At 41.2% G+C, this 69,766-nt stretch overlaps 4 protein-coding genes across 8 annotated transcripts in view; 3 read left to right on the forward strand and 1 right to left on the reverse strand.

The window, feature by feature from the left end:
• The first annotated feature begins 5,231 nt into the window (after positions 1–5,231).
• Positions 5,232–29,635, forward strand: abcc6a (ATP-binding cassette, sub-family C (CFTR/MRP), member 6a). The gene is made up of 31 exons (XM_017417029.3): positions 5,232–5,643; positions 8,339–8,515; positions 8,681–8,806; positions 12,980–13,117; positions 16,385–16,507; positions 17,635–17,696; positions 17,835–17,966; positions 18,908–19,114; positions 19,940–20,117; positions 20,319–20,480; positions 20,579–20,671; positions 21,210–21,413; positions 22,026–22,172; positions 22,288–22,375; positions 22,923–22,992; positions 23,074–23,200; positions 23,287–23,463; positions 23,555–23,722; positions 23,885–24,068; positions 24,153–24,237; positions 24,318–24,435; positions 24,748–24,955; positions 25,070–25,380; positions 25,599–25,798; positions 25,937–26,063; positions 26,194–26,295; positions 26,382–26,528; positions 26,624–26,782; positions 26,895–27,061; positions 27,206–27,400; positions 28,255–29,635. Exons 1-31 carry the CDS (start codon positions 5,602–5,604, stop codon positions 28,361–28,363), a joined length of 4,533 nt encoding a protein of 1,510 aa, XP_017272518.1. The 5' UTR covers positions 5,232–5,601; the 3' UTR covers positions 28,364–29,635.
• A 592-nt stretch (positions 29,636–30,227) lies between these two features.
• On the forward strand, positions 30,228–33,518 carry cep20 (centrosomal protein 20). 2 transcript variants are annotated; one of them, XM_017416896.3, is made up of 5 exons: positions 30,228–30,326; positions 31,002–31,199; positions 31,930–32,014; positions 32,377–32,459; positions 32,572–33,518. In XM_017416896.3, exons 1-5 carry the CDS (start codon positions 30,299–30,301, stop codon positions 32,574–32,576), a joined length of 399 nt encoding a protein of 132 aa, XP_017272385.1. In that variant the 5' UTR covers positions 30,228–30,298; the 3' UTR covers positions 32,577–33,518. The 2 variants fall into 2 exon arrangements, with proteins under 2 accessions (XP_017272385.1, XP_017272384.1); XM_017416895.3 differs by having other exon boundaries at positions 32,377–33,518.
• A 4,939-nt stretch (positions 33,519–38,457) lies between these two features.
• myh11a (myosin, heavy chain 11a, smooth muscle) lies at positions 38,458–68,922 on the forward strand. Of its 4 annotated transcripts, XM_017416941.3 has the most exons (43): positions 38,458–38,611; positions 43,488–43,855; positions 44,041–44,197; positions 49,716–49,743; positions 53,581–53,680; positions 53,812–53,838; positions 56,041–56,133; positions 56,226–56,289; positions 56,822–56,920; positions 57,031–57,174; positions 57,540–57,635; positions 57,754–57,872; positions 58,296–58,448; positions 58,560–58,733; positions 58,873–59,046; positions 59,141–59,255; positions 59,405–59,598; positions 59,728–59,849; positions 60,029–60,098; positions 60,185–60,345; positions 60,613–60,721; positions 60,832–60,963; positions 61,110–61,316; positions 61,423–61,560; positions 61,645–61,768; positions 61,884–62,055; positions 62,153–62,365; positions 62,520–62,664; positions 62,740–62,946; positions 63,066–63,170; positions 63,311–63,463; positions 63,628–63,876; positions 64,052–64,264; positions 64,364–64,576; positions 64,664–64,825; positions 65,216–65,344; positions 65,433–65,521; positions 65,615–65,738; positions 65,828–66,036; positions 66,208–66,316; positions 66,394–66,566; positions 67,332–67,364; positions 67,783–67,919. In XM_017416941.3, the coding sequence occupies exons 2-42, from the start codon at positions 43,514–43,516 to the stop codon at positions 67,354–67,356; spliced, it is 5,832 nt and encodes a 1,943-aa protein (XP_017272430.1). In that variant the 5' UTR covers positions 38,458–38,611; positions 43,488–43,513; the 3' UTR covers positions 67,357–67,364; positions 67,783–67,919. The 4 variants fall into 4 exon arrangements, with proteins under 4 accessions (XP_017272430.1, XP_017272427.1, XP_017272429.1 ...); XM_017416938.3 differs by lacking the exon at positions 67,332–67,364 and having other exon boundaries at positions 67,783–68,922; XM_017416939.3 differs by lacking the exon at positions 67,332–67,364 and having other exon boundaries at positions 38,464–38,611; positions 43,491–43,855; positions 67,783–68,922.
• A 643-nt stretch (positions 68,923–69,565) lies between these two features.
• The window catches only part of nde1 (nudE neurodevelopment protein 1), a 3,342-nt gene continuing 3,141 nt past the window's right edge, over positions 69,566–69,766 (reverse strand). Inside the window, exon 9 of the mRNA XM_017416942.3 lies at positions 69,566–69,766. This exon is cut by the window's right edge and continues 318 nt beyond it. The gene's annotated coding sequence lies outside the window, so the exon portion shown is untranslated.

Genomic DNA, 69,766 nt, shown 5'->3' on the forward strand with positions numbered 1-69,766 from the left:
GGTCTTGCCCCTTATTTCACTGCCCATTTCAACCCACATCGCAACCACCTCAGCTGAGTTCACCTAAATCCAAACCGAGAAGGTTTTCAGACAGGTTTGAGAAGATTTCCTGCACAGTCGTCTTGAACATGTTCTGGATTAAAGCAACAAGGCTGCGAGCCTCTGCAACGCACACGAGGAACTCGAGAACCCAAACGTTTGAGGACATTTAGAGACACCCTCGTCAATTCTGTCCTCCAACTAGTTGCAGCCTAGTGAGACACTGTCTACACCGACAAATATCACATAACTGGACCTGTTAATACTGACACTCATGTTCTTCAGTTGGCGCACCTTGGGTTACGTCATTACAGCGTGGTTGTTCACATTACATTTGACACGTCATTTCAGCTCCCGAAATGATCTGACTAGATTTTGTTGCTCCGCACGCTGAGTGTATGGAGGTAAATATGGGCACTGTGAGTGTTAGCGTGTGCGTATTGATTTGGAAGTCGCCCTCCAATTGGGGTCTACTGTACATCCGACCATCTCTGCGCAGAGGCGTATGTGGATGCAGAGTCGGTGGGACTTCAACTTAAATAATCTCTGTAAAAGTCGGATGAAATGTGACATGAATGTTGACGCTGCGCTCACTTTGAAAAACATTGGATATGTATCCGATTCAGTACCACATATGGAAAAGACCTGGGTCAAATGTGAAAAAAAAATGGATTTGTCACGTTCACACTGCCATGAAAAAATCTGATTATGTGTCGCAAAGAGGCAAAGAAATCAGAATTGAGTAGCCTAAATTTCACACCAAACTAAGCTAACAAACCTCTTGCTGTTACCCTCTGCTTGCTGGAGAGATTTAAAAGGAGTATTGGTTCATTTTAAGTTCATGTCGAGGGTCTTCTGAATCAGAAAAGAATCAGTCTGTGAGTATTTAGACTTCTTGTGAATGAGTGGCTCCTCAGCAGGGGACAGGCCAGCAGGTCATCACATTCTTTGTTTTTGTTTTTTTCTCTTTTTTTTACACTTCTTCAGGCCAAAGTCACTCAGAGACATGTGATACGAGTCAGCAGCCCACAGACGTAAGAAAGAGATCTGATGCGCAAGAATACGGCGGCTCAGTAAACTCTTCTTCTTTTCGTCACTCTGTAAAGCGGTCATGCTGACGGGCAGGAAGTAGCTATAGTCAAACATCAACCCGAGTGAAGCAGTGAGAACAGATTAGGGTGGCAGTGTGAGGTAAAGTCGGCGGGGGGAGCGGAAGACGGAGCCCAGTTATAATTGCTTGCGTAGGCTGACACATATGAATTTACAGGCTGAGCTGGAGCTGCGCCACTCATTTCGCACTGCTTATTTAAGAGCTGTGAGAAAAAAAACACAGAGCAGATATTTTGCTCGCTTGTTTCCTAAACTGTTTTACGCTCCTCCCTTTGCTTTGCTGTTTCTAAATTTGACTCCCGTTGCTCAAACGTAAGAAGCCAAAATGACACCATTATTTTGACTAGACTGTTTTTCCTCCCAGTGAGAGAGGCCAGAGGAAGTGTAGGTGACCTAGACTGGTTAACCACGGCACAGCCACGGGTAGGCTGGGGCATTGCCACCCCCGCAGCCACCCTCTGCATCCACCGCCTGCCAGGTCCACATTACTACTACTACATGCCATGACCACAAGTGGCTTGGTTCCAGCGCCAGTCTCCCTTTGGGTCCATGCTCTGTGCTTTCTCTTTCTTCATTGGTGTAAACAGTCTGCTGTCTGGCCATCGGCTGTAACGGAGCTCATTTAGGTTGATTTTATTGCCCATTTGTGTGTATGTTTGTTTTTGGGCCCGTATCAAGGATTTGCACGGCTCTTTCTCCTCAGTGCATGTGCACAGTTCAACATGTGTGTTGTTTTTCTGCTACGTTTTCGCCACAAATTGCACCACCTTCAACCTCAAGCCCCGTCTGGGAACCGTCAGCCAAGGGGTCTTAGGCCTTAGGTCTAAGAGGCTTCCACTTAGTCTATTGTGTCTCCAGGCAGGAAACCCATAAAATATATGTTTACATTTACCAACACGCTTTATGGGTGACATTTACGAACAGACAACAGAGCAGTTTTAGCATGGCACATGTACACTTGATGACCACAATGCAGAAGGCTGCTTTTCAGAACGGTTCTGACATACCCGTGAAAAATCTCCACCAGATGTTGTCATAGAAAACACAAGCATGCTCAGTGTAGGAAAATGGAGTTTTAATTCTTACCTTTTTTTTTTGTGTTTGTTTCTCTTCCTCCCTCAGCTGTTTGATTATCCTCAGGCGTTTTCTGTTTTGTTAATGAGTTCCCTGTCCTTTAAGTATGCTTCTCGGTCTGTTTTCTCGTTTGGAGGTTCATTGTTGCCTGTTGCTCTGTTCCCAGCAGCTGTTTGCGCTTCATGTTTGTAAGTGTCCGTCAGTTTTAAATGCAAGGCCGGCGCTACGCTCCCCTACCTGAGAGAGCTTTTGTTACCTGTGAATAAAAAATTCTGTCGCTGGATCCACTTCCTCAGTCCTTCGTTTCCAAGTGTCTTTACAAGCGTGACGCTCAGAGATTCAAATGAGTTTTAAAAAAAAAAGGGAAAGGAACACATGCCAAGTTTCTTTGTTTTTCAGAAACTGGACTCTTGGTGTTATTTGGGTCAGAAGGTGCACCATAAACACTCCAGGCTGCAGTAGACATACAGCCCACCACCCACCTCACTGGCTGTGGTACACAGACTGAGGTGTTTCGGGCCATTTCTTAGTAGCAGCAACACTAAGGGTGTCAGACTGAGACATAATAGTTGGTTAGACCACGGATGTCTCACAGCTACAATGATTTTTTTATTTTTTGCAGCAGTGTACTTTCTCCTAATCCCCACTGGTCGCAGGGTAAACTTTGCGGTAATCAATAAGCCATTTTGAATTCTCGACCCTCTGACCACATGCAACACATTCAGTGCAAAAGGTTAATCCTTAACATTTATTTCTGCAACAAAGAAAGCCATAGAAAACCCCATTTTTCAGTTTGGCACAAGCCATGAGGGGACACAGCAGATACGTGGAAGAAGGCGCTCCGGTCAAACGAATCAAAACTGAACTCTTTGGCTTCCAGCAGGACGACGATCTTAAACATCCAGCCGGAGCTGCGATGGAGTGGTTTAAATCAAAGCGTGTTCATGTGTTAGAAAAGGTCCAGAGCTAAATGCAGCTGAGCATTGGTGGTAAGACTTGAAAATTGCTGATCATCGTCATCCAATCTGGCTGACCTTGAGCTATTTTGCAAAGAACAGGCAGAAATTTCAGTCTCTAGATGTGCAAAGCTGGTGAAGACAGACTCTAAAACACTTGCAGCAAAAGGTGGTTCTACAAAGTGTTGACTTAAGGGGTCTTATTACAAATGCACACCGCCCTTTTAGGATTTTTATTTTAAAAAAGAGAAAAAGAAAACCATGTATAATTTTTCTTCCATTTCACAACTGTGTTCCACCTTGTGTTGGTCTTCCACATAAATTCCATGAAAAAAATTGGAAGTTTGTGGTTGCAGCGTGACAAAATGTGGAAAAGTTCAAAGTTTATGGGTACCTCTTTCAAGGCGCCGTAGGTCATGTTGCATAACTTCGTTTCATTTTGCCCCAAGAATATGCTAGCTGAAGTTGCGAAAAAAGGCACTAGCTTGTCATAACATAACGATGAGTCATTTAAAAATATATTAATCCCATATTTGCTTATGGCGAGACATAAGCCCCGGTGGTGGTCTGCCTTTTTGCCAAACTTTCCATGTTTCTTCTCTGCGGTGATGATGGTGCTGGTGTTAGTCCCAGTCCAGACGGTGTCATACTTTCCTGTGTAGCTGAAGGTTTTTCCCCTGAGTCCTGACAGGATCGTCAGCATCGTGCCATTTTGTGATGTTTTAGCAGACTACAAAGAGTTTTAAGGACAGTTATGCTTCTTTTAGAGCCTGTAGTTATATTTTAGGAAACATGTTTTGTTTGTTTTTTTTTAACAAGAAGGTTTTGTCCCTTCATACACGCCACAGTATTTGCTTGTTAATTTCATCATACGTCCACAACATCTGAACACCCCAGTGTCTCTTGTTATCCAAATTTTTTAATGTGGACACAGGTTTTGAAACACTTTCAGAAAGACACTTTCAGGGAAACTGCGCAATGTCTTCATGTTTTCCACTTACCGTGCAAGTTTCAGTGCAACAGGATGACTAATTAACCAAATATTTTGTATTTTTATCATATCAGCAAGTTGTGTAATGTCTGGAAATGCATGTGATGCTTTCTTTGCATCACTGACGTGACTCTGTATGTTCAGGTCAATAAGAGTCAAAATAAGATGAAAAGATAATTATAGGCTGAATAAACATAGTTGTCAGAAATCAAGACATCTTTAACGTAAGTGGAAGTTTTAATGTAACAAATAAAATTATTTTGTTACAAATAAAAGTCCTGCATTGAAATTTATATTTAAAAATACATATTGCAGGAAATATTCCCTTGACTTTTATACTAATATGGTGCTGGATTTCTACTATTTTCATTAATATAAACCAGAATTTTATATTTAGTTGATTTTTATTTTTTAGGGAATTAATCATCGGTCTACCAAAAACTCAAAAAAAAAAACTTTCTTCCATGCACCTTTTAATGCAGGGATGTGGGATTTAAATTAAAGTATTTTATCATTTTTTATGGCTTTTGAGTTCTAAAATTTTATTGCCTCAAGAAACTAAATTCTCTGTCGTAATATAATATAAATTGTGCAACATTTTCCTTCAAGTTAAGTAAAAACGTGCAGAACAAGTTTAAGCATGTGAATTAATAGTTATGCTCCAACACAGCTGAACATAACAACTTTGTTGTAAGTTTTAAGATGCTCGATGATTGCCCTTTGGTTGATAAATACTTGGATTTATGTAAAGAATACATCTTAAAAGCAGTGTTTACTGGAGTGTGTCTAGTCTCAGTTTAAAAGGTATTTCTATGTTCAACCAGACACTTTGTGGCCAGACAACTGGCTGTTTGGGATGTGGGGAAAGTGGGCGAAAGGAGCAAGAAAAGGAGGTGAGGGAAAATGGGAGGAGTGTGTCTGGGTGTGGGACTGTCATCCCACTGAGGGAAGTAGCTGTGGTGTTTTGATCGAAATCCAGAAAATGTGGGAGAGAAGAGAGGGGCGTGAGTGAGCAAAAGAGAGAGAGAAATTATTTCCACCCACCCAGCAAGGAGACACACTCATAAACGGCAGGCGGACGGACAGAGAGTCAGAAAGACACAGGACCTCAGGAGAGCAGCAGTTCAATCAGGGAGTCAGGAAGAAACAGAACTTCATTCAGAGATGCTTTATTAAAAGAGAGAAAAAGTCAATGCATATAAACACTCACTAAAAAGAAAAACTCAGAGAGCCAGATAAGGAAGAGCTGCTCCAAAGTACTAACATTAGAGAGAGAGAGAGATCAATAAGAGTTTACTCTTTCACCCCCATTTCAGACACATTTTCAGACTCTGGTGTTGGTGCGGAGTGTGTGTGCGACCCTGAGTGTGAGGAGGAGGGCCGATCGACTCAAACGAGCGCAGCAGCAGGGAGGAAGGAGCAGGAGAGTGGATGGATGCCTTTTGCAGACTCAGTGGCCTGGACCCTCTGTGGGTGAGTTTACGATGTGTTCACTGACCCTTCAGTCAAGCTTTACTTTTGCCTTTTCTGGCTCAAACATTTATGTCACTTCAGTTTTTTTAGGACAAAATTTATCCTGATTATTGAAAAAATACAACAGTAGCGGTTTAAATGTTTTCCTCTTTAAAGCGTCTTGTGTTTACGTTTGTGATTAGCATTAGCCACATCAAAAAGCCATGTGCTCATTAGAAAGGCTGCGCAAAACAATTACGACAACAACAAACTTTAAAAAGTGATATAATCTGGGAACACGTATTTATGCAGGTAGAAAACCACAGAAGCATACACTGACCTTCTCAGGTTGCAGTTTGGTTGCATTGAATGCATCTCAGAGGTGTGTTACCCATCACTCTGCTCTGTCATTCAGTTCACCAAGATGCTGAGTAAAGGGAACTGCATCAAACCGAGTGACCTGCTGAGGGTAGAAAGGCTTTTTAGTTTTGTATCTTAGCAAACCTCGAAATTCTAGATCCTAGTTAAAAAATAAAAAAGTGGCTGCGATCCAGCTGGAATAGAATGCACCCGTTCCCAGCACATACCCCCCCCCCTCACTCCCTCTTTCTCTTTTGTTTCTGGATCTCATTACAGCTAATGTGCTTGTTTTTGCTTCTGCAAAACCTCAAAACAATGACCATCAATCTTTGTTAAGAAAGTAAAAGTAAACTACATGTTGTCATGTTCTACCGTCTTTCCCATAAAACCTAAAAAAAACACGTGTGTTTCTGGTTACGTTGCATCTGTAACAAGGAACTGCATGTTGTAACTGCGCTGGGCTTTGAGTCATTAACTGAATCAACCTTTAACATACTTTTGTAATATTACCTCAGTGAGTTTCAGGTCACAGCCTCAGGTACTTTTTGGGAAAAGTACCAGTTGTTTCACATAAGAAGAACTTCAGGTAAACAACCCTGCAAGAGGTTAGATGCCATCACAAAAAACAAAAAACAAAAATATACAGGGAGTAAAAGCTGCATCCTTCCAGTAACTTACAGAACTATTTATTAAGATATTGAAATAATCATTACTCCTACCAAAGTAGCCTCAAACATAGAGGAAAGAAGTGTATTTTACAAACGTCGAGCCAGATGTTAGTACTGTTGGTGGAAAATAACTGAACTATCCTAAATGTGACTGAACAACTGCACTATTTATTCTAAAAACACTCGACCTAAATGCTTTGAAGACTGACTAATTTCAAATGTTAACTCAAAGTTAAACTGTAATTTGAACTATAGTACAAAGTAAAACTGTCACGGGAATGACTCACATTCTCTAAAATTACAATGTCCTCCTTTATACATTGCCAAAAATACGCTTATTAAACTGTTTTTATACAAACTTAGTGCAAAACCTAATTAATTTTAGTCTTTAATGGCGATTGGGGGTTACAGAGCAGTGAATTGATTTATCAACAAAGACTTTGAAAAGTAAAAAATACATTCAGCAGCTTTGGTACAGAAACTAAGTCTCTGCTCTTTACTTTCACACCACTGTGTTTGTCTGGCAAAAAATAGGCACCTTGTAGTAGCTGCTGGCATGCACAAATTCACAGCAACCACTTCAGCAAAAGGTGAGAAACAGGGTGAGGACTGAGCAAAATGCAGAAGAAAGTGCTTGGAGAGGCCTTGACAGTTTGGACCTATTCATAAAAGTGCTCTGAACATCTGGCTGCCATTGACCACAGGAGTCAGAAGGAACTGTGAAAGTAGCCTCCCACTCACTGCCTCTGCAGAGATTTATCACTTGAACGGATCTTAGTCTACGTGCAAAACAGTTTGCTCATTACATAACCCTGACCAGCCAGGTCCTTGAAGACGTATCGAAGAGGGCTGCTCTACTTTTTGTTTCTTTAATTCTCATTTAAACTGTGTTGTCTGCAGTCAGGTTATGAGTCAGTGCCTTTTTGGTTCCAGAGACACCAAACAGGACAGCTGCAGCATCAAACTGCACCAAGCTTGACTCACCTGCTGCGGTTCGCCCGTGGAGCAGTGGGAGGACCGCTGTTACATAATGATCACGCAGCTGCCACCAATTGTGGTCACTCTACTTTATCCCAGTTGGGAGTCTACCAGCAGGACCAGTCTCCTCTGCCAGGCTAGAAGCTTTATACCACCCCTGTGGTGACTCCGCAGGGCAGTCTCGTTAGCACAGCCAGACACCCTGCCCCTCATTAGGCAAGTGAGGTGATAAACATGGGAAGCAAGAGAACAACAAACCAATTATGTTCCTATATTGTTTTCAGCAAAGGCAACATTTCCTAGCTCTGCTGTTGTTGCACAATCTAAAACCTTTAGTCCGAAACTCCTCATTTGTTATAGCAGGTTTGTTAAGAGTGCAGTCCTTGACCTCACAGCCATATTTCCCCTCTTTTATTAGGGAATTTGTCAGACATGTGGTTTCTGACAAAAAGTCCCCAAACTGACTCAGCTTTTGGTAAAAGAAGGCCTTCTTCCAGCTCACTCACTCGGGAGGACACACACATTTTTGACTTTCTGCGGTTTCTCTCTTTGATTTGAAATGTAGGACCTGCACCAAGTCTGGATTCTCCAAACCTTGGCTGGAGAGTTTGTTAAATATCAAAGTAACCTTACAGTTTGACTCTCTGACATCAGAAGCTTTTCTGCTGGTCTGAACTTTTGCTCTTTTTTTTTGTGTTTCATTGTTGCAGGACTGGAACCGCACATGGTACACAGCCAACCCTGACCTAACCCAGTGTTTCCAGAACACAGTGCTGGTGTGGGTTCCCTGTATTTATTTATGGTTGTTGGTCCCTTTCTACTGTCTTCACCTCTATTGCCATGACCATGGACGGATTCAAATGTCTTGCCTCTGCACTGCCAAGATGGTGAGACATCTCTAATATTTTTATTTTTTTGCACAATAGAATCAAAAAAACAAAAACCTTCATTTTCAATTTTTTCCTAAAACTTTCAGAAATGTATTGGCAGAAGAAGTTGATTTCTTAGAAGTTTGCACCAGCTAATATTTTCCTGTTTTTCTTTTTTTGTAGGTGTTGGGTTTCCTTCTGGCCTCGTTCGGCTTTGTTGAATTCTTCTACATCCTGCTGGAGAGGAGTCAGGAGATTCAGCAGCACATGGTCTTCCTACTGAGCCCCATCATTCGCAGCATGACTGTGGTAAAGACTGTGGCTCTTTTTCACACATCTGCATCTGTCAAATTAGGTTCAAATCACTCCAGATTTGAAAGGGTAACCACTCTTCAGACTGCTTTATGCATTAATTGGTTTAATGGGTTATTAAACAAACGTTTTTGAGAATAATACAGAATAACTTCTCTATTAAGCTGTGCCTTATTTGTAGCTCAAAATGTACTTTTCCCGTTGCTCTGAGTAACAGAGGAGTTTTGGGAACACTTCATCCTGTATTCTGCTGGTTTACATCCCTGTGTGAAGACATGAAAGAAAAGAATATAAAGTGTAACTATAGCAAGTTGGCAAGACACTCAAGTGCAAAGCTGCAGAACTAAGGGCGGCTTTATGGGGTCACTGGGAATGTAAATATTGCAGTGCCCTGTAAACACAGCGTGTATTTGACAATCACTCATCAGGGTGCATAGTACACATGTATTGACATCTGTTACTGTTTGATGTGTAGTCAGCGTTAAGTAAGCACAGAGAAATTTCCATGAACTGAAAATATTACAGATGCTTTGCACAGCGATGCAGTGATCCATTTTAACCTCCCAGTTCTTCAACACTGTTCTAATTTATACCCAGGATTCTTTCATATGTGATCGAATACATCAAGTATTAGTATTTAGTATTTAGGTCAGTAGTCTAAAACAATACTGAGTTTCTCATGGCATTTTTCAGGATAAAGTTGGTGATCTACGTGAATTACGTGTTTTGTTGCAAAGCAAGTTCATTTGGCTTCCCATTGACTTTTTTGTTTTTTCATACAAAACAAACAACCAAAACCACCAATACAAAGTTGATGATATACAATTGTAGTCTAAGTAAACCTTAATTACACAGAAAGATTCAGTCTTTTTATAGGTTACAGGTGTACAGTTGGATGGGAGGTTTCACGTCATTGTTCTGACCAAAACTGTATTTAGCTTGGAGCATGTTTCAGTTCAGCACCTCATCAGAAGGAAAGATAATACAATCATCCAGTTGTCCGCCAAATATATATCCATTTCCGATTTTAACCTTCCAATTCTTTAACACTGTTTTAATCTACACCCAGGATTCTTTTGATGCACACTTCAAACTGAAGAGAAAAAGCTCAGACAGCTCAAATCTTCAGGTCTAAATCAATACGTGGCCTGGGCAGCTTTACACGTTCTCTGTGAGATCTTTATCCTCAACAAATGATGTTTAGCTTCATCCTCCTCACCTCTTGAATTAAACCACAATGGACTCCATGACCCCGGAACAGGGTGGTGTGTAGGCTGGGGTACACAACAATATTTATAGAAAATAGAAGCTAGTGTACAATCAGAGAAATGTTTTAGTGGAGCTTGTTGATGGAAATAGCCATGATTCTTTTACAAAACATCAATCCTACTCATTTTCAGTAGAATTTAAGTTATACTTAACTTGTATGAGTAGGCAAAATAGGGGAGGAGTACAGCTTAACTTGGGTGGCATGAGAAGGTAAAACATTGTTTATCCATTTGCAGGAAAAGGATTACAATGCAGTACTACTTGCTGGGCTCTGATGGGAAGGGTTGCGATAGACTTGTTAGTCTTTTAAAGCCTACTTACACGGCTGCATAGCTTTACGTACAAAGCTTTCTCTTTCTGCAGCCATATACAGGTCCCGCTCAGTCTCACTCTCCCTAAAGCCAGACAGATTTACCCACCTGTGGTCTTTTCAGACGCCCGAGTAAATACCAGCACGTGTTTGGATAAAGATACACTGAGACGTCTCTTGTATGGTGAGATGCAGCCTAAAAAAAGGTTGTTGGGTTTTTTTTTGTTTTTTTTAGGATATAATTTGTCACAGCAGGGGGCAGAAACAACAGACATCTGCTAAGTCATGTTAAGAGCTTCTAACTAATCTTCTAATTAACTCGCTGGGCTTGTTTTTATATCTTAGCCACAAGACTTCCCGGATAAAGGCTTGGAACGTGGCTTCCTGTTGATCAGATTGATTTGTTTTGTTGCCCTTGAGCACAAGATCTTTTTTGCCAATACTGGCAGGCCACGACTGGATCATGGTTGCTGCAGATGAAATATGGCTATATTCAGTAAAACCATGACGTAACGTTCCCCAGCACTGCGCACTTCCCATCTAATTATAAGGCAGCGGTTTGATTCAGGCCTCAGTGATGAAGTTTGCCCCTCCCATTGAGTTATATAAACAAATAGGATGATGTTTGCAGTAATAAGCAAGTCAGATCCAAAGGTAATGAGAAAGAAGAACATCGGCCTCATATGTGTCCCCAAGCAGGGGTGGAAAGTAATGAATTACATTCACTCGTGTTTTTGTAATTGAGTATTAACTTTGTGTATTTTTGTATTCTTTAAGGTATTAATCCAGCTTATACTTTACCATTTACTTGATTATGTTTTATTTCAAGTATTGTACATTTAAAACCCCATTCTTTACTGAATAAAACACAGTGAATGTAAGCATGTACATTAGAATCAAGAATACCAGTAGATATTAAAAGCCTGCCTGAATTAAAAGGTTTTAAGGTTGGATTTAAAAAGTCTGAGGTCAGTGACGAAGCTGGTTCCAAAGTCTGGGTGCAGCCCGGTCACCCCAGTGTTTGTATTTGGACCTTGGAACATACAGTAAAAATGTATTCAATAATCATAAGGTCCACTCATGCTCACAGAAAACTACTAAATCAGTTAAATAAGGTGGGGCAACACTGTTAAGACAGGAAGCCAATGGAGAGAGAGTCAAACAGGTGATGTTCTCACATCTGGCACAAGTTGAGGGAGGATTGGGAGATTCCAACATAACGAACATCACAGCAGCCAAGCCTCGAGCTGATAACAGCATGAATGGCCTTTTCCAGGTCAGGTTTTAAAAGTGATATTTAGGCTGTCTTGTGTTTCTATGAGCAAGAACTAAATCATCGTCGCTACAAGAATGAGCTGTCACCAAAAACCCAGGGCAGGGCAGGTAAATGAAGAGTTTTTCCACCAGCTGCTTTGTGGTTTGTTCCACGTGTTTTGTTGTTGAACAAGTTGAGCACCGTGGGATGGTCTGCACTGAAATGACCATTTATTCTCTCAAAGTATTTTAAATATCATGGGGTCATGCTTTATTTTGTAACTGCATATTAAATTATGATTCTTTTTAAATTTAATTTAAGAGCTTGTTTGAGAAAAAAAATTAAAACGCTCTTGTCCTTTCTGCACCGCAAGTAATTTTTTAATGACTTTAAGTGGACTAGACACTCTAAATTTGTATTAATTCCCTAATTGGATGACCAGAATCAAATTTGTCTGGAAAGGAAGTAAAATAGTCACTATAGTCACATAGTAATGTAGTCACTATAACCCCTGATGCTGTTCATATAAACATGTTTACCTTTTATGCCTCGATATCAAATTCTTTACACATAGCATGACGTTGTTGGTATGAATGACTCATAAAATGGCTGGAGACTGGTTTATAACTGGACACTACTGTGGCTCATCCCAGAGGGACTCTTTTTAAAACGTAAAGCCGCTTTTCCCGCACTTCGTGAGGAGCTGGTGTGACAAAGTGACATCTCACTCGGCTAACCGCTCAGCGGGGGACCGATTATGGTTTGCAAAAAGATGCGTGCCTCCTCTGAGGACAGACGCACGGCCGTTTCTAAAAACGGATTCAGTTTTATTTTTGAGAGAACGTTGTGGCGAAGAGTTGTTTTTTTTTTTTTTTAAAGAAAATGTACGATATCATTAAGTGATGCGTGTAAGGCATGCGGCATACTGTGCCTGCGTTGTTTTTGTTTTTTTTTAAAAGACAAAAATGCACCAAATCACATTTCTGTCTGTAGCTAGGGAATTCCCAGAGGCCCAAGCACTTTTGCAAAACGGAAATCAAATACACGAGATTAGGTAGATCTTGCTGGTGTAAAAAACATTTACACCAGCAGTTAATACAAGAGAACTAGGGATGTTTGTTACTCATTTAAAATAGAGTTCAACAAAATGGTAACTTGGAGAGAATCTGCCTAACCTCCCCAATAAAAACTACGAATCTAAAAGACTTGATGTCCATGCCCTAATGGAATATTTGTGGAGTGTTAGTTTTGTTTTGTTGTTTCATTTTCCTCTCTCTTCTAATTTTTGACTCCCTTAAATCAAGTCTTGTCTCTTTGCTCGTCTCTCTCTCTGTAGATCCTGGTCTTGTGCATCATCCAGTTGGAAAGAATAAGAGGCTGTCGCTCCTCCGTTTTCCTTTTCCTGTTCTGGGTCTTGTCTGTTGTTTGCTCACTGGTGCCTCTCCGAGCGAAGATCCAGCTCGCCATAGATGAGGTACGTGGTAAAGCCTAATATCTGATACAAATTAACCCTACGCTGCATCATTTAAAGCAAATATTATAAATAGTATAAATATTGTTGCCAGTCTTAGAGTTTTAGTATGAGTGGTCGTATCAAAGTAAAGAACTGGTGCGGTCTGCTGGCTTCCTAAGCTAAAAACTAATTTACAGACACTTATTTTCATAATAACACACTAAATTTGAATGCATTGAACATAACTGGGTTGAACTGGGCTGTAATAAATTAGACTGAACTGAACAGAATGTAAACTGATTTAAATTAAACTTGTTTACTTCTGTATGGCACCATGAGGCGACCTTTATTGTAAATCCCATAAATAAACGGAACTGGGCTGAATGCATTTACACACGATGGTACGCCGTACATTTATAGCATCAAAAGATGAGGACCCAGAAAATGAATTGGTTTGTGTGTTTGGTTTGAACTCAGTGAACCTCCAACGTCAAAACACTGTGCAAAAATATCCGATCAGGTCTATTCCTACCCATAGTCTAGACATACGACTCCAGCAGCACAGCTTGAGATATACCCTTTTTATTTCACCCCCCAGTTTTAACCAAGGTGACCTAAAGTTAACACAAAGTGTTGGAGGATGACACTGCCAATTCTGGTCAAGCCTGTGTGTGTTTAAGTGCTCCTTTTCTTCCTGTGTCTCCCATCAGACATTGCAATCATTGTTCTCCGGGTAGGTTAGCGCACAGAGCCGTGGGGCAGTCGCATTTGCATTTCTAAAAAAAACACGGCGCGCGCACACACACACATATCCATATTTCTGTTTTATCGTTCTCGATGTGACATTCCCACACTGCTTGGGGAAAGAGTAATGATGGCCCTGCGATAAATGCTGGTGAGACATAGCAGCCCAGGGTCAGACCAGAGAAATGTCAGCGCTGTGTTTATGAGCCTACACTGCTGTAAACACAGCTAAATGAAAATCTATGCATCCACACGTAATGCAAAGCCATTTAGAAGCAGATGTTGGCATTTCATAAAACTACATGTGTGCATATGGCAAGGGCAACTCCCAGATTTGTAACCTTCAAATTGTAATTCTAGGTCTTTTCCAACTATATTCTTTACTTTAAAAACTTCTTATTGCAGGAACTAACAATTACTTATAATTAGATTTTGCTTTTAAAAAAGGGAAATCAAACAGTTAGCTGAATACTTGCCATATGTGGAGTTAATAATAGATTAAAATAATGTTAACAGCTACAAAAATGTAATTAAATGGTGTTAGGAGGAGGCTTTTTGTGCCTTAATACTAATTAAAGAAAGAAGATAACTGGCTTCTAAACGAGAGTGAACTGTGACACTGGTGTTGAAAGAATAATTGAAACGCTGCACTCATTTGCATCTTTGTCACGACTCGGAGCAATGATTGTGAGTTTGTATAAAACAGCATCAAGTTAGCTTAGCTTACAAGAGAAACAGCTATCCTGACTTTATCACAAATATCAGCAAAGACCTTTGGTAAAATATGATACAAAACAATTGGGTTTAATTGTATAGTCCTGGTTCCCATTAAGTCATCTAAAGGCCCCTATACTCAGTAATTAACAAGTCCAATTCAATTCAATTAACTCCCAAACAGTCCAAATCAATGTAATACAGTAAGATTCAGCCAAGTAGTGACTATAAAATGGTAATTTGTTAAAACTTGTCTAGCTAAGAAACCCAGTGGTTTTGATTTAAATATCCAGAGAGCTGCATTTGTCCCATTTGTGTTTGTGACGTACGAAAACAAACTCAGGTCAAGGTGAAGATTTTAGATTTAAAGTGTCAGATATCAGATGTAAAGTATGTTTCAAACCACGGTGTAAAGTTACATGTTAAGAAATAACAAATAAATAACACCCACATTACAAAAAAGCATTGTTCAAGGTATGATTCAGCATTTTTCTTTCTGTAACTGGTCATTTTTAATGTAAAGCTACAAGACTTGACCACAATTAATCTATGCACTGTAATGTTTTATGCATTTATAGATATTGGGAAGTAATATTAAAATTAGTAAGATTTTTCTGGTGATAGATTGTGATTTACGAAATGGTGAAGCTCCTTGCATAATCCACATAACAGCGCCGACGGCTCCAGTTGACAGAGTTCATGTTTGCGGACCCTCGGCTGCTTGACCTACATTTTTCTCACCCACTCTCTGACCATTCTGACTCTGTTTGTCATTGTGTGGCCAGATCCATTTGGCCCGTTCGTATCTGCTTTCTGGGCACGGCACCGCACTTTTCAGAGAAAAACTTTTTACTGTTTACCATGGTTGCCACTTTGATGGGTACACATGCTGCTGCACAACAGGCTGGCTGTGGCCGTGACGTTAAACCAACGGTAAACAATGGCTGCTGCCAGAACCCACAACTTCTGTAGGTCTAGAATAACTTGCAGGTCCTGGTTTTATGCAAAAGTCTCTGAGTGGTTAATATTGCAGCTGCTCCTTTTATTGAAAGTAAGGATGTTGGTTTGTAAAGCCACAATCTTCCTATTTACAGATTTTGGCTTTTTACATGACTGAGAGGCAGTTTTAACTATAGCCTAATTTACATAAAGTAGAACTCTGGGTTTTCATCCTAATTTAGCTAACAAGTCCAAATTAATCTTTATTGTGTCTGTGATCTTGGTATATAAATCCCCCTAAACGTGTAGGCAGAGGAAGAGACATATAAGGAAGTCGTTGCAGTTGTAAAACTGCACACAAAGCCACATTACAAAAAATAAAATAGATGCCGTCTGATTTATTATGTATGCTTCAAAGATATGAAACACCCAAAGCACATTTTGATGCTTTAGAAAACTCTTGTAAATTCAAAGCTTGACCCAGGTAAATGTTTGCTCAGTATATTTGTTTTAGCTTTACAGGTTTGTTGACCTGTATTGAGTTGAACAAACCTAAACTTAGTTGTTGTTGTTTTGCAAATATATTTTTAGTTAAATTGCCCCTTGGTGGGAGTGAGAGCGTGAATGTTTGTTTGCCTCGTTTGTCTCTTTGTGTCCCTGTGATGGACTTGCAACCTGTCCAGGGTGTCCCCTGCCTCACACAATGTCCGCTGGAGATGGGTAACCCTGAAAGGAAAAAGTGGGTAAAAGAAAATGGATGGATGGACGTCCAACAGTTTTATTCTGGGGGTTACAAAACACTCGCCCACAAAGAGAATCAATCTTATATGTTTTTAAAAGTGAACCTAAAAGACGTGAGGCAGTCCTTGTAATCTGTGTTTTCTTCCACAGGGCATTATGTCTGATATTGTTCGATACCTCGCCTTCTTCTCCTACTTCTTGATCCAACTGGCCCAGCTCTTCCTGTGCTGCTTCGCTGACCGGTCACCGCAGGGAAAACCCATCTTGGAAAAGGTAGGCAGGAGTGAATGTTATCCCACTTCCGTCAAAAACATCTACAATGATTCAACACCCAGGAAAAACAACACAAAAAAAGGCCAAAGAGACAATTTTGTGGTTTTTGATTTTTGTTGTCAAGACTCTTTTGCCTTTTGGAGGAAATGATGATTCACCTCCGCCTTCATTCCTCATATACTTAACAACTTTAGCTTCCTATGCCAGGAGTGTGAATGAATGTGTGTGTGTGTGTGTGTGTGTGTGTGTGTGTGTGTGTGTGTCTGTGTGTGTGGCATACCTTTGTAACAACTCACTCACTTTGTGAGATAACATTGCAACTGTTGCGTAGAGTCTTTGACTACACAACACGAAAACCATTTATACAAATCTCACTACGTCACCAAACATGAGCCTGGCAAAAACCTTTTTTCAAGTTGACACCGGGCAGCTGACAGGTGAATGAGAATGAGCTCCTCATCAATCAAAATGACGTGTGATGTCATATTTCCCCGGTGATAAACTGTCGAAGGAGCTGGAAAAGTCCCTAACTAAGTCCTGGCTGGTGGTGAGGAGCCCTGAGAGTGCAGAAGCCACAGACCGGCGTGGTGGACACACCCAGTGGTGTGTCCTCTTCTTTTTCCTCCACCTCCTCCTCCTCCTCTTTTCCCAGCGCTCTGGTTAAAGTTACGCGTAAAAAGAAAGGAAATGAAGGGACAGAAAGCAAAAGTGCGCTACTGAAACAGCTGGGTTAAGGGGTGGCAGGGTGGAGGAGACACCACAAAGTCTGCGTTAAAGCACAAGTCTTCTGCGCGTGCCAGTCCAGTTCCAGTAGCCGGACAGTTTGTGATGACACATTTCCGCTCTGTCTGCACCAGACTACCAAACGTCATCTTCGCCCTGCGCTAACACTTGACCCTTTTCATTCTTTTTCTGTGTGAGTTCACGTCTTGTGCTCCCCACAGCGGACCACCTGAGCGTGCCGGTTTGTTTACAGACATTTATGTTCCGAAACACACCCCTCACAAGCACACCATTCAACCATCAGCTAGTGGCCTCGGTGAGGCTGTGCATTTCTGAAAAACCTTTTAGTGGTGAGCATTGGACTGCAAAAACAACTCTGAAGCCTGGTCTTTAATCTGTTGCAGAACCCCTGTCCTGTGAAAGATGCCTCTTTCCTCTCAAAGATCCTCTTCTGGTGGTTCACTGGGTAAGATGGTTCTTCAGAAACCCCTCATTTTTAGGCACCGGCTGAGTCACCTCGGCAAAAGTTTGGACTTGTTTACAATAATAAGTCTGTTTTGTTGATGATCCGGTGTGTGAGTCATCTCCTGTGCTACCTCCCCAGGCTTGTTGTGAAAGGATATCGCTCACCACTCGAAGCAGAGGATCTGTGGACCCTGAGGGAGGAAGACACGTCCCACAAGATCATCTCTGAGCTGCAGCAGAACTGGACAGCTGAATGTGCCAAACTCCAGAAGTGAGAATTGTTTATAAGCAGGAAACAGTTTAATAAGGTTTAATAGAAATCTGTTACAACATGGGGCAGCACTGTCATATTTGCAACATTTGCAGACTTTCACCTTTGTTTAAACCTGCATAAGTCCAGTGACATAAATAACATTATAATTACATGATATAAAAGCATTATATTACTTGTTCCAAAGGATGGAGCCCTCCTTTAACCACACAGACTGTATGTTTGTCAGATGTTGGCAAATAAACATAAACAGTTACTCAAAGTAAAAGCATTTCTAACCTTTTTAAAAGTATGACCTTCTTAATAAGTTCTCCCTTTGTAAGTGGTCCATTTTTTGTGAAATATTGCTTGTTTTTGTTGGGATAATCTTTATAAGAAACAGTCTGCAGTAGAGAAAAACATGTTGGAACATGCACATGTAGTCTTTCTTGTTTACTCTCATCTGGTCCTTTATTCTGGCTCTGTTTCAGTGTCTAACTCACTGTTCTGCTCTCCCCGTTGGTATTAATTAACAACCAGAGAATCAGTTCAGTTTTACGGTCTTGTTTTATTTTCCATCAGCACATTGTTGGTCGAACTAACCTGAGCGGAGCCAGATTTAGTCGTGACTGTAGGGATTGAAATTCAGGATCTTTCATCCCTAAAAGTAATTGAGGTTAAAAAAAAAGAAGCAACAAATACTCACTTGAAGACATGAATAATGTCAATCCAAGAGCCATGAACTCTTTGACAAGTCCTTTTTTTGAAGTCTAATCATTATTGCAGCGAATGAAACTTTCCAAAGCGGTTGGGAAATTCTTTTGTCCAAAAGTGATGACAAAAATAAGAGCACTTTTATTGCTGTCTGTTTTATATATAAACCTAAACGCTACTGGCTAAGTTGGATGGATTTCGGACACAGATTCCTTGCCTTTAACAGTTTGTTTTCTCCCTCCTTGCAGACAGGAGAAAGCCTTAGCGTCGGGTGCAGCACTGGGGAGCAGGCTGCCAGACCAGGCTCAGCTCCTCAGGAAGCTACAGAAGGAGCAAAGCTCGGGTTTTTTCCTGCTCAGGACACTGACGCGCAAGTTCGGTCCCTATTTCCTGACCGGCACCTTTTGTATCATATTCCACGATGCCTTCATGTTCGCCATCCCTCAAGTGTTGAGGTAAAAATCCAAGGATTGCTCTAAAACTCTGAATTTTCTCTGGGACCAGTCTGATCTGACTCTTGTGTCAGAAGACCTGAGAACACTAATTTAACTGTGTCATTGTGTCAAAAGAGACACTGTTATTGTGTTTATTTAATAATACTTTACATCACTGCTTATATGGTGTTTCCAAACCTTAATTCAATCTAAATTTATCTAGAGTTACTGGTTAGAATACAATTATTTTGTGTAGTTTACTAACATCTTAGATATATATCCGCATGAATGGATTTATAAATAGATGAATGGAGGTTTCTTCAGGAATTCGTGTCTCCATTAAAACAAAATAAACCCAGAATCTGGCAACAGTGAAAACAGGTTAAGGCTGATCCGCCTTCCCACCACTCAGACTGGAATGTTGTTGTTCATGCACAGCTCTGAATCAGTAGAAGTGTTAATTACGGTCGTGGAGCTGTGAGCGAGAAGACTAGACGAGGCCACAGGCCTGTGAGCTCTAGTAGGAAGGACGGGCAGAAAAAGAGAGAGGAGGCTCTAAATGCTGTCGGACCACAATAAGAGAGCCACAGGCCAAGTGTGAGTGCAGCCTGGCCACAGGCTGAACTCTGTTGTGCAACCCGAACTACTTTCAGTGGTCCAGTCAGCCAGAAGCCACAGCCGGGCTGAAGGTTAAAGACTCACAATGAAACTCAGATAATATCAGACTGAAAATAAATTATGTTGATGGACTAAAAACCTTGGTGTCTGCTTAGCTCTGTGTCAGGCAGAAAATGCTCAGATTACTCCTGAGACCTGTTCAAATGTTTACGTTCTCATTTGTTGCAGTCTTCTTCTGGGCTTCATGAAGAACGGAGATGCTCCTCTGTGGAAGGGCTACTTCTACGCCACGTTAATGTTCCTCCTCTCCTGCCTCCAGTCCCTCTTCAACCATCAGTACATGTACACCTGCTTCACAGTCGGCATGAGGGTGAAGACAGCTGTCATGGGCTTAGTTTACCGGAAGGTGGGTAAATACGCCACATATATGTAGCCACTACCTCCTGACATGACATAAACCATGTCCTAAATGGCAAAAACGAAAACTTCCTCTCCTTCCAGACTGAAAAGCATTTCACACTGTATGATTATCAGCTCCTACCTACAGTAATTAATGTGAAATCTAAAATGTCTCTCTGTTTTTTTTGTTTTTTTTTTGTCAATCCAGTCTTTGGTGATAAACAGCTCTGCCAGGAGGACTTGCACCGTTGGCGAAATTGTGAATCTGGTGTCAGCAGACACTCAGAAGCTCATGGATTTTGTGGTGTACTTCAACGCCGTCTGGCTGGCTCCCATTGAGATCGCTCTTTGTCTCTTCTTCCTCTGGCAGGTGTGTGTTGACGCGTGACGTTTTCACGGCGGCTTCCGTTCGTGCCCCGATGCGATTTAGTGAACAGCCTCTTGACGCGTCCTGTCTTTTCCCTTCAGCATCTAGGCCCTTCGGCGTTGGCAGGAATCGCCACAGTCATTCTCATTTTCCCTCTCAACGGATTCATCGCGAAGAAAAGGAGCAAGCTGCAGGTAAAAATCAGGAATCCCTCACGCGTTCGCTGCGTTAGCACAGACATCTGGCACGTCGGGCCAGGGGATGCCACAGCTGGTTTAGATAGTGGCTGAAGAGCTGTGTGGGTGTTTGGCCTGGATGCTACATTCTCTCTTGTCCTTTTGATGTCTGGCCCGTATAATGTGTTTGAAAAACAATGACAGGAAAGGGTGGGCAGAGGCAAGACATAATTTTTCATTCTGTAAATTTAGATGCCAGTTTTAATCCAACTTTTTTTTTCTTGATTGCAGTGACCACATTCTTGGCCCTTTGTTGTTTCCCTTGTAAGAAAAATCACTAAATTGAAATGAGAAACAAATTCTTACTGAATTAGACAAGTTCTGTGATGTCCTGGAAAGTTACTGCTATAACAGTAAATGCAGACAAACCCTGTTCACAAACGCATATTTTTCCTTTGGTGTGGTCACGTCTATTTGCTGCAGTTTGAGCTGAAGTATACTTTTTCATTTTTAACGACAGAAAATAAAAATAAAAATTTCCCTGTCTGCTCAACAGGAGATTCAGATGAAGTTCATGGACGGACGCATCCGATTGATGAATGAGATCCTGAATGGAATAAAGATCTTGAAGTTTTATGCCTGGGAGAAGGCTTTCCTGGAGCAGGTTTTGGGCTACAGAGATAAGGAGCTCAAGGCCCTGAAGAAGTCTCAGATTCTTTATTCCATCTCCATTGCATCGTTTAACTCCTCATCTTTCATGGTAAGAAAGCAAAGTTAAAAGACCTTCTAATTTAGTGATCAAATCAATGATGCTGGGAGTCTCAGTAGATATTAGCTTTCCTGTCTTCACCCTTAACAGGCAGACATTTGCAACAAAATTCATATTATTATTACATCATTATATTCGTAGTTCTGGATACAGCTTTGAAGTTTTGCCTCAACATAAAGAGAAACTGTCAGATTCAGGGACCCGGAAAATCGCTTCATTATTGCTGGGCTTTGCCAGTGTAATTTTGGTTTGTCCCGATGGGAGGCACAGCTGTCATATTTTCAAATTTAATTTAAATAAATCCAGTATTCTCAAGATAGTTTTCTCAAAACCCTGTGGAAAGTCAAGGCACGAGTCCAACATGGGCTACAACTCTCTCCCCAGACTACAAGAAGCAAGTACTCTGGGAAATAAGTGCAGCGTGTCAAACTCAGAAAATACTGAAAAACTACAAAAGCATCGTTAGTGGTTTTGCTCTCTTTGTGTGATACAGACTATAAGATGAAATTACAGGAACCTTTAATTCTGAAGGTTTTGTTTGTCTAAAGATCATAATTTTCATGAGTTCCTGCCTGTAATTGTAACATCTCGTGTCTTTTTTAGATTGCCTTTGCCATGTTTGGAGTCTACGTGATGCTGGATGACAAGAACGTCCTGGATGCACAGAAAGTGTTTGTCTCCATGGCAATCATCAACATCCTGAAGACTCCACTTAGCCAGCTGCCGTTTGCAATCAGCACAACGATGCAGGTCGGTGATGCTTCTGTTTGATACGTTCTGTGTTCTACATCCATGAGTCGGGAACTTTTTTTATATTATTTGATGAAATTCGATGAATAATTCCGGTCATCACTGTCTGTTGCAGGCTCTAGTTTCACTGAGACGTCTTGGAAAATATCTGTGCTCAGAGGAACTGAAGGTGGACAATGTCTCAAAGTCCTCACTGAGTCCTGGTAAAAGCTTTGTTTTAAATTCAGATAGTCCACAGCCTCCATGCACAGTTTAATTCAGCAAATTCACACAATTTCGTCCTCCTGCTCCCTGTAAGCATGGGCTGCCATGATCGATAACAGCAGCATACGAGATGTTGTTGTTTATAACTGTGGAGTACCACAGCCTTGTATGGATCATATGCACTGTCACTTCCTGGGTCATAGGCTGACTGGTAGACGGGGTAATTATAGGATGTTCCCGTTTAGCGGTTAAACTTAAATCATAGCACGAATTCAGACGTATGAATCATAGAGAAATAAAAAAGAAACAACGAACACTGTGCTTCTCTGTCTAAGATCTGTCAACACTTCCTGTGACATCTTGTGAAAAAGCAACAGCTCTGTAATTTGCATGATTAGGCAAATTCGCTTGTAATTACGCCCAGACGGCGCTCTGATGAGTAACTTCAAAGGGAAACTGTTTCTTAAATTGGAAGAATGCATCCCTTTTTTTAGTTCTCATTGCAGGTTTTGCTCATTTTAGTCGATTTTTTTCTTCCTTTTTTAGAGAGTGAAGATGTGGTCATAGACAACGGTACTTTCAGCTGGTCTGCAGAAGGTCCTCCATGTCTTAAAAGGTAGGAATTATAAAACTTAAGTAAAACGTGTGCAACAAAATCAAGGGAGTCTTCCAGAAAACCCCCCCTTTTTTATGACAGGATCAACGTGCGAGTGCCACGAGGTTCCCTTGTAGCTGTGGTTGGGCATGTGGGCAGTGGAAAGTCCTCTTTGTTGTCCGCCATGCTCGGCGAAACAGAGAAAAGAAGTGGCCAAGTCACTGTGAAGGTACAAAGCTAATGTTCCATGAGCTAGGTGTATTTATAGTGTGTGGTTTTAACAAATATTGACAGTTTCTCTTTGTGTTTTTGCAGGGCTCTGTGGCATACGTGCCTCAGCAGGCCTGGATCCAGAACGCCACCGTCCAGGACAACGTGTTATTCGGTCGTGAGAAGATGAAAACGTGGTACCAGCGCGTGTTGGAGGCCTGTGCCCTGCTGCCCGACCTCAACATCTTACCTGCAGGAGATGCAACAGAAATTGGAGAAAAGGTATGAATCACCTGTAAATCAGTACCGGTTCTGATATGATTCATATATGTAACATTTTTTAAAGTATCGTTATTTATTTTTCCTCTTTCAGGGACTAAACCTCTCAGGTGGGCAGAAGCAGAGGGTGAGTTTGGCCAGGGCCGTCTACAGAAAGGCTGATGTTTACCTGCTGGATGATCCACTGTCTGCTGTTGATGCACATGTGGGTCAGCACATCTTTGACAAAGTCATTGGACCCAAAGGAGTACTTCGAGACAAGGTAATTCTGCTCTGCTAAACCACTGACAAGTTTATGCTCTGCACCTTTGTTATTTAAAAATGAAAACCACCACTTTGCTGACACTTTTGTTTTTAAGCTTGGGTTAACATTGGACGGTGCTTACGTCCTGTTTTCCTGACTGTCGTGTGACTTACTTGACAGACCCGCGTCCTGGTGACCCACGGGATGAGCTTCCTGCCCCAGGCCGACCTCATCCTGGTGCTGGTAGACGGAGAAATCACAGAGAGTGGCTCCTACCAGGAGCTGCTCAGCCGCCACGGCGCTTTTGCTGACTTCATCCACACTTTTGCAAGCACCGAGAGAAAAGAGAGCGCCATACAGAGAGGTGCAGAGATTATTCATGAATGAAATAAACATGTGAAGGAATATTGTCTTATAACTTGACGCTCAACAAGTCCTTTCTGTGCAGCTGGTTCCAGGAGGTCCAACGCTCGACTCAGCATGGTCGATTTCATGCCATTCTCCAGGGACCTGTCACAAGAGCAGCTCATTGGGTATGTAAACAGCAGGAGTGCGCTGGAATCCAAGGAATCTTTTTAATGAATCTGACCTCTGACCCGTCCTTATTATCCAGGGGGGACACCACTAATACCAACCTGCAAAATATGGAGCCTGTGACTGAAACTGACCAGGAGCAGATACCAGAGGACTTGGGGAAGCTGACTGAGGCTGACAAGGCTCGCACGGGACGAGTAAGTCTGAAGGCTTTTTGGCTTCATTTTGATGGATAAATATTGTTTATCAGTGGCACCGTACCGCTGAGCTTTTTATGCATTTAAGCTCTTTTGGGGTTTTTTTTTGAACTTACAACTTTATTATGTTGGTTTTCTTCATTCAGTGTTGTATTTTTGGTGCTATTCTCAGTGTGAAAGCTTTGATAAACTTACTACACAAATACCTGCGCAGAAGCAAACTGCAATAGGTCAAAACTATGACCATCTGGTAACTTTAGTCTTTTAAAACCTTGGATTTGACTGGAACATTTTGTGTTGTACCTTCCACAGGTCAGATTGGAGATGTATAAGAAGTACTTCAAGACCATCGGCTTGGCCATCATCATTCTCATCGTCTTCCTGTACGCCTTCCAGCAGGGCGCCTCTCTGGCCTACAACTACTGGCTTAGCATGTGGGCCGACGATCCTGTTGTCAACGGCACGCAGATTGATACAGATCTGAAGCTGGCTGTTTTTGGAGCTCTTGGATTTGTACAAGGTCAGATATTATTTTTATTTTTTTTATAACTCAGCGCAGATCGACGTCACGTACAAGAATGGTTTTGATCATATTTAGATCCAGTTTGATCAGAGGTCTCTCCCGTCCCTTCAGGTGTTGCTATCTTCGGTACGACCGTTGCGATCTCCATCTGCGGCATCATCGCCTCTCGCCAGCTGCACATGGATCTGCTGGTCAACGTTCTCCGATCTCCGATGTCTTTCTTTGAATCCACGCCTAGTGGCAACCTCCTGAACCGCTTCGCTAAGGAGATCGATGCCATTGACTGCATGGTCCCGGATGGGTTGAAGATGATGCTGAGCTATGTCTTTAAGCTGATGGAAGTCTGCATCATTGTGCTGATAGCCACACCCTTTGCAGCCGTCATCATCCTGCCTCTCGCTTTCCTCTACGCCTTTGTCCAGGTACAGGCCCTCCACAAAAACATGGCTCAGCAGAGCTGTGTGTTATTGGAACATTCTAGGGTCCAAAATCAACCCCTCTGATGTTGCCTTATATTTTGTTCCCATCCTGCTGACATAGATTTAAAACTTTCAGTTTAAATTACGGGAAAGCCTTCAGTGCTTCCTTTTGTTTTCTCTGATTTAAAGCCGGTGTTTAACTTTTCCACTGTGGGCCGCAGAGCTTCTACGTCGCCACATCCTGTCAGCTGCGCAGGCTGGAAGCTGTGAGTCGCTCGCCCATTTACACCCACTTCAACGAGACCGTTCAGGGTGCCAGCGTGATCCGGGCCTTCGGGGAGCAGCCGCGCTTCATCCTGCAGGCCAATAAAAGGGTCGACTTCAACCAGACCTCCTACTTTCCCCGATTCGTTGCCACTCGGTGAGCTGATGTGTGACTTGTTTGATTTATACCTTGAGTTGATCGTTTGTGAAGGGATGATGCCGATTCACAGAGAAATTATGTCTTTAGGTCGGGTCGCTGTTTCCTGATTCTGTTACATTTTTGTTTCATCTAAAGATGGCTGGCAGTCAATCTGGAGTTTGTTGGTAACATTGTGGTCCTGGCTGCTGCCATTCTTTCTGTGATGGGGAGAAGCACCCTGAGTCCAGGCATTGTTGGTCTGGCTGTGTCTCACTCCCTCCAGGTAAGATATTCCACACACACACACACACACATCCTCCAGGATTCAGACGACACAACATCCCCATAGACTTCTTTGCTTAAATCTTAACTACAACACAAACAGCTAAGGTAAATCCTCTCTGCCCTTGCAGGTGACTGGAATCTTGAGCTGGATTGTACGATCCTGGACGGATGTGGAGAATAACATAGTTTCTGTGGAGAGGGTTAACGAGTACGCTGACACTCCCAAAGAGGTCGGTCCTCCCCTTCGCATGCACACGCCACTAAACAGAGGCGCTTTTCTTTTTCTTTACTCACCGTTTGTTATTGCCTCACACAGGCCAGCTGGAGTACAGAGGGCAGCTCTTTGCCCCTGGCTTGGCCCCAGAGCGGCACCATAGAGTTCCAGGACTACGGGCTGCAGTACCGTAAGGGCCTTGAGCTCGCCCTGAAAGACATCACGCTGCACATTCACGAAAGAGAGAAGGTGATTCATTAGCAAAAGTTACTGGAATTACTTCAACGCCTCAGCTCTGAAACTGCAGAGCTACCTCACATGTGAAATCAAAATCTCTATTTTAGGTTGGAATAGTGGGAAGAACAGGAGCTGGAAAGTCCTCACTCGCGCTGGGAATCTTCAGGGTCCTGGAGGCAGCGAAGGGAAAGATCTTTGTAGACGGAGTGGATATCGCTGATATCGGGCTCCATGACCTGAGATCACGCATCACTATCATTCCTCAGGTGCCGTAACAATACCAGAACCCGAGCTTTCCATCACATAAACTGCAGTTACAATAATTCTCTTACAGATCCGATTTGATGATGAACATATGTTTTCCCTCCCCTCCAACAGGACCCGGTTCTGTTCTCCGGCTCCCTGAGGATGAACCTTGACCCCTTTGACTCCTACACAGACGAGGATATCTGGAGCTCGCTGGAACTCGCTCACCTCAAGACCTTTGTGTCTAATCTGCCCGACAAACTCAACTACGAGTGCTCGGAGGGGGGAGAAAACCTCAGGTACGCATTTCTGCACCGACGGGACACGTTGCAGTGCGGCTGGAAGCGCCTGCCGGCGTTCTCGTTGGTCAGTCACGTGGAAACCGTGACGAACAGACCTAGCATGTGATTGTCTCTCTCTCTTCCTCCACTTTGTCTGTGTAGTTTGGGTCAGCGCCAACTGGTGTGCCTCGCCAGGGCCTTGCTGAGGAAAACCAAGATCCTGGTTTTGGACGAAGCAACAGCTGCCGTGGACCTGGAGACGGACACGCTCATTCAGTCGACCATCCGCACGCAGTTTGAGGACTGCACCGTCCTGACCATCGCTCATCGCCTCAACACCATCATGGACTACACGAGGTACCCAGCCTCAGGATTTATAAGACTATCTGTGAAGCATTCAGTGGTATATTTGATGTAGTTCTGTTTATTTAAAGTTAAATCACATTATTGGGTGAAATGTGGGCGACAGAGATCAGTCACTGTTTTTTGTTTTGATCATAAATTGGAAACATCTCAGAAGTGCAAATTTCTTCTGTAGGTCAACATTATGAAGCATTTTATCTTTAAAAACCTCTCAGGTTTGATAAATAGTTTAATCTTTTTGGGTTTTATTTAATCCAGATAAACTAACTTTTAATCAGTTGCTTGTTTAAAACTGAGAAAAGTCCTCTGGAGCTTTACTGGCTTTACTTTTTGTTTTCTGTGAATCTTCTTTTTATTATTTATTATTTTATGAACAGAATGAGCAAAAATTTAAACTTCTAGTTGTAGACGTGACACTTATTTATTTCAGACCACTGATGCAAAATACATACCAAACAAAATAAAACATATAAACGAGAAAAACAGCGATTATATTGATTATCCTTAAGATAAACAAAATAAGGAACACGAAGCAACATCTTATATAAATGCTGTTCATCAATCATCATATTTACGTACTCACTGCAAACGATGAAATAAAACATAAAACGATTATCCTGAACAAATCAAATGGTGCAGTTTGAAAGAGTTTAGTCCAGTAGTTTTCCAGATATAAGCAATTTTGAAATGCAGGTACGCAGTCAATGTAAACAAAGCACTTTACTTAACAAATCTGAGCGTAGTTCTCGCTAGGCTTCATGACATGAAGTAAGAGCTGGACACCCAGGACCAGGTGTGTAAATGAATCCAGTAATTAAATCAGCGTCTCTTCCTGTTTTTGTTTGCAGAGTGATCGTCATGGACAGAGGTCACATCTGTGAGATGGACTCTCCGGCCAACCTCATCTCACAGCGGGGACAGTTTTACCGAATGTGCCTGGAAGCCGGCTTGGTCTAGGCCTCTTTAAACGGGCCTTTTTTTATCAGAGACCTGAGGACCTGCTGTACAGACGTGGCACCTTTTTATGTGTGTGTGTGTGTGTGTGTGCGTGTGTGTGTGTGGCTCTTCATCGGGGCCGTTTCAGGCTTTGTGGCATCTCAAAACTCTCTCGGCGAGGGCATTGTCGATGAATTTCAGGAGCAGCTGCTGACGTCCCTTCAGTATTTGTTGACACCTGGTTCTAATTCAGGAAAAGACATTTAACTTCAGAAGACAAACATCTGAAACAAAGCTACAGTTTATTTTTGAGTCTTAAAGCTTTAAACACAGCAGTGAAGTTAAGCCAAAGGCTGGATTGAAGGAGTACCACAAATCCTAAGGATTTTCATTCTTTTAAGGATGGGTGCTTTCTTATTTTGTAGGTTTCTGTGTTCATGAAGCACATCACATTTATTGATGTTGTCTCAGGCTTAGACATGTATGTTTACCCACTTTATTAGCCTTGCATACCAAAGAAGAGGCACTTTTGTAACTGATAAAAGTCTATGTTTTTGTTCTCGTCTCAGAAACTGGGACAGAAAATATTCTGACACACTAACCTTCACAAGGTTCATGCTGGCAAATGCAGGGAATGAGGTTTTGACAGCCTTCAAAACTTAAGCTTTAGGTCCATTTTTATACATCAGGGAGATGGAGGAAAACATAGAAGTAAGCCAAGACATCAGCAATCGTCCAACTATGTTGTGGCTGTTGTTTATTTCTGTCAAAGTAAACACATAAAAAGTCAATAGAGACCTTGTTGGTCAAATTTAACCTGACACCGGTAGTGAAAGCCACCATGAATGAAGAGAATGCCTCTTAAAAACAATGGTGATAAATCTCCACGGGTTGTCTGTGTGCCTACACCACACAAACTCAGGCCATACGCAAAAAGGAAAGGAAAAAAAAAAATCAGTATTTTTCTTATGGTGCTGACATGACAGACTGTAAATAGTCCACATGAAGTTTTAGACTTGATTCAAAGAAACAACCCTGTGACCCTTTCAGAGAAGAGAAGCGTTTACTGTTTTTGTCTTACTGGTTTAGACAATATATTGTAAAAAAAAAAAAAAACAAGTTTTATTTATGTCATGCTGTATGACAAAATGTATTAAGTGTCCTTAACATTTTGAGGATTATCTTTTATTTATACTTTTTATAACAAGCTTGATTATTTTCACTGACCTTTTATTGGTAATGTACTGTCTTGTTTGATGCATCATGCTGGATAATAAAATTTATTTGAATCTGTGGTTATGTCTGCCTTCACACTTATGAACTGTTAGAAATATTTTTCATGCACAAGATTTATATTTACATGCTTTGAATTCCTACATTAATTATTTCTGGACAAGTCAGATTGTTTAATTTCCATTCTTAATTTGTCGAGTCCTTTAAATTAATGTAGTGGCTCAGGAGGTCTCTGAAGGTATTCAAAAAATATAATTAGGGACAAAAATGAGACAGAATTTGTAAACTAAGAGATGCAATGTGACTATTAGGAAATAAAATGCATGTTAAATGACTGAACTGTGACATAAAATGACCATGAACAGTTACAGAGTGATCACAGTGGAACCAGATATTCTACAAAAAAATCTCAATGAGATAAAAAAAACAAAGCAAAAAAGACAAAATGTTTTTAAATAAGTGGAACGCTGTTAAAGGTTACTAGTTTGAGACAAAATAATCATAAAAAAGATAAATACTAAACACCATAATATAATGACTGTAGCACTATAGATGAAAACAATATTTTTAGTGAAGAACAATCCTATTAAAAAACTTTTTTTTAAGAAATTTAACGTTTGGGGGCGTTATGAAACACTTTGGTGTAGTTTCAAATCTCAGCCACTAGATGGCAGAAGCCTAAAAAGCTGACCATTATTTTACAGTTTGTTTACACTTGTTGCAATGGCGACCATCTCTGAGCTAAAAAGTGGTAAGCTTTCACTTACATAGTTGTTATTTTTGCGTACCTGCAATCCAAACTCTTAACGCGTAGTTCAGTTACGCTGTACACTGTAACAAATGTGTGAGAAGCGACAAATACGGGTTAACCAACAGCTTAAAATCCTCCCTACCAAACCTCGTTAAGAAGTTTGACAATTCAGGGAAATATAGCGCCAGTAGTTTTCAGAAAGGTACAGCTGCTAAATAACATATCATCTGCTCATTTATTAAAATCCAGGTTTTATCCGGCGTAGCTAAATACTTTATATATTTCAAACAATTGTGGTTTAACTCGGATTTTATTTTCTGTTCACTAACGCTAGATGTCAGCAAGCTAGTTAGCTAGGTTAGAATTGAGCTGGCTAGTGTGTGGGGATATTATCATAAATATCTGATAAAACGGAAATTAAAAAGTTGTTTAAATCTATGACGATTTTAACGGTGCTTTTTAGTGATTTTTAAAATAGTATTATGAGTTATATTGGAGTATGTTTTATTTTAAAAACATGTAAGTGAATGAAAATTTCAAGAAAACTGAACGAAATTCGGTGTGCTGCCAGCTGAATTTTCCGACCTATAGAGGCAACCTCTCAGATTTGGCTGGTCGAGTAATTATTCCCGTTTTATTCGGATAAAGATCGGAATTTATTTATTTATTTCTCAGCTGTGAGGGACACGCTGGAGTCCCGCGGTGTGCTGGGTCAGCTGAAGGCTCGTATCCGGGCAGAAGTGTTCAGCGCCCTGGATGACCAGCGCGAACCGCGGCCGCCGCTCTCCCACGAAAACCTGCTGATAAACGAGCTCATCCGGGAGTACCTGGAGTTCAACAAGTACCGATACACGGCGTCGGTGCTCACAGCAGGTGGGCACACAGGTTAAAGTTACAGTTTTGGTCACTGTATGACAGCTGGGATGCTTTAAACGCTGCAGGTTCACCTTATCAGGCGCAATTAAAGGCCTATCATTCCATGAAGGAATGCATATCGCCCGCAGCGCTCAGAGTATGTGATGGAGATGACTCTCAGCTACTACCTTGCCAGGTTTCAGCTCAATATCTGTAAAACTGATTGAGTTAGAGCAATTTTTCTGTGTAAAATGTTAATCGGCTGTGGTGGCCTTCTTGAATTGGGTCAACTCCATCCATCCATCCACTTTTTGAGAACTTAATTAAATATTTTGCTAACAGAAACACAAGGCCGACTTCAACAGTTAACGCCAAAGTTTTAGGCGAAGATCCTGTGCAATATGCAACCCTCAGAGTACACGTTGAGGCTGATTCTCAGCTACTACCACACCAAATTTTAGCTTCATATTTGTAAAATTCACAGAGGTTTGGCCATTTTGTGTAGGGTGAAGTCGACTAGCTGTGATAGCCGCCCTGAATCACATCTAATGACTAATTTCTGAGGGTTTCATTAAAATCCTTGAGATATTTTGTTAACGTACAGTCAAGTGAGCACACACACACGGGCGAAAACATGATCGATAGCAGGCGATAGCAAGCTTAAGAGAAGCTGTGTTTACATTCCAGCTGCCGTATCCTGTCAGTGAAATTGCAGAGCAGTAGCTCTCACCGGTGTTTGTTTTCTCAGAATCAGGCCAACCCGAAGCTGCCTTGGACAGACAGTTTATGGCCAATGAGCTGAAGGTTTCGGAGGACGCAAGTTCCAAGTCTGTGTAAGTGTCGGGATTTGGGAAAATCCCACAGCAGTATTCTGTCCAACGCCGTGCGAGAGGATTCACTGAACGTTTCTGAGTTTGGTCTCGATCTTTGTTTATGTTAAAAGAAAAAGACGACGTATTTTTGGATCGGAGAAAAGCTTTTGTGCGAATAAGTTGTTTTCCGCCATCTGAGTGTTGCGTCACAATTTCATTTCTTTGTGCTTATCTTTACGGACCTTTTGAGGAAACTAAAAAAACACTCAATTCAATTATTACTAACAGCTTCATCAGTCAGATGAACAGTCTACCAGTTTATCAATGCTGCAAATAATGAAAAATCCTAAAAGTGAATTAAAGTTCCTTTTATCTGCTTGCAGGCCTCTTTTGTATGGATTAGTGTCTCATTTTCTGAACAGCGGTGAAGACAGAGGGAAGTTCTTTCTGCGCGGTCCTCCTGCAGGTAACACCGCTCCTGGACAGGAAGCGTAAAGATCTCTGACGCTCGGGAACTGAAGATGAGGAGAACTTTTACAGAACCTCACTGATCTCAACCCGTTTCCTCTTGTTCATAGTTTAACGCTCCAACGTCGACAAGACTGGCAGCTTAAAATGTTTGAAGTCCAGGAAGAACAAATGATTTTTGTTATTTTAATTTGCCAAATATTTCTATGGCCTTTATATGTTTGGTAGCAATACATAATATAGGCTGGTACTTACAGGGTACTTACCTGTTACTAACAGGAGAAGTACCTGGTACTTACAGGGTATATATAGAGTACTTACTTGATACCTGTTAGGTACTAACCTGGTACTTACCTTATACTTACTTTGTACATATAGAGTACTTACCAGGTGTGTATGGGATACATACTGGATACATACTTGGTACTTACCTGATACGTACTAGGTGAATACTGGGAATTTACCAGGTATATATCGAGTATGTACTGGGTACATACCTGGTACATATCTGGCATGTGCCTGATACGAAGCTGATACTTACTGTGTTTGTACCTGGTATATATATCTGGTTTGGACCTGATACTTACTAGATATGTACCAGGTACGTAACAGATACTTACCAGGTACATATCTAATAGGTACCTAATACTTACTGGGTATGAACCTGTTATATTTCTGGTACATACCTGATACTAACCCTGTTGTACCTAGTACATATCTGGTATGTACCTGATACTTACTGAGTATTTATCTGGTACGTATCAGAAACTTGTGGGGTGTGTACCTGGCACATGTCTGGTTCGGACCTGATACTAACTTTGCTGTACCTGGTACACATCTGATACTTACCTGATACTTTCTGGGCTGTATTATGTACTACTACCAAAGGTTTTTGTTGGAATAGTTTTCCTGTGAGACTTGATCGGTGAGTTTTGCTTCAGCTGCCTTCGACCTGCATTGATTTGAATTTATTTCTTTATTTTTTTATTCTATGTTCATGATTGTTTGATATTTTATACATTTATAAATTTGAAAATAAATGTTTTTATTTATCCTCGTCTGTCTCAGTGAAGGCGCTGTTTTTATTTTGCACCACATGGTGGCAGCGTCACCGCACAAAAGGCCAGAGCTGCTGCTGCAGGACACGCCAGTTTTATTGTTCTTTTATTATCATTTTATCAGATTAGTTGAGGCATCTGAGTTATTTTGTGTCAGATTTCATCACAGGACAGTTTAATTTGTGCTGCTGGAGGCAAATAAAGTATGTACTAAACGCAAAATAAAGTCAGTAAAATTGTAGTAGATAGTCAGGAGGGAAGGCGAAATCCTAGATAAACCAAAACTGTTGGTCTACAAAGTTTTTTTTTAATCAAATCAGAATAAAACACTTAAAATGAAAACTTGTACTTAACATTTTTCAGCTGAGACAACAACTGGGACATTCAGGCTTTAAAATTAACTTTTTTTTAAAGTAGAAAGATGTATTCTTGTCTGTCACACTTTCAGCTCTTAGCTTTGGTTATTTATTTATTTTTCAAAGTATTTCCATCTTTGACCAGTTTATCTCCTCCATCTTACACAGACCTCTCAGTTTTGCTGCTTTTGACTTTTGCCACTTGATTTAAAATTTTATCTTCAGTAAATTTTGTCGCTTTATGGTCACTGATATGTTGTTTGCTGACTTTATTGTTTCCGGATGTGAGTGTTCCCCCTAAAAATAAAACCCAAAGAACAACTAAATGTGACTTTTCCAGTATTTCTCCTCTTCTTTCCTGGATATCTGTGTGGATAAATGACAGCTGTATGAATAGGATTGACTGCAGTTGTCTTCTGCCTGCAGCGGGGTGAAATGATGTTTACGCCTGCATTCCACGCGGGTCAAACATATCCGTAAACACATAATTGCTCCAGCAGATGACCATCTATGGACATGAGGGGGAGGAAAAAAAAAACATCATCAAACATGCTGCCTTTTCTGCTGCCGTCCACGGCTGCTTTCAGCTGAATTAAAAACTGCAGATTCCTCGAGAAAAATAAAAAAGATTTGCATATCACCCCCCAGAGTTTTAGATTAAGATCCTCTCAGTCCTTTTGCTTGTGCAGTATCATGACTCTCAGCTACTACCACAGAAAGTTGTAGCTCAATATCTGTAAAAACATTTGTGTTGGCAAAGGTTGATTAGCTGTGGCAGCCATCTTGAATTGCATTGACTCCAAAGATTAATCAGTTGTAGATGTGCAGCCAGTGATTACTTTCATAAAAGCTTCATTAAAATCCGTCCAGTAGGTTCATGAGATATTTTGCTAACAAACAGTTAATGCTAAAAATATAAGTAAAGCTCTTGTGCGACGAGTAGCACTCGGAGTGTGTGTTAGGGATGACTCTCAGCTACAACTACAGCCAATTTTAGCTCAGTATCTGTAAAATCGACTGACTTACAGCCATGTTTGTGTTCCATAAGGTCATCTTTAATTGTATGATTTGTAGCTCTATAACCATCGATTATTTCCTGAAAGTTTAATTCAAATCCGTCCAGTGGTTCATGAGATTTTTAAGATATTCGGCCAACAGACGGACACGCAGGTGATAAAAATAAGTCTAATTATTTCACATTTTTTGTCCACGTCTCCTTTTCTTTGCTTTAATAACTGCGTCTCCCCTCTCTGATAACTGTAGGAGGAGCTGTCTTCAGCCAAAGTAAAGGAAACAGCTGTTTTCTCAGAAATAAGACTACTTTAGACTTCTTTAGGATTTTTTAGATTTCTCCTTCTTTTTGGCTTGAATGGATCACCATATAACCTAATAAAGATAACATTTGGACAGATGTTCTATCACAGTGCTTGGAGGTTATCAGATATCAACTTCTTCCTTTATAATAAGTCACTCGTGTGTTGCTGCGTCTTTCTTGTCACCTTCACATGCCGAAGGCGGCTTTGTTTGCCTGCCACTGCTCACCACATGTAAATAATAAGAGTTATCCCCACAGGGGTAACTTTATTTGAACAATGCTGTTGCTGTTGGACCATATTTAGCCCGGCGTTGTTGCTTGCATTAGACTCTGAACGTAACGCAGAAAGCTGCTGAGATTCCAGACAGACCCCGCTCTCCTTATATGGATCCGGCGTATCTGAACTATCCCTCCTCTTCCTCATCCCTCCCTCTGTCCTGTCTCTCATCCCGTCTCTCCTGAGTTTTTTTTTTTTTTTTACTCCACCTCCATGATGTTGATCAGAGGGAGCCTCAGGGTCCTCCTCGCTGGTTTTTTGGTCCGTCACCAGGTTTCACACACACACACACCGGCACAGCGTTTTGCCTCTGGCACAAAACGGGCCCCAGTTATCAACCAGCAGCTTGATTTAGTGGAGCAAACAGAACAGTGTCCTTATATAGGAAGTTCCCTTGGGAAGAAACTGGAAGCTGGAGGGAAAGAGGGGGAACGCTGTTTGGGATGGTGGAATGTGCTGCATCTAGGACTGGGATACACATGTAGGATCTACACACACACACACACACACAAAACGAAAGAAGCTTTCAGTGTTATCACCCTCCACTAAAGGCCCGATTCTGTGCGTGTTTATAAAATAATAATAATTCATGAACCGCTGGAGGGATTTCAGTGAAACTTTCAGACAGTAATCAATGAATGTACACCTACCAACTGACTGGCTTTTCAAGATGGACGCCACAGCAAAGTGATCTTGGCGAACGCAGAAGTGACTGTAACTCAGTGAGTTTTGCAGCTACTGAGCCAACACTCGGTGTGGTAGTAGCTGAGCGTGATTCTCAGAACACACTCCAAACACTAACAGATCCTCTTGCAGCATCACAGATAAAATATTGAATTAATATTTATACGTATGACGTCATCCTTTCTCAACGCGAGCTGATCTCAGTTCGAAACTCCGGCGTTAAAAGGCGGCGGGCGATATGCATTCCTTCAGGGGATTCTAGGCTTTTAATTTGAATTGTGGGTTGTTTAAAGGAGAGAAACTCTCTGAGGACTTACAGTAAAGGGGGAGTCCTGTGTCGTAGACAGCTGGGTTGCCTTATGAGGAGAGGGAACATGTTGCATAACCTATAAACTGTAATGAGTGTGGAACTCGGGAACACAGATGCCATGTTTAACTATGGTGTCATTGTTGTTTAGTGCAGTCCTGTTAAATGTTATTTCTCACAATCATGCTGCCTCCTCATGTTTCACAGAAAACAGTTTATGCTTCAGGTAATGAAAGACTCAAGCCTTATATGTTTTTGTTTATTCTGGGACATTTTAAATCTAAGTTTCATTTGATCATAAAACACCTAAATCTTGCTTTCAGTAAGTCCTCTCTTTACGATCCAGTTGGATATTTATGTCTTTAGTCTCCATTTAAGGATCATCTTTAGCAGTCCTGGTCCTGGAGGAACACCACCCTGCAGGTTTTAGATGTTTCTCTGCTCCTCAGCAGGTCTTAAAGCCCTGCAGAAACCTGTTAATCACTCAGTCGTTCAGATCAGGTGCGTCGAAGCAGAGAAACACCTAAAACCTGCAGGATTAAACACCACTGATCTGTGGTTCTACATAGATCCGTATCATTAAGCCCAGATGTGTGGTATGTTTTACTCAAAGCCATGACCGCTCATAATATGATTGCTATTTCTGAGAAACTAGTTTTGTTTTTGTTCCCTGACTTGTGACTCACTTTGAGAACATGTTCCTGGTTTAGCGCAGCAGCAATTCAAATTCAGATACTACACTTTTGAATCAACTCCAGATGTTTCACCTCGGTTGTTAAAGAAACAATAAAGGAAGAGACCCGAGCCGACTTTAAGAAGGCTGCAATAATGCAAACTGCTTTATTTTCTGTACCTTTCCTCAAAGTAAAGCAGATATTCTGCACTTAACTATATTTCTGAGTCTTTATAGCCTATAAGTTTTATCAATTGGCTAAATCAGCACAGGTTAACAAACCACAAAATAAATCATTTTTAGACCAAAACCTTTTTATTTAGAGATGTTTTACATGTGCATGATCATACAAGCTTTATTTTGTAGAGTAGAGGTTCTCAAGCGTTTTGCATCTCTTCAATAAATGTTTAAATCTTCAGATACAACCTTTATGACTGTCATAAACAAAGTAAGACCAAAGTCACTGTAAAGTCTTCTCACACAAATATGTCAGGTAAGAACTGCATGCCAACAACAAATAAAAAAAATACATTTCACAGTTTTTATTAAACAATAAACTGTTTCCCAAACAAATAAATTAGATTACAAACAGTTTATATTAAAGATGCTCTTGCAAACTCTGAAATCTGGTGCAGTTTGAAATAGTTTATTCCAGTAGTTTTACAGATATGTTGATGTGCAATTCTGAAATGTGGGCCCACAGTTAATGTAAACAAAATACTTTTATCTGCATACTCGACTCAACAAATCTGAGCGTAAATCAGACTTTTTCATCCAAAATCGCTTTTCCATGGCTGTTATTGACCTAAGTTCAGTCACTTCAGCTGTTTCTGTAGGTAAACTGATTGTCATGATACTCCAGTGAGTATCTTTAAAGAATAAACTGTTTGCCAAACATATAAGTTGGATGACCCCAATACTGAACCACAATGGAAATAAGTGTTTTCACTTTCTTGTGTTAAACTAGTTTTTTTTATTTTAATGTGCTATTTATATTTGTATGTGCATTATTTTTACTAAATAAACTCAAATTCAAAAACCACAGTAGTACATTACTAAAGAGCTTGTTTTATTAACTGTCCTAATTCTGTTGGGTTATAATGCCTTGGTTGATATTGATTTTAATCTAAAAACACATTTTCCTTTAAAACCAGTCATTTATCATCTTAGACCACTTGATCACTGATATTTTCTTTCTCCAGACTCTTCTTCATGTTCAGCGTTTTCCTTTGACTCCGCACTGCGCATGCGCACTGCCTCCGGCACTGGATGCTGATGTGAACCGGGCGCGCGCAAGTAGCGGCTCCACCCTCGCGCAGCTGTGCGCAGTTTAAATGGCTCCGCTTTAAAATTCACGGGGGTCATTTGGACTGTTTTGCTTCGGGAGTACTTCCTCGGTGCCGCTTTCCCCGACCTCCAGCTGTTTTATTTTATTTTTTAAAATCCGGAGCCGCCCACGTCACACGTTTCTTCACTTTATGTGAGTGTTTTTACTTTTATTTTTTTTATTTTTTTTGGCGGAGGGATATGTGAAAGGAAGTGAAGCGCACCTGTCAATTTAAACTTCTCCTCTTTTTTTCTTCCACTCTTAACTTTACCTTTGTTTATATTTTGTTATGTTTTGTTTTTTGCATTTGTGTTCAAACGACAAAATTAACTTTGTAGCTGATATGAACAGAAGTTTAATCATTTTTTTGGGGCTTTACTGAGCTAAAGTTGCTACAGCTAGCTTAAATTAGCTTTAGCTGTTTAGCTTCCATTTTAAAATCACAACTTTTAGCTAAATTTATTTAGGAGTCAGATAAACTGCCATTTTCTTGTTTATTGTACCTATAAATAGGTCTACTTTTCATATTTTCTAAATCTTTGTGTGTACATTAAAGCAAATCAGAGTAATTTAGGGTTATAAGTCAAAATATTTGGGTTTAAAGACATGTTAGCATCCGATTCGGTAAAGTGCTATTCCAACCAATTTTTGTGTCTGTGCACCATCTTTGATCAGCTGTAGCTTAAAAACAACAATACTTAGAAACTTCAAACCTGGACTAAATTATTCTTTCCTAACAGCAGAGTCTCCAGAACACAGTTTTTAATTTGCAAAACCTTCATAGCATTTGTGACAGGTCAAGAAATGACAATTTTAGTGGGGTTGTTTTGGTTGTTTTTTGGCATCTGGATGATATTGAAACAGGTCCAGTTCATAAACTACAAGAATTAGACAGTTTAAACCTGGACTAAACCATTCTAGACTCATAAAAGGATGAATAAAGCTTTGTTGGTGATTTGTGAACCCTTTATTTTCTTTGTGGAAGTTTTTTTTTTTTCCATAAAAGCAGGTCCAGCTCAACAGTATTAAGTATAAAAGGGAAGTTAAGTCTTACTATCTACAAACATGACTGATGGCGTTTCCTGTTTCCCAAATATAGTTGGGTTATGTCTATCATGTTGAACTTTGTGGTTTAAGATACAGTCTGTCAAAAGTAAATGACAGTTTTGTTAGTTTTTTTAATATATTGTGTTAGTAACTTGCTTTAGTGTTGGTTTAATTGGAGAAAATAATGTTAGTCTGAAGAAACACCAATGTTTATGTGACCTTGTTAGAAAAATGAAAACTTTTAAACCGTAACAGCTGTCAACTTGCTGCATTTTTTTCAGTATTTGATTTGAATTTTTACACATTCTATTTTCACAATTTCTACATAATTGATTGATTCTTTGGAGGTTAATTCAACTTGAACTCATCAGGGTTTTTGTACAAATTCTTTTAGACAACAAATATCCCTTGCCATTGTTTACAACTAAATTCAGCAATCAGATACAGAAATTATCCTGTTAGCGTTAATATCTTGGCACAGCTCATTTGCGTATGATCTTGGCTTTAACGTTTGCTTTAATGCTCGTCGCCTCTCAGTTTTCTCCTCCAATCACCTCTCGCCCTCACAGCTTTTAGTCGCCATTTCTTCTCAGAAGAAGTTTCTCTTTTGACCTGGCGTCTCAGACTCCATCGTTCTCCCTCTGACTCCATTTGCATCCAGGGATTATTTTACCAACTCGAGGCTGTCCGAAAGGAACCGTTCAAATGTAAACAAACGACTCGTAATTATTGCCAACAAAACATGACAGCACCTATTCCGCTCATTTATTACAATTTATGCCATAGACCTTTGGTAGTGGTTCTTTTTATCATAGGCGATGCACATATTCAACAAATTTAAAATCCAAAACACTGAAAAATCACATAGTTTAACAACTATTCTGGCTTTAACAAATGGAAATTTGTGACTCTTTATTCAGTCATCAACATAAAGGTTGACCTTTATGAGGGGAGAAAGCTCTGACTCTTGTTTGCACTGAAAAGCAAAAGTACCTGTACTCGTGCATAAGCAGGGCATTCCTTGTACGCTAACACTACATAATAAACGTTTGTTTGGGAGTATTAACAGTAGCTGAAGGCAGCCAGCCGCACCGCCTGGTTTTATACAATAATCTGACAATGTAAACATCACTCTGAAAGCTACAGGAACCTAGCATTCAGTAATAATTCATCATATCTAGTGAGCATTTCAACCCCAGACAGTGACGTTTGTTTGTGTTCAGTTTAATGCAGTTACTGGAATATTCTTACAGTTCTTTGCACAAATCTAAGTTAAGCTGAGACAATCTGTTTGTACTTGATGTTGCCGCTTGAGCGTGTATAAAAATCAGAGAAGATTGTTTTTTTGTGTGTGTAGGATGGTAACAGGAAGTAGGATCGTGAAAGATTTTGCAGATAGGAAGTGAGGAACATCAGTTTCTTGCCCTGCAGGTCAAAGTCTCTAAGCCTCAAATAGAAAGGTCGTAAAGTCTCTGGGGCAAGTTTATTTTTGACAGATAAATGATTATTCTGTGTATTTAACCGTTAATGAGTTTCCACTGTTTTTTGTTTTTTCTCTTTGGGAACTATGTTCAGCACCAAATAATAAATAGATTTTGACTTATTGTTATTTTTGCTTCTTTTTTTTCCTCGCTGTGAAAGGTAATCATAATGGTGTGTTGGTAGTTTTGTCCTTTTTTTTTATACAGCAAAGATGAGTGCCAGTCTTGTGATGACTGTTTGCGTTTCGGTGGGTTTTAACCTGTCAGACCTATTTCAGACGGCTGTCTTTAGACACACCAGCTGAGCACAAACTCTGTTGATGAAACAGACTGAGCTGAACTGTATGTGACAATGTTTAAATGGAATGAAGAAGAATAAGTTGATTAAATGCTTCTCTTTCTACATGAAGGGGGAAAGGTTGTCAGAAGCTAATTAAAGCATTGATTTCCTCCTCGTTTCACAGAAATGTGACAAACTCACTGGGCTAACTAATTAAAAAAAATCTAGGGTAATATTTGAGCAGCGTCTTTAATACTATTTAGTTCATTTAGCCCATGGGTGCCTTTCATAAACGTTCCCAGGACAGTTTATGACTTTTTATTTTATTGCTTAGTTCCCAGTCCCAACGTACGCAGCTGGAGGAAGGGCTTGGTGTCTGCAGAGGGGAGGATTTATTTGCTGTAATCTAGGAAGTTTACGCTCCAGAGTTCAAAGGCGGGTTTAATTTAATCCATCACAATTTGAAGTTTACTGTATTTGTTAGTTGGCAAAGCTGTTTTGCAGAGAGCAGGGTGACATACAGAGTAGTGACAAATTTATAAAAAGAGGCTAAATCAAAATGCCAGGAACTCTAATGAAGAGAAGAATGTATTTTCTCACTGTCGTGGTTCATTAAGGTTGAGATCTTGTGATGGTGAAGGTCATGAACTATAATCCAAATAATTTCTGTGTAACACTGACTCCTCCTGCACTGTGGATGAAGTCATAATCCTGCAGGAGGCGGCTCCCCGTCAGGACAGAAGTGTTATGAAAGGGTAGAAATGATCATTATCGCCCGCCGGTGATATTTCTTGTGTTCGTTAGTCTGTATTGTTTTAATTTTGTGCGTCTAAAACGGACTAACTTTTAGAGTTAACCCAATTCAAGATGGCTGCCACAGCTAACTGACCTTGGCTTACTCAAAAATGGCTGCAACCTAATGGATTTTACAGATAATGAGCTAAAACTTGGCGTGGTAGTAGCTGAGAGTCACAGCACGCATTTCAAGCAGTAACGGATTGTGCAAGATACTACACGAGACTGCACAAAATGTTAATGTCAAGGTTCAACCAAAATGGCTACAGCGTTGTCATTCCTCAACATTAGTTTAAAACTCTGGCATGGAAGGCGGCGGGCGATATGCATTCCTTCGGCGAATGCTTTAATTTAAATCTGCTTTGTATCGATTTGCAGCGGGACAAGTGACAAATCATCACATCAAAGTTTCCCCACAGCTTAATAAAGACAGATACTCTCATTGTTAAGCTTTTAGTTCCTTTTATTTTTTAATAGTCTGACATGTTTGCTGTCTTTCTGCATTTCCATTTCCTCTTCCAAAGAGCCAGTTATGTACACGTCCTCTGCTTATCCCTGGTTGCTTCATTTATTGCTTCAGACTGCAGGTATCCCTCAGGACATGAGTAAGACCTGGACTCGGTTCTTAATGTTACCTCTGACTCGTGCATTTAAAAATGAATTCCACCAGGGGCCCGTGTGAAGCATGAATGTTAAAACCCCGGGCCCCCTCAGCCTCTCTGCCTCGCTGTTATCATTTTGCAGTAAACGACAAAGCCAGCAGGAGACATACTATTCCCTATATGGGCTTTGTTTGGGAGTTCACTTGCCTCGCTGTTTAGGTCGACAGAAAAGAGCCGCGCTCCAGAGAAGGGGCCCTTATATGGTCATCGCACCACGAGACTGAAGCCTCCTAGCAGGAGACAGAGGAGGGAGGGTGGGAGAAGATGGAGGCCGAAGGACATGAAAATATGAATCTTGTCAATTAAGCAGTGGCAGAGTGAAAGAAAAGCCGCTCATTACTTTCAGTTGTTGCTTTTGTCTTTAGATTAAGCTGTTGACACAAAGTTGGGTTAATTAAAACAAATTTCCCAGCCTCAGTCTTCCTATCTACAGCGGGGAGGGTAATTGTTTGTTCGTTTCCCCTGTGACGTCTGTGAAAGCGTGGGGTTGAGAGGGGGGTGGAGGTCTGTGAGAATGGCTGCACTCTGGAACTCCCCAATGGAAAGAAGCTTATTAACTCTTTGGGCCATGCGGCAACTTTACAAGCATGTCTTCTCTTTCTCAGAGAGACACTGGTCGCTCGTGGCTCAGTTAATGCTGTGCTCAGACTTTTCCCTTTTAAGTTTAGGACCCATCCAGGTACTCCACTCATCTCTGTAACTGTCTCACTGTAATCCACCTGACAGTAATGCATCCTAATGTCTCATTCTTTTGTGTTTTTCAGCAGCTGGCCCTCCTCCTTAAGCCAACATGTCCAAGAAGGCCCCAAGCGAGGACGAGAAGTTCCTCTACGTTGACAAAGACCTACTCAACAGTCCCATGGCTCAGGCCGACTGGGCGGCCAAGAAGCTGGTGTGGGTCCCGTCGGAGAAGCACGGCTTTGAGGCGGCTAGCGTCAAGGAGGAGCGTGGCGAGGAGGCGCTGGTGGAGCTGGCTGACAATGGCAAAAAGATCACGGTCAACAAGGATGACATCCAGAAGATGAACCCACCCAAGTTCAGCAAGGTGGAGGACATGGCTGAGCTCACCTGCCTTAACGAGGCCTCTGTGTTGCACAATCTCCGTGAGAGGTACTTCTCAGGGCTTATTTATGTAAGTATGCAGCAAAATGTGCACAAATCTAATTCCTAACCGTGCAGAGTGGGTTAGGAAAGCTTTTCCTCAGAGAAGTTATTGTCAACAGGCCAACTTTTTAAATTACTTTTCTCCCCTGACAGAAATTTAAAAAAAAAAAACACCTTTTCAGTATTTCATCCAACGATATTTTGTCTTCACAGACGTACTCGGGCCTGTTCTGTGTGGTGGTGAATCCCTATAAAATGCTGCCCATCTACTCAGAGAAGATCATTGACATGTACAAAGGGAAGAAGAGACATGAAGTCCCTCCTCATATTTATGCCATAGCCGATAATGCCTACAGAAACATGATGCAAGGTGGGGTTGTCTTTCCTCTGTCTCTCAGCTTACGGTTTCCTTCTTCCCATGAGGGGTGCAGACATGGTGTGTCTGAGAAAATATAAATTGCTGCACCTTTACAGCAACAGAGTCCAGGTTTACTTCAGCCTGAGCAGAGATTGTTCTGACAACCTCTCAAAAACAAGAGAGGGGAACAAACCCCAGGTAAATAAATGATAAATCCAATAAAGCTGCACACAGTGAACACAAACTCTTAACTGTTGTGTTAAGACGGGACTCATTAAGGTGTCATTAGAGTCCATATTGACAGCATGTGCAACCTTGCAATGCGCTAATTTCTCTGCAGCTCTGTTTTCCTGTTGTTGAACACGCAGACATGAGACGAAGAGCAGTTTCCATAACATCCAGTGTGGCACAAAGCAAACTCTAAATTAAAAAAACAAAACAGCAAATCAGGCAAAACACTGAGACTTAAAGTTGTTTTTTGTTAGCTTTGCCGTGAACTTATCTGATTTGTGTTGTTCCCAGAGTTAAAGTTGAAACACCCATCAGGAGGATCTTGAGATGATATCAATTTTAATTTATCAAATTAAATTTAGAAACAATTGCTAGTAGCTGCTTTTCTAAACGAAGCTAAAAGTGATTAAAACAGTAGTTGTAAATTGATTCAAAATGGTTTAAATATTTGAGTCTGTCCTAATTTAGTTCTCTTGCTTTAACCATGGGGGTCACAAGCTGCTGCTTTAGTTATTTTTGGCTTTGGAAACTGGGAAATTTGGGACCCACTGGTTTAATGTCTGTAACATTTCTTGGCAGTCGTATAAAATGTATAAAAAAGCTTCTGAATTTATATTTTCAATTGCTTTAGCTTCAGATTAGGAGGTTTTGTTAATAACTTTAAGAGCTCCTTTGCTGTTATAGTGTGTTTTTATTTAAAATAAAAACATCTAAATGGTTTAAGGTTTAATCATACGGAGGTATGAGATTAGCAACGTCAATCCCACCCATTCCATCGTACGGCACTCGTCACACTCATTTATTTGCTTTGATTGTAGGAAAACAATGAAGATAAATGGAGCATTTTATGGTCTATTTAAGAGTCGGCGTGTCATAGAGGTGACGACTGTCGGTGCTGACAGTAAATGGCTCCTGGCTTCAGCTGCAGTGATGCGGTTTCAGAGCGGCTCATTTCCCTGAGAGTCCGTTTCTGGTGCTTTCAGGGAGTTTCGCCCGCCTGGTTTCATGTTGACGTGAGGATGTTCCCTCTGAGGAGTTGACATCTGGATTGAGAGATGGAGAGATGGGCGGAGGGCAGTAAAGCATTTCCTGTTTCAGAAACCTCCCCTTCCTCGTTTAAATTGCTTTTTTTTCTTCTTCTTGGGGCAAAAAAGTTGGATTTTAATATCCTAATAAATGAATTTGAGTTTTCTCATAAAACAGGATGTTTGGACAAGACTTAGTTTGTTTAGTGTTTTTAGTCATTTTGAAAACTTGTTCATATAATTTCAACAGATAATAACCTTTAGAGGATATAATGTAAGCAAGAAATAAAGATGTTTTGTCCAATTTAGTCCTTACATGATGTGTGAATCATAAAAAGAGTAATTTGTTCAGTGGATTTAGGCCCTCAGCATGTTTTAGTTTTAGTTTTTATAACTATTAATTTAGGTAAAAGGCCATTAGATGTATTTAGATAAGCTACTGAACCTTTTAAATAGTTTTAACTACACATATATACATTATATATTTCTCTGCAAAGTTTGCCTGTGGCACAAAACATTATTTTCACAATAAAAGCTCAAATTTGGAGGAGGGATTAAAGTTTCTTACATGTTAATATTGCTGACTCAATTTTATCCCAACTTATTATTTTATCTTGAATTTAAACACATCATGTGACGAGAGACGAAAAAACATGAATGCATATAAAGCTTTTTATTTGAAAATTAATGTTTTCTAGATAAGCATGTTTATTAAAATGAACGTTGTTATGCCTTAATTGGAGATGAGATCTGTCTGCTTTTAGAAAAGACTGATAAAAAGAAAATAGCCTAGGAAGAAATGCGGCTGAGATGATATCCAGCTCCAATCTATTTGTAGAAATCAAGTAACATCTGATTAAATATTGAATTTGGCACTGACAACATAAATGTCCTGCTAGGTTTTCCTAATTTATTCACGGAGAACGTTGTTGCTTATTATAGCATGTTCACGTTGGAGCATTTTTAAGCTTAACGATGTTTAAATGCTATAAAGTTCTTTACAATGCATTGCTCATTCACCCTTTTACACACTTGCAGCTTTGTATATAAATGTACTCTGCAGTGTTTTTGCTCTTTAGTCACACAACGATGAACATTTTGTTAGCTTCAGAAATCCCCCCCCCCCTTTTTTTTTGTGGGAGACGTCCTTCCTGTCTGCTCATCCAGACAAGTACATGGGAAATCATGTTTACCGCCACAGCTACAGTGTGTAAATATTGTTTGACACGTAAACAAGAAAGGGATGGGTTGATAGGTGTTTAGACTCGACATCTTCAGCTCCATCCCTGTTACAGCTTTAAAAGATCAGCTTATAGGCAGATCACACGGGTCTCTGAGTGTAAAAGAGGAAAAAATGTTTCTACTTCATGCATTTACCTCGGTCTAAACATCAGCTCGTGATATATGACATGACAAGTGTCTGTATATTCAGCTTATGGACCACACATTTCGCTTTTAGGCTAAAACTTTAAATAACTGCTTCAAAAAAAGACTTAAAATGTCACCCAGAATATGTCTGATTGGTTCTGTCTTGTCTGACATGTTTCAGAGCGCCTAGGTGCAACCTCTTGACAATAATGTTTTTCCCTGTGTTTGTTTTTTTGTAGCATTAGCAAAATAACTCACAAACCAGGGGCCACATTTGAACGAATCTCTCAAAAGTAACGTTTGGATGGCCTCCACAGCTAATTTGCTGTATCCAACACAGAAAAACGTCTATAATTTAGTCAGTTTTACAGATATTGAGCTAGAATTTGGTGTGGTAGTTAATGAGAATCATCCACAACATGAACTCTGAGCTCTAACAAATCCCACGTTTTCCAGACTTAAACAAAATGGCGACAACTCCGTCATCACTCATCATAAGATGATCTTAGTTTAAAACTCTAGTATGAAAGACAGTGGGCGATATGCATTCCTTAAGGATTTGTGAATACCTATGTGATTGAATCAGAAATATTGGTTAAAATATTCTATTTATAGTTCTGTTGATTGATGCTTTATTCACTCTAGATTAACGGTAAACCTTGATTCAGACTTTTTAAGACGTAGAGAAATTATAATTAAGTGCTATAAAGTGAGGACGATTTCTGCGACGGCAACCCAGAAGGTTAAATCCCAGACCTGCACGTCTATTGGCTGCTTTTACTGGCAGCAAGTTGATGCTGTTTGGTTGGATTTCCCATGAAGTTGTTCCTAATGATGCAGGATGTTTCACACTAAATGCTCCGGTACGTGAAGCATAGCTGTGGCAAATCCAGATAACTCTCCTAAGCTTTGAAAGATTCTGCCTTCAGCTTGGCTGACGTCCCGGTCCTCCAAATTCGTGCTTCGGTCTTTTGATCTCCAGGAGATAAAAATGTGAAATTCCCAAAGTGGGTCTGACGTCCCACTGCAGCAGATGACTGATGTTCTGTTCCTCTGAGCTCCTGGTGTATTTAAGGCTGCAGAAACCTCGCTTCATCTTTGTGCTACCAATTTAACTTTAACGGTTTTACACACACAACTGTGACAAAAAACATGTCTGACCTTGAGGGTTTTTTTCTTTTTGTTTTATTCACTCGTGCAGGAGGGAGTAGTGTTTTTTGGATATCTTTCAAACTCTCTTATCTGGCTATCTCGCATGCTTTCTCCCTCTGCCTTAATTAGGAAGTACAGACAGGGACCGGGCTGCATGTTTTTAAATGCATGTAAGGAATGGAGTAGGAGCAGCAGCCAAACTCCAGTCCGCAATAAAAAAATAAATAAAAAAAAGAAAATCTGTGGGAGGCTGCAAATCGTAACTGTGTGTAGTTCTTCTCCAACGCGGCACTTTGACATTAAACAATAAATTGTGCTCCTTCTGTAAAAGGATTGAAAGTTGTAGTAGATTACTTTGAGCTGTGTTCACAGGGGCCACGTTATATAATTTGATTGTTACAAGCAAACGACTGACTTCAAAGTTTATTTCCCTCTCAACTAAACTGCGGTGACTCCCCCAGACATTGTTTGAATTAAGGGATACAGCTCCAGTTTATCCATAAATGGACTTGAGGTATTCTCCCAAGAGTATTTTGATCTGATTGTGATCTAAATATTTTATATTTTGTGGTGGGTAAATGTTTTCTGAGGTGTAAAGCAGTCTGTCTCAGCAGGCGGGAGATGGATTTTCCTTCATGGAGAAAAGCTTAAACAGTTGTGTATTTGTGTTTGCTTTTTTTGTCAAATAATTCACTTAAATAATTCTGATCAGCAAACAAAGCTTAATATTAAAAGAACCTGACATAACACAAAATGCAGTTTGTCAAATTATGATTTCATTTATTATGATTTTTTAAAAAAAGCTATCTTCACCAACTTGGCCCTGTGTGGGGGAAAGTAATTCCTACCTTGTGAAATCATGAAATAATTGTGATTAACCGCATTTTTAAATTTTATTTTACTGTCCACACCCAGGCCCGTTTACAGCCACACCTGTAGAATTAAATCTCTTAATAAAAACGTTATCCACAAATGGAGGAAACACTTATTCATGGCTAGCAAACCAAAATGACTCCAAGAGCGCATCAACTCTTTCAGGAGGTCCCAGAAGAACCCAGAAGAAGATCTGAACCCCTGCAGGCCTCACCTACCTCAGTTAAGGTCAGAGGTCATGAGTCAACAGTGAGAAAGGGGCGAGGGGCAAAAATGGCCCCCGTGGAGCGGTCCAGGGCCAAAGGAGCGCCGAGATCCGTCTCCCATTCACCAGCAAACATCTTGATGACACTTTTAGGGAAATGTTCTGTGGACTGATGAGACAGAAAGGTGTGCGTTTCAGAGGGGAGGAAGACTGTCAGACATGGTGATGGCAGTGTGATGGTCTGGACCTGCTTGAGACAACTTGCCGTAAGTGATGGAACCATCACTAGAAAACCCTGAAGAGTCTGTCTGGCCGTCAGTTCATCTTTAAGCTGAAGCTCACCTAGGTTCTGCAGGAGGACGATGATCCGAAATGCAGCAGCAGCGTTCCTCGTTATTATTTATCACAAACGCTTGATTCCAGTTGTTGACATCAGTTATTATGTTTAGGGGGGCAGTTACTTGTACTAGCTTTTTTTTACTCCCTTAATAAATTAAATCAACATTTAAAAACTGCATTTATATTTACTCAGGTTATTTATTTAACATATATTTTTTTTTAATCTGAAATGTCTAAATGTGACTAAAGCATAACCAGGAGGGGGTGAATACTTTGTGACAGCTCTGTATGTGATGATGGGACACATTTTAACTCCTCACTTTCTTTCATTCTGCAGATCGTGAGGACCAGTCCATTCTCTGCACGTAAGTGAAACTTTACATACAAAAGAAAGAAGGAAACAATGTGTAAGTGTAAGAGAAGTGACATAATGTTGGCTCTAAATCAAATCTCTCTCTAAGCACCAGTGCACAAAAGAAGTTTCTCCTTCTCAGATCGTGTTGCTCTGAGTTTTATTCAGACTCTTTAGCAGCTCTCCCTGAGGGCTGTGGCCTTCTTCTCCCCTCAGAGTCGGTCAGGAAGTGTGCCCTGAACCCTGATGGGACAACCAGATTAACTTTCCAAATGTTTGGGCTCCGTTTTGTTTGTTTGCTTCAAACTAATTATTGTGAACTGCGACTGGACACTTGGACATTTAGGGGAAAAACTGACTCGTTTTTTTTAAAACTTTGGTTATATAAGTACTGGCCTGAATTGGTATTTATGATTCATTTTCCTTTGGGATTTATTGACCAGATAGATTTCTTGTCTCTTTGTTTGGACCAATTGTCATTTTTGTTTTTGTTTTTATGTTGCACTTTACACCAGCTTGTGCTCCATTTGTCCACTGTCACTAAAACAAATAAAGTAACTCCAGTAAAGCCTATCTAATTTAGATGCAGTAAAAAGATATAAAACGTCTCATATTTTCAAACTAACACTGAATACGTCTAATATGTTGATTCTCTGCAGAGTTGGAACAATTGGGCTGCTTACAGATTGTATTTTTTTTTTTTTAATCTTAACAGAAACTATCTTCTCGGGGTCTAATAGTTTCGGTAAATGAGCTGAGAGGAAAAAAAGCCTTTAATTTACTGCAACCAGGATGCAGCAAATTCTTTCCCATCAAACTATTTCCTCACCGATTAAGCTTCCTTATCAGAATGAAGAAGTTGAATCTATCGCAGCAGCCGAACTCTAAGAGTTTGTTGAATCTGATGGTGTTTTTGAGCCATAAATGTAGAAAAAGATCAGTATAAAACCTGCCGTCTGAGTTCATTTTAACTCTGTTCCGTCTTTATTTTTACAAAGATACATTAAAGATTCCTCACACTTCTGATATTTTTGATATTTCCTTTTGTCTCTGGTAAAAGTAGAATTAGTTTTTAATTTTTTCCTGTATAATTTATGACTTGGCGGCAGCATCCTCTGCTCATTTATTACCAGCAAAGGGTTTTATTTCCCTTCATCTGAGCAACTTCCTTTTAAAATATATTTAATGTCACCCAGTGCACTCATGAGGGGTGAAAACACCTATTCTGACAAAATAATCACGGAATAATTATGCATTAGTGTATAAAAGCCCAAACAAGGACATAACTAAAGAAAAATCAGTGTTGCTGCTCTGGCTATTTCTCTGCACAATATAAAGAATTTGTCAATAAAGAGGTTACCAGTCCACTAAAAAATATGTAGTTTATATTGTTTATTTTGTCTAAAAAAGGTCACCTCTTGTGTGTAATGTTGACTAAATGATCATCCTGAGGAGAGCAGCTTTCCCTTCATTTTGTCTTTGTGTTCATTTTAATGAAGAGGAATCAAATAAAAATTATAAAACACATTTAGAACAACCAGAGTTGACGAAAGGGCTGTAATGAATCAGACGTAAAAACATTAGAATTATAAACAAAAACCTATATAAAAACGCAAAACCAAGTAAAAATACTTAATGGCATAAATATGATCTAAAAACTCAAAGCATTTTTTTTAATTAAAAGTCAACGACAGACATCAATGAAGGGGGCACACTAATAGATCGGCCAGGGAAGACGAAGTCACGATCTCGCTTTAAAACGAGTAACTTTCTAAAGGATCTGTTCAGAAGATCGAAGAAGAAACAAGGAGTTTGACATCGTGGGAAGGTAGAAATAACATGAGTCGAAGAAATGGTTCATACTAGGAGACTGATTTTTACTTTATTTAAAGTTTTCTGTTTATACAGCCATTGTTGCCGTGGTGATTTATAATGCACCACCTCGTCAAACTCTCATCGTATGTCTCTTTCAGCGCATTTACTAGATTTCTTTAAATATTTCTTATTTTACTGGAGGCAAATCCCCGCCACAAAAAAAGAAAAATCCATAAAATCATGAAATACAATGGCAAATCAAAAGCGGTTAGACGATGTGGAGAAATATGATGGTCTTAAATGTCCTTAAGTGTTCTTATAATTGAGTGAAATCCTTCCTGGAGACCTGCAGAGAGAACAGGACAGTGCAGCGATGAATCATTTAGAGGAAAAACTCCGGTTCTTAGTGCCTGGATGCTGTATATCCTAACCAGGCCCGAGCTCGGCAGCGCAGTCGGATTCCTCTTCCAGCTGCCAAATGTCACGCAGAACATCCCAGGCCTTTTAAGGACCCCGAGCCGAGCGTGTTATCTGCGCCGTGGCTGATGGCTCTGGGATCAATCAAGCTCGTTTCCTGGAAAGAATCTGCCCGAGGTTTTGTTTAGAGATTTGAGTTACAAATTGAATTTTATAAGGTACGGTAGCGCATAATTTAGATTTCAGCCATCTAATGGCCTCCTAATTCTTCCTCGGTGCCACAGGAGGATTTTTCCAACTATTAAGTAGCTTCCAGATGCTTGGAGAGAGTTCAAATCATTTGATGTGAGCTTCTGTGGGAAGGTGATGAACAATTAATGCCTGTCGTAGATTGAGTGACCTCAGTTGATCAATTCTGACAGGTTGACTAGCTAACATATCTGAGCTGCCATCTTTAAATGTACTCCCTGTAAAGTATGAAATCTAACCTGTAAAAGGTTATCCCGATCTACATCAAATGGTACCGTTTGAAAGAGTTTACTCAAGTAGTTCTCCAGATTATTCAATGCATTTTGTTCTGAAATGCGGGTCCGCACTCGACGTAAACAAAGCACACAGCTGAATCTGCCAAAAGTCAGGTAGAAGCTTGAGTCGTAGCCTGTAGGTAAACCAATATGGCAGAATCAGGCAAGTGGCGTTAAGGTGGAAATAAAAGAGCGAATTTACTGCTAAACGTGAAAAAAAAGAAGTGTAAGACGACTGTCGAGGATAAATATCAGGGATTAGGAGCGCCATAAAGACGGCTCAGGATTCAAACACACCTGGTTTTTGAAAAATGTCTTTTAGACCGATAAGTTTACTTTTTGCTCATCTCAGGAAAACGCTGAAGTGACTGAAAATGCTAAAAACACGTGTCTTTGTTATAAAGTTTAATTTAAGGACACATTAACCATTGATATGAAGTGGAAAATACTGAGCAAATTTTTATTTTTTACTTGATAATTTTGTTTGCTTTTTGTCTGGTCTTCCAGTCTACTTGCTCAACCTTTTGTTTTTGTTTTTTCTCTTTTTAAATTTCACCTTTTATTTACAGTATACAGGTAATTTCATCGAGACACGGGCCCTCATTTTCAACAGAAACCTGTTTCAAGTGAAGATACAAGATAAAAATATAGTTTGAAATAAAATCAGAATCTACACTGCAAGAGCAAGAAGTTCTGAGCAAGAAGTTAAATCTTCATAAATTTGAAGTTTTTTTATTATTTACAAAGTATTACAGGATGTCACTGAATGACCATGCAGTCATTCAAAGCTGTCCCATTAATCACCTTTTCATACACATCATTTGGCCTTTTATCTCTCTTCAAACATAACATTTATTTGAAAATAATATGTTTAAGCGGCTACCTGCTGAATGAAGGTTCATGTTTCGTAACTGTGTGATTTAAAACTGAAACATAAGTGAGACGTTTAGTCGTCAAACTTTAAAATCCTGCATTATGAAAAGCTGTGTGAACAGAACGATTTTCATTTAAACAAGTTTCTTGAGCTGTCAGTGCTTCCTATCTTCACTGTCTTTGGCGTTCACTCTCTTCGTTTTGTTTTTCGCCCTCTTCAGTGGGGAGTCTGGTGCCGGGAAGACGGAGAACACCAAGAAGGTCATCCAGTATCTGGCTGTTGTGGCCTCCTCTCACAAAGGGAAGAAGGACAGCAGTGCTGTAGGTATCTGTGTGGTGGTGATGGGGGGGGGAAGTCATGTTAACATCTCTCAGCCAGTTCCCTCGCTCCTTAACGTGTGCAGAAAAAACTGCCCAGTTTAATCCTGTATATTGCCGTTTCCTCCAAATAGCAACAATCAGGATCACAGTTTGCCTACGTGAGTAAAGGGGAATGCCCGGAGTGTGGTTTTGTGTGTGGTGTTTGTGTTTTTAATTCCTTAAATTAGAAAAGTGCATGAAGGTAGTGTCACAGAGCTGCCCAAACAAAATTCTCTTTATTTTACTTGCACTAGTGGTCAAGATGTTAGCTTTAATGTTCAGTTAGATGGCATTTTCCCTAATGTTTTGTCATCAGAGCGGATTTAAAACGGCCCCTTCGCTAGAATAAAATGTTGGCGTTTTCTGGAAACCACGGATACGTGTATCCTCAGCTTCCAAAATCAAACTGCTAACTTTTTACTCTGGCTAGTTTAGACTGCATGATCATTGCTCTATAGTCACTTTTGAAACCTCAAACTGCTCAGTGATGGACGTCCCGATTTTTTGTTTTTTATCCCTTCTGCAGAGGTTCATTATGTGGATTTTATTTTTGTCATCCGTCTTTTTCGGACATCCTTTCACTGTCAGAGGAGATGAAAATGAAACCTCTCTGACAGTAAAAGGGTCTCTCACAGTCAAACGAGCACAGTGTGAGCATGCCCATTTCCTGTTCTTGTCTGTCCAACGCCGGCCTCCCTTCCTCTCCCTCCTCCTCCTCCTCATCGTTCTTTTACCTGCCAGGTGGCAAATGCAAACCTTTCGAGTAGCAGGGACCTGGTGTTTATGTTGTACAAAAACAAAAAAAAAGTACACATAAATGTACCAATTCAACATGTTCTCTGTCTGGGCTCGGTCTTCAGATCTGAGCTTTTGCCAAAGAAAAACAGTGCTGCAGACAGTCGTGCAAGTAGATGCCGTTGGCCTAGTTTTTGGAGGTATGTCTTGGAAATTTGTGAGTCAAAGATCTCACACACCCACTGAGCTCTCCAGAGGAAATTCTTCAAATGTACACAGTCTTCTGTAAGCCCCAGAGGCTCCCACGAACTTTATCTGAACAGAAATAGTATTGGGAAAATTCTTCTTCTGTGCTCTGTCCTCGTCAGGCACTTTTCTGTGTCTGCTTCTGCTTTTTAAACAATGTCTTAAAGAGCAATCCTCTGTTTCAGCTGCTGTTTTCCTCTTATTTCTGTTTCGCTGTGCTTTCTTTCTGTCTTTCTCTCCCTTTTCCCACAGTAGTTTTAATTGACAGGACCTTCTTCTCTGCTTTGCCGCCTCTGAGCTGCACCTCATCAGTGGGTCTGTATCTCCTTTTTTGTCTCAAGTAACTCTTTAGGTTTCATTTTAACAAACCATCATTTTTTTCCTTAAAAGACAACTAAAACTAATACAAAATATAACGGATATTTAAGTTAGGATTCTCAAATTACTTCAAGGGAAATGTCTAATTTTACATTTAAGGGTCCACCAAAGTAAGGCTTCTCTGCACACAAAGACCACAAATTATGTGATTTTTAAACTCCTAATTACTGACAAATTAGCATCTGTCTAAACACATTCATCACCAGTCTTTATGCTGGTTTTCTTCTAAGCACTAACATTTTAAAAAAAAAGCATTTCTCCTGTCCTTCGTTGAGGCTTTAGCTCGTTTACACACAGGGTGTTTTTAAGTGAAAGTTTACTTAGAGGTCAGCGCTGCCTGACCTTGATCCAGACCCAGAAGAACCACTTTGATCAGGTGGATTAGCTTCATTCCAAGTGACGGGCTGTCTGCTTCGTTTACTGATGTTGACTCGGCTCCACTTGCTCTGCAGTCACGATGGAAGCAAATCTCATCTGTTTTAGAACGTTTGTATGAATCATTTTGGTTACCCAACATGCTAAATGAAAAGGTGCTGTAACAGAAATCTTCCACTCTGTCACTAGCTTCCTGGTCCTCGAGGGCCACCATCCTGCATGTTTTACTTGTTTCTCTGCTCTGACACACCTGGTTTGAATGAATGGATGATTAACAGGCTTCTGCAGAACATGAAGAGGTCATTTAACCCCTGAATCAGGTGTGTTGGAGTAAAGAAAGAAGTAAAACATGCAGGATGGTGGCTCTCGACCAGGATTGCCCACCCCTGATTTAAAGTCTTCCTAAAAACTGAAGTATTTTTATATAATTGTGTCGCCTTTTGTTTACAGCTCACTATAAAATGTTTATTCTGGTTGATAAACCCTAGCACCCATCCTGAACCATCCCATCCCTGTCCAGCACCACCTCTCTGCGCTCCACCTCGGAGAATAACAGGAATATTTCTGTGTATGACTGTCGTCACCAGGGGGAGCTGGAGAAGCAGCTCCTGCAGGCCAATCCCATCCTGGAGGCCTTCGGAAACGCCAAAACCATCAAGAATGACAACTCCTCTCGATTTGTGGGTTTGCTGTTCTCGAAACAGAATGTTTTATTTCCTGAGTTTTGTTTTAAAGGCATAGCCCTTCATGAAACTCCTTTTTGCTCTTTCAGGGAAAATTCATCCGTATCAACTTTGACGTCACCGGTTACATCGTTGGAGCCAACATTGAGACTTGTATCCTTTATAAAATTACTAGCAGGAAAAAAAAACTACTTTGACTTCTCAAGCTCTTCTCAAACATTTAGGAAATGACTAATTTAGGAAGCTAGGGTGATTTTATTTTAGTAATTGTTACTTTCTTGCCTTGCTGATCCCTTCTGGTGTCAATAAAATCACTGGCAAACACATGATTGACCCGTTCTCTCAGATTTTGTTTTAATTCTAAACATAAAAAGAAAATAAATTTTTTTAGAAACCTTCTCAACCAATTTTGATCATAAAAAAGGCTTTCCCCCCCCCCCAGATTAATCGTTTCTGGGGTTTTTTAATCAGATAACCACTCATTTTTTGGTTTTTCAGAACTGATTCTTGGTAAGAGAATCTAATTTCCAAACCATGCCCGGACCAGTTTTTCCACACTGTAAAAATAAGCTTTTTTTTTTTTTTTTGTCCCTGTAAAATGGAGCTTTTTATTGTCTGAGCCTAAACCGAAGTTCACATGCGTAAAGAAGTATATTTAAGTTCTTCAACAAGTTTCTGCTCTCAGATCTGCTGGAAAAGTCTCGCTGTATCCGACAGGCAAAGACGGAGAGAGCTTTTCACATCTTCTACTACATGATTGCTGGTGCCAAGGACAAACAGTACGGTAAGCTAACATGCTTTAATTTATTGTGTTTAACTCATTTCTACATATCATACATTGTTGAATCTTCTCACAAAGAGACATAATCTTACAACAGCTCGTTTTATTTTCAGAGGACCTTCTTCTGGAGTCCTTCAGTAACTACCGCTTCCTGAGTTCAGGTCACGTTCAGATCCCTGCTCAGCAAGATGACGAGATGTTTGAGGAGACCATGGAGGCGATGAAAATCATGGGCTTAACCGATGAGGAGAGAATAGGTATCATTAATAATTTAAATACGTTGCTCTCGATCATTATGGTAAACTGTACTGTACTTATGCAGCGCCTTTCTAGCCAATCAGGACACTCAAAGCGCTTTATAACACAACCTGTGCCCTCATTTACCCATCCTCACACATTCATACAGCACTCTCATACAAAGCTAATCTGAATAAATCAGTCTTTAGTGACTAATCAGTGCTTTAAACTCCATTCATATGTGTGACTCCTGCCAGGAATCGGACCTCCAACTCTCTCATTGGAGGACGACTGGTCTAACTGCTCGGTTTCTGTTGAAACAGTGAAACTGTGACTGTACTTGTTCTGCACAGTTTAAACGGTATGTTTGCTTTTTATTTTGCAGATATACTGAAGGTGTGTTCCACAGTGATGCAGCTGGGAAACATTGAGTTCAAAAAAGAGAGGAATCAGGAGCAGGCCACCATGCCAGACAACACAGGTTAGATATTTTAACTGTTTCCGTTCATAAACGTTCTGCTATCGTTACCAGCCGGACAGTTTTAACATTTGTCCCTTGCTGTTAGAAGTGTAGCACACATCTAATTTTGTCTCTGCAGCGGCTCAGAAGGTGTGTCACCTGCAAGGCATCAACGTGACGGACTTCACCAGAGCCATCCTCACCCCTCGCATCAAAGTGGGTCGGGAGGTGGTGCAGAAGGCGCAGACCAAAGAGCAGGTGCTGTAGCAGTCCACTTGTGCCAAAACTCACTGCTCGTGTCTCGGAAGAAAACAACCAGTGCAAACGTATGATGAAGTGTGATGAAGATGATGTTTTACTTCTTGCCAGCGTGTATCTGTGCATCCATGGTCCATAAAGCTTTCAGTAATTGTCCGTAAACGTGCAAGTAGGATTGTACCAGTTGTCACAGCAATGCAAACTACCAAACTGCCGCCTGAATGACAGTTCACACCTATATAGAAATTAAAAAAAGAAAAGTGACACATACTGACTTAACTTGGGTCTTAACACTGATCTAACATAAAGGGCTCATACAGGTTCTACAAGCTATAAAATGTTTAAACAGCACAGATAATCAATGTCCAAATTATTTAAACCTGTACCCTACTCTGAATTCTTATTTTCTTTCTTTTTTCTTAGGCTGACTTTGCTGTGGAAGCGTTGGCTAAGGCCGTTTATGAGCGACTGTTTCGCTGGATCCTGGGCCGGGTCAACAAAGCCCTGGACAAGACCAAACGGCAGGGAGCCTCTTTCCTGGGAATCCTCGATATTGCCGGATTTGAGATCTTCGAAGTGCGAACACGTTAATCTGAAAACCTTTATGAAAACTCCATGTGCATGGATTTAATTTTGTAAACACCAAAGCGTACAGTGCGCGTGATGTCGGTCTCCTGGTCGTTGCAGGACAACTCCTTTGAGCAGCTGTGCATCAACTACACCAACGAGAAGCTGCAGCAGCTCTTCAACCACACCATGTTCATCCTGGAGCAGGAGGAGTACCAGAGGGAGGGCATCGAGTGGAACTTCATTGACTTCGGTCTCGACCTGCAGCCCTGCATTGAGCTCATCGAGAGGCCGGTAACTATTACCGAGTCTGTTTAAATACTACTGATGTTTGATGTGTTACTATGAAAGGTTCTCCTTTTCCTCACAGATGCATCTTAAGATTCTGTGTATATAATTTTTTTGGTTAATCTTAATTCTGTGGTCTTTGCAGAATAATCCTCCAGGCATCCTGGCCCTGCTGGATGAAGAGTGCTGGTTCCCAAAAGCCACAGATGTCTCTTTTGTGGAGAAACTCATGAACACTCAAGGAAACCACATGAAATTTGCCAAACCTAAGCAGCTTAAAGACAAAACTGAGTTCTCTATTCTTCACTATGCTGGAAAGGTGAGTAGAAGACTCATAGGTCCTGTTAAGGGCGTAAAATCTTCTATTTTTTTTGTTTCATGAATTCACGTAACATGGATATTTTGTATTTTAGGTGGACTATAACGCCACAGCCTGGCTGACAAAGAACATGGATCCCTTAAATGACAATGTCACATCACTGCTCAGCAATTCCTCCAGCCAGTTTGTGCAAGACCTCTGGAAAGATGGTGAGGTGTCTGAATATTACTGCAGCCACACATGACTGATCCAAAAGCAAAATATGGACTTTTATCTGACAACAAACACACATTCTCCAGTTTTATGATGATCCAAACACAGTTTGTTCATTCACCGTTTGTGTTTTGTTGTATTTCAGCGGACAGAGTTGTGGGTCTTGACACAATAGCCAAGATGACGGACAGCTCCATGCCCAGCGCTTCAAAGACCAAGAAGGGAATGTTTCGAACAGTCGGCCAGCTTTATAAGGAGTCTCTGGCAAAACTCATGACCACACTGCACAACACTCAGCCCAACTTCGTCAGATGCATCATCCCCAACCACGAGAAGAGGGTAACTTGGTCGTCTTTTATTGAAAAAGCAATCTAAGACACAATTGGTGTTTATAGAGGCATAAATTAACTGTAAACAATCAGAAATTCAAGCTACATCTATTTTATCATTAAAATCTTCTCTTCTCAGGCAGGAAAGCTGGATGCCCACCTGGTCCTGGAGCAGCTGAGGTGCAACGGTGTGTTGGAGGGAATCCGAATCTGCCGACAGGGTTTCCCCAATCGAATCGTCTTCCAGGAGTTCCGCCAACGGTGAATTTAGCTATGAGTACAACAAGTTTTAAAACCAGTTTACCCTGAGGTGGACCTGGGACCTGTCCAGGGTGTCCCCCGCCTCTCGCACAGTGACTGCTGGAGATGTGCACCAGCTCCCCTCGAGTGAAGAAAATGGATGGATGTAATAAATGTAAAATCTCTCTACCTCTTTACAGATATGAGATCTTGGCTGCAAGTGCTATTCCTAAAGGTTTCATGGATGGCAAACAAGCCTGCTGCCTCATGGTGGGCACATGTACTCAAAATGTATATTTCTCCTTAAATTCAACACTCAAAGCAATACTCAGACCACTGATCCCATGCTTGTGCAGATCAAACACCTGGACTTAGACCCCAACCTGTACAGGATTGGCCAGAGTAAAATCTTCTTCCGCACAGGAGTGCTCGCCCAGCTGGAGGAGGAGAGAGATCTGAAGATCACTGTGATCATCATCGCTTTCCAGGCTCAGGCCAGAGGCTTCTTGGCCAGAAAGTATGAACGTTCAAGCCTCCACACACACACACACACACACACACACACACACACACACACACACACTTCACCCTCCTAATAACCCGAGTTGTTTGGGCTGCATCACATTTTGGACAGTATTTTGGCTGCTTTAATTCATCATTTAAGGAACTGTTCCTCTTGCTGTTTTGTTTTCCCTCATTTCTGAAGAAAAAACGTGACATGTTGCAATAAATCACATGTGATGTAATGTTTTGTTTTTTTTTTTCTCTTGTTGTATTTTTAAAGGGCATTTGCCAAATTGCAACAGCAGCTAACAGCCATGAAAGTGATCCAGAGGAACTGTGCTGCTTACCTCAAACTCAGGAACTGGCAGTGGTGGAGGCTCTTCACGAAGGTCAGCTCCATACCAGTGCAATGACGTCACAGCGCAGCCTTGTGTTTTGGGCTGTATTTGTATGTTTTTATGTAGAACCAACTGTCGATGCCAATCCTTCTGAACTACAGGTCAAGCCTCTGCTGCAAGTGACCCGACAGGAGGAGGAGATGAGTTTAAAGGAAGAAGAGCTGCAGAAAGCCAAAGACGTGGCCTCAAAGTTTGAGTCTGAGCTGAAAGAAATCACCTTGAAACAGACACAGGTAAAAGTTAAAACGACAAACACTTTACTTAAAATATGTCATAGCCATATAACTGAGCTTTGTTACCCATTTTATGCTTGTGTTTGGTGGATAAATTTTATGATTGTAAGCCGATGAGAGCTGAACTGTTTAATTCTGTCCTGCAGATTGTTGAGGAGAGGAACGCCCTGCAGGAGCAGCTTCAGGCAGAGACGGAGCTGTACGCAGAGGCTGAGGAGATGAGGGTCCGTCTGGCAGCTAAGAAACAGGAGCTGGAAGAGATCCTTCACGAGATGGAGGCGAGGCTGGACGAAGAGGAGGAACGTGCTCAGACACTGCTGCTCGACAAGAAGAAGATGCAGCAGCAGATGCAGGTCTGGGCATCACTTTCTTGGTTTCCCTTTTATTCTGCGCACAGGTTTTATCTTTTTGACAGATTCAAATGCATAAACTGTCGATGGCGTGTGTTTAAATTTGTAGGAACTAGAGGAACATTTGGAAGAGGAGGAGGACGCCCGTCAAAAGCTGCAGCTGGAAAAGGTCACTTGTGAGGGAAAGATTAAAAAGCTGGAGGATGACATTCTGGTAATGGAGGACCACAACAACAAGCTTCTGAAGGTCAGGTTTGGAAATCAGAACGGTTTAAATCAGATTTTAGTGAATTATTTATTTAGGGTTTATTTGATGTTGTGGTTTTTTTAGGAGCGTAAGCTGTTGGAGGAAAGAGTTGCAGACTTTAGTGCCAACCTGGCAGAAGAAGAAGAGAAATCGAAGAACCTCACCAAACTCAAAAATAAACACGAGTCTATGATCTCAGAATTGGAAGGTATTTTTTTTATTATGCATCAAAATGAGCCAAACAACTCTTACACTTTGGAAAGACATATTTTAGGTTTTGTTAAGTAGATTTCTGAGTGATTTTATTTTTTCTTCCGTTTTAGTTCGTTTGAAGAAAGAAGAAAAGACTCGTCAGGAGCTGGATAAGGCGAAGCGAAAGTTGGAGGCAGAGTCTAATGACCTACAGGAGCAGATAGCCGACCTGCAGGCTCAGATCTCTGACCTCAAAGCTCAGCTTGCCAAAAAGGACGAGGAGCTGCAGAACGCATTGGCAAGGTGACGTCAAGCTCTGCTGATGTTTTTTAGTTAAACTTTTAAGCATATTTGCAAAAGTACCACTAACATTTTCCTTGCGCTCCTTTTATTCTCCCAGGTTAGAAGATGAGATGGCTCAGAAAAACAACGCTCTGAAGAAGATCAGAGAGCTGGAGGGACACATCTCTGACCTGCAGGAAGACCTCGACTCTGAGCGAGCGGCCAGAAACAAGGCAGAGAAGATCAAACGGGACCTCGGAGAGGAGCTGGAGGCGCTCAAGTCTGAGCTAGAAGACACACTCGACACGACTGCAACACAGCAGGAGCTAAGGTTAGTCACAACAGGCTCAAATGCACAACATGGGTTTAAAGTTAAGAGCAACAAACCAGAAAGCCTAAGTGTTGTGTGTGTGTAAAAGGTGAGGTTGACAGTCATATTTGTAAAATCTAAAAACATTTTGCGTGGTCCATCATTCTTTCTGCAGAGCCAAACGTGAGCAGGAGGTTACGCTGCTGAAGAGAGCCATTGACGATGAGAACCGCATGCATGAGGCTCAGATACAGGAGATGAGACAGAAACACACCCAGGCTGTGGAGGAGCTCACTGAGCAGCTGGAGCAGTCCAAACGAGTAGGCCTTTTATTATTTTAAACTGTCCCTGATCTCTCCGTACACACTGATATCAGTCCTCCTCCCTCCGTTCAGGTGAAGACCAATCTGGAAAAGGCTAAACAAGCTCTGGAGAAGGAAACCTCTGAGTTAACCATGGAGGTGCGCTCGCTGGCTCAGGCCAAGCAGGACGGGGAGCACAAGAGGAAGAAGCTGGAGGGTCAGGTGGTGGATCTGCAGTCACGCTTCACCGACAGCGAGAAGCAGAAGGCTGAGCTGAGCGAACGCTGCTCTAAAGTCACTGTAAATCTCTTTCTGTACTTGCTTAAACTCCAATGAGGGAAAAATAAATAACATTTTTAACAGTGTCACACTCCAATGCGAACTTAAAGATGCGGTTTCTGCGACTTCTCTCCACACAGGTTGAACTTGAAAGTGTGACAAACCTACTGAACGAGGCAGAGGGCAAGAACATCAAACTGAGCAAAGATGTTAACAGTCTCACTTCTCAACTCCAAGACTCGCAGGTAAATTACGCGTTTGAAACAGGAAGAATTCAGTCCCCATCAAGCTTTCCTCTTGCACTGAAATGTATCCAGTGAATTTTAGCGACAGGAAGTCTGAGGGAAGTTTAAACATTAACTCCTGATCTACTGCGCCGTCACAGGAGCTGCTGGCTGAGGAGACGCGTCAGAAACTCCAGATCTCGACGAAGCTGCGGCAAGCAGAGGATGATAATCACAGCTTGCAGGAGCAGCTTGAAGAGGAGATGGAGGCCAAGAGGAACGTGGAGCGACATGTCTCCACCCTCAACATCCAGGTCAGGAGTCAAAGCAGAAATTATACAAGTTGGTAGTGAAATTATGTAGGAAATAGGATGAAAATCAGTAAGACGATAAAAAAAATTCTTTGGAAAAAAGAACTGTTGGAGACACGGAAAGGAGACCTGCCAATTAAGTTTATGCAGTATTTGCATGTGTGTAGTTATCAGATGCAAAGAAGAAGCTGGAAGAAATGTCAGGGAACGTTGAGCTTTTGGAAGAAGGGAAAAAACGACTGCAGAGAGATTTGGAGGCAGCCAACACTCAGTTCGAAGAGAAGGCCTCGGCGTACGACAAGCTGGAGAAGACCAAAAACCGTCTGCAGCAGGAGCTGGAGGACACGCTGATGGACCTGGACAACCAGAGGCAGATTGTGTCAAACCTGGAGAAGAAACAGAAGAAGTTTGACCAGGTGACAAAGAATCAGAAAACTAACAGTCTTTGATTCATAATGCTTGCAAAATTTACTTCCTTTCTTGCATTTAAGAGATGTTAATTGAAATGTACTCTTTCTTTCAAAAAGCGTGTTAAGAGTCTTCTAGAATGAGTCTTATAAATAATCCATGTTTGTCGTCTCTGACCTTCAGATGCTGGCTGAAGAGAAGAGCATCTCCAGCAAATACGCAGAGGAGAGAGACCGTGCAGAAGCCGAGGCCAGAGAAAAGGAAACCAAGGCTCTGTCCCTGGCGAGAGCTCTGGAAGAGGCCCAGGATGGCAGAGAGGAGCTGGAGAGGGCCAACAAGGCTCTGAGGGTGGAGATGGAGGACCTGATCAGTTCCAAGGATGATGTGGGAAAAAATGTGAGTGCTTCTTTGCCTCTCAATCCTGTGGCCTTTCCTTGCAGTTACAAAAAAAAAAAGAGAGCATCCCAGTTAATTTGAAAACTTATTGATGGGCAGGTACACGAGCTGGAGAAGTCCAAACGAGCCCTGGAGGCCCAGGTGGAGGAGATGAAGACCCAGCTGGAGGAGCTGGAGGATGAGCTGCAGGCGGCTGAGGATGCTAAGCTGCGTTTGGAGGTCAACATGCAGGCCCTGAAAGCCCAGTTCGAAAGAGACCTCCAGGGACGGGACGAGATGGGAGAGGAGAAGAAGAGGCAGCTCGTCAAGCAGGTAAACAGAGCGTTCAGCACTTCATCCTCTCCTGGCAGGAGAGCTTCACACCAGCAGGTTTGAAACTGTGATGCTCACCAACCGCAGGTCCGGGAGTTGGAGACGGAATTGGAAGACGAACGTAAACAGAAAGCCCAGGCGGCAGCAGCCAAAAAGAAGCTGGAGACAGACATGAAAGATCTGGAAGGACAGATTGAGACAGCCAATAAGGGACGAGATGAAGCCATCAAGCAGCTCCGCAAGCTTCAGGTGAGAGAGGGGGAAAAAAACTCATCTCAGATTCAAGATGGAGGAATATTGTAGATTATCCTAACATGTGATGCAGGTTTTCTTTTGGTAGTTTTATTTATTTATTCAAACATGTAAATCTCAAAATGTCTTTACAAAAAATTATTAAGTGTCTGCAATGTCATTCACATGGACACATAGCTTAGCTGCAGGTCAAACATCTGACTTAATTGGCTTTTTTCTTTTTAAACATAAAAGTCTGAGCACCAATCTTCTGAATGAGTTGAAAGCTTTGATGTATGAACGGCTAAAATAGGACAGAGTGTGCAGAAGTAGTTAAATTAGTGATGAATGAAGGAAAACGATCTGAATGCTGAATCCTGTCTTCTCTGCTTCTGCTGCTCCCTTCAGGCCCAGATGAAGGACTTCCAGAGGGAGCTGGAGGACGCCCGGGCTGCTCGGGAGGAGGTGCTGTCCACTGCGAAGGAGAGCGAGAGGAAGGCAAAGAGTCTGGAGGCTGAGCTCATCCAGTTACAGGAGGTGATTCTGTCAATCCCCAGCAGAACAACAAACCTCTCTGTGAGCAGAGTTTTCTAAATAATCAGACGAATCTCTAATCTGTTCCCAGGAACTGGCTTCAGCTGAAAGGGCCCGGAAGCAGGCAGAAGCTGAGAGAGACGAGCTCTCTGATGAGCTGGCAAGCAACACGTCTGGAAAGTGGGTGGAAAGTTCACGTTTTAGCCTTCATTGTGAAGTAAATCGAGAGAACAAACCATATTGATGTTTGCCGCTGTGGTCTGATGTGCTCAGATCAGCCTTGGCAGATGAGAAGCGCCGTCTGGAAGCGAAGATCTCCCAGCTGGAGGAGGAGCTGGAGGAGGAGCAGGGCAACATGGAGATCCTCAACGACAGGCTGAGGAAGAGCTCCCAGCAGGTGACGAGACTGGCGGAGCTTCTCGAGCCGGGACGCAGTGAAACGAAAGTGCTCGGAAACGTGACCGTGGCTCGTGTTTCGCCCCGCAGGTGGAGCAGCTGAACAACGAGCTGCAGACGGAGCGCAGCACCTCTCAGAAGAACGAGAGCGCTCGGCAGCAGATGGAGCGCCAGAACAAGGAGCTGAAGGCCAAACTTCTGGAGATGGAGAACCAGGTCAAGTCCAAGTTCAAGTCCTCCATCTCTGCACTGGAGGCTAAAGTGGCACAGCTGGAGGAGCAGCTGGAGCAGGAGAACAGGTTAGGATCAAATAATCACCCAAAACCTGTTTTATACAAGAATATAAGCTTCTGTCGGCTGGTTTTAATTTATTAGACTTAATATTTTCCAGTAAGAAATAAACTTTTATCTGCAGTTAGTTGTATGACTGATTGTTTGTTTGTTTGAACTCTTTTTCTGTTTCGTTGTAGAGATAAGCAGGCAAATGCCAAGAGTGTGCGCCAGAAGGACAAAAAGCTCAAAGACCTGATGATGCAGCTGGAAGACGAACGGAAACAGGCCGAGCAGTACAAAGATCAGGTCCGTACACTCAGTGCATCCGTACCGATTCAGATTCGTGTTCAGGTGTCGTTCTAAGCTGAACCCTAACCCGCCAGGCGGAGAAGTCCACCTCTCGCATGAAGCAGCTGAAGCGGCAGCTGGAGGAGTCGGAGGAGGAGTCTCAGCGTGCGACGGCTGCTCGCAGGAAGCTGCAGCGGGAGCTGGACGAAGCCACCGAGGCCAACGACGCCATGAGCCGCGAGGTCAATTCTCTCAAGAGCAAACTCAGGTAGGACGGCGTGCTCATCTCCGTCGCCTTTTTGTTTCTGTGGTGCTGCGACAGGACAAATATCTGCATAATATATACAGAAAGTGCAAATTTTAATTATAAACCACCTATAATTTCCTTTTTTTATATACTTAAAAGCAAAGGAGCCGGTCCTTATCTGAAGGGTTTATCTTTGACCTTTAGCTGCTTTTTGACTCGTTTTCAGTCCAGTTTTTCTACCTGATCATGACGGTATATTGTTGATTGTGTGCAGTTAAAAAAGAAAACACAAAAGAAGGGGTGGGGGATCAAGCAAAGACCTAACAGAGGACTTCAGATTGAATAATCCATCAGCTGATCATCTCAGAGCTATTGAGGAATCACCTTGATTGTGCTAAAGTTAAATTTTTTTGTCAAAAAACACACATCCAACAACAAAAAAAATGGAACAAACCATCACTGTAGACGTTTATGCCTTTTACTGACAGCACTGGATCATTTCTGAGTTTAGGAGCCTTTTTTAGACTTTGAAAAACCTTCATAAATCCTGAAGAACGATTAATCAAAACCACTCTGAAAGATTACAAGAAAGTCTCAGGAATGACATTTTTTTTACCCAACTATATCTTTCCTCGGATCAGCTTTGGGCGCTGAAGAGCCCAGCGTCACCACAGCCGCCTTCTCGGGGTTGAAAAGTTGTTTCATGTTTCTTAATTTAGTCCCTGAGCAGGAAATGAAACATTTACTGAGTAAAGACGAAAACCACCCTGTCCATCTCTATTACAGAGGCAACCCTGAACCTAAGGAGTAACACAGCAGGTACCTCTGCGCCTAAAGTTACCCCTCATTCATTTAAGATCTTTTCATTCTCCGTGCACTCTAAATGCTCTCATTTCTTTCACTGAGCCTAACTGAGGGAAATATGGCTCATCGAACAGTGATTTAAAAAAAATAAAGGAAATTACAAAGTTGCATTGAGTTCTCATTTTCAGATGGCCATGTTTTTCCTCAGTGCTTGGTTTAAGTGTCATAAACCGAACTCATTTTCCTGAGCAAGGAGTTGAATGAGTTACAGATAACCAGCGTGCTAACCCGAACGTTCTGTTTCATCGTTCCCTCTGGTGGCGTGGTTTTCAGACTAAGCTTCCTAACGAGCGCCAGCGCCCTCACGTCCTCTCACTGCCGCCCTGTTTGTCGTCTGTACGCCCCTGTGGCGTGCGTTTCTTTTTTTTTTTAGGCGTGGAAACGAGCCCTCCTTCGGCAGCGTGCCGCGGCGTATGGGCGGAGGCCGGAGGGTGGTCGAGGACGCCTCGGAGGAGGAAGTGGACTCCCAAAGTGACTTCAATGGAACAAAGGCCTCCGAGTAAGGAATGGTCGGAACAACAAGATGGCAGGGTTACAGTTCAGGGTGATGTCTGCCTCTTAAACTGCTTTGCTGTCTTCTACAACTCTTCAAACTATATATTTTCTAATTTCCAGTAGTTTTATTGATCTTCTGGAGCACACGTTCTTCCCACGAAGCCATCAGAAAGAAATTATATCTGCTAGAGGACTTGTTTTAGTAGCTGTTTATTTTTCACTGTTTTGGACTGCACTGAATATCTAATTCTTTCTTACGCAATATTTTGTACACAAATAGGTGTTTCTAATTATCACCTACTTCAAATTTAAAGCAGGAGCGAGTAAATCCACAGATTGATACCTTTTTTTTTTTTTTTTTACTGTTGTCCTTTTGCCTGTGACTGCTGTTACTGTTCCAGAGCAGCGCTGAAATGGACTCAGATCGGACGGATAGAGTAACGTCTAAACACCGTCTGCTTCCAGTCAGGGCTGACTTTTGTATCCAAGCAATTATTTAACTTTCTAAAGCCACTATTTTACATTATTTGCACCTTTCCTGTGGCCGAATATGTTTAGATCTCTTCTGTTTTAGTAACGATTAAACACCGGAGGTCAAAGAAGGGATAAATTCACTCCATCTTTCAAATCATGAGCCACATGTTGATGCGGCACTCGTTCTCTTAATCTATGTTCAGATTCACTGTACATGTTTTTAAAAGCTCCCGATCACTCGACAGCAACTCTCTCATTCGATAAAATATAATCAACCAATGTTTACATGACACCTTTTTGTACACTTTAATTGTTGAACCACCTGCACAAGAAATAAAGATCTTGAAAAATATCTTTAACTTTATTTTTTCGGGGGGGGGTTATTTTCCATCTCGGTCAGTAACGTCACACTTCTTCATATTATTCCCTTTTCTTCACTCCAACAGGAAAAACGATAAGTAGAGTAACTCAGGCACAAAGATGAGCAGTAGAAGAGGCGCCGAGTTAAAGACGACCTCAGTAACGTTTAACCCAAACGGGCGAGCAGCAAACACGAAAAAATAAAATCTACTGGAGTAACACCAGAAATATTTCAGTCCAAAGCAGAGCTGTCGTAAGCCTCGACCCATTACTCTTCACAGATTTTACTCAAAACTGTGCTCATCTTTAACCTGAAAGAAGAAACCTTCCACGACTTTTCAGGAAATAAAACGTTTCGTTTCAATTAAACATGAGTCACAGGTTCAAGCTCATTGCATTGGTTTGCCATCCATAAAATCTCAGATGTAAAAGGTGGCGAAACGATGAAAAATGGATGGATTTTTTTTGCTCTGGAGCAAAAGATATGCATCACAAATTATTACTGTACACTCAGTACATGTGCCCAGCTAAAGTCCATCTGTGAAAAATGTCAAACACAAAAATCTATGAACATTGTATTTTTAAACATCAGATCATTTCTGGGTTCACGGCAAACAAACTCAAACTGAGGAGTTAAAGTAGAAATAATAATAAAAAACTACATTTCTTTTAGCTAATTAAACAGTTGAAGATCTCAAAGAAAAGCTATTTATTATATTCCTAATCATTACTGTCTAAAAATTAGTTCTGGTTACTTTTCAAGCCAGTGGTTAAACGAATATCCATGAACCTTTTGTTTCTGTATCAGTTTTTCCTTTTATCACAGCTTTGGTTGGTCATAAACTATTTTTTTTTTTTTTTTTTTTTTTTACAAATCCCATGCCACCTTTTTGGTCCCTAAACCAGGATCCTGTTTCAGTGCTTGGTCCTAAAATAGGTCATGATTGAAAGGTAAATGCAGCAGCTTGACTAATGAAATTCATGGGTGACGCCACAGAGCATCGAGGATACAGAGGAGGATAAGGTGC

The sequence above is a fragment of the Kryptolebias marmoratus genome, linkage group LG3 (genome assembly GCF_001649575.2).
Source record: "Kryptolebias marmoratus isolate JLee-2015 linkage group LG3, ASM164957v2, whole genome shotgun sequence".
In the NCBI taxonomy this organism is placed as follows: Eukaryota; Metazoa; Chordata; class Actinopteri; order Cyprinodontiformes; family Rivulidae; genus Kryptolebias; species Kryptolebias marmoratus.

Bases quoted from the DNA above. Each gene is read 5' to 3' on its own strand.
- myh11a (XM_017416938.3), top strand. From the start codon at position 43,514: ATGTCCAAGAAGGCCCCAAGCGAGGACGAGAAGTTCCTCTACGTTGAC. The intron at 56,290-56,821 runs GTATCCTTTATA...TTCTGCTCTCAG, and splicing joins TGGAGCCAACATTGAGACTT to ATCTGCTGGAAAAGTCTCGC. The intron at 64,826-65,215 runs GTGAGAGAGGGG...TGCTCCCTTCAG, and splicing joins AGCAGCTCCGCAAGCTTCAG to GCCCAGATGAAGGACTTCCA.
- cep20 (XM_017416895.3), top strand. From the start codon at position 30,299: ATGGCGACCATCTCTGAGCTAAAAAGTG. The intron at 30,327-31,001 runs GTAAGCTTTCAC...TTTATTTCTCAG, and splicing joins CATCTCTGAGCTAAAAAGTG to CTGTGAGGGACACGCTGGAG. The intron at 31,200-31,929 runs GTGGGCACACAG...TTGTTTTCTCAG, and splicing joins GGCGTCGGTGCTCACAGCAG to AATCAGGCCAACCCGAAGCT.
- abcc6a (XM_017417029.3), top strand. From the start codon at position 5,602: ATGGATGCCTTTTGCAGACTCAGTGGCCTGGACCCTCTGTGG. The intron at 8,516-8,680 runs GTGAGACATCTC...CTTTTTTTGTAG, and splicing joins GCCTCTGCACTGCCAAGATG to GTGTTGGGTTTCCTTCTGGC. The intron at 17,697-17,834 runs GTAAGATGGTTC...CTACCTCCCCAG, and splicing joins CTCTTCTGGTGGTTCACTGG to GCTTGTTGTGAAAGGATATC.